General features: G+C 42.0%; 1 long non-coding RNA gene across 1 annotated transcript; it reads right to left on the reverse strand.

Annotated features, from left to right (window-relative positions):
* Positions 1 to 18,877: 18,877 nt before the first annotated feature.
* On the reverse strand, positions 18,878 to 32,288 carry LOC132674396 (uncharacterized). The gene is made up of 4 exons (XR_009608517.3): positions 32,236 to 32,288; positions 31,612 to 31,726; positions 22,425 to 22,482; positions 18,878 to 19,009 (listed from the first exon to the last, which is right to left on the reverse strand). It is a non-coding gene; the product is annotated as an uncharacterized LOC132674396 (long non-coding RNA).
* Positions 32,289 to 72,089: the final 39,801 nt, after the last annotated feature.

Consider the following 72,089-nt stretch of genomic DNA (forward strand, 5'->3'; position numbering starts at 1 on the left):
GGTCACGATCTCGCGGTTGGGGAGTTCAAGCCCCGCATCGGATTAGCTGCTGTCAGCGTGGAGTCAGCTTTGGATCCTGTGTCCCTGTCCCTCTGCCCCTCCTTCGATCATGTTCTCTCTCTCTCTGTTTCAAAAACAAGTAAACGTTAAAAAATGTAATATAAAATCATCAGGAAGGGGAGAAGTGCAAGAGAAACCAGGTGTCCCTACCCCCGGGGGTGATTAACCCTCCCAGCAACCATGTGTGATGAGTGTTCCCCACCAGGGATGGTCAGCTGAGCCCTGGTGTTCAAGGTCTCCACTGGGATCAGTCGCCCCCCATCCTGCCAAAATGACTTCAGCTACTCCGATCTCAGCCTTCGGGGCCAGAACAGGCATTTGTCATAAATCCCATTCTCAGAATAAACGTATGCGGTCACGCTGTTATCTCCAGGGACACAGGCCTTGCTTCCGAACGTGTGGGGTTGGAGCAACACCGGTCTGCTGGGTTAACTCTCTAATGCACAACCTCCTTAGGTGTGAGATGGGCTCTTCGTCTAACGTGTGCTAGGCAGTCGATAATATCGTTAAATACGCGATTACCATATTGGTAAGATGGACGTTTTGTGATCCTTCCGAGGGTGATGCCAGCGGAAGAACCAGAGGTACCAAAGGACAGAGACCACACAGCACATGCTTTAAACAAGACCCTGTTGGAGTGGGGCAGGTGGATACCTGCCCTGAGCTGTTCATTCCTGCTCTGGCCGAAAGCAAGAATGGAGCAAGAAATCCTGTGCCAGAGAGCAGACGTGTGTGATTTGGAGCGCCGGGGAGGGCAGGGAAACACCTATGCAATACCCACCAGGCTTCCTCAGCTTTCCTCCGGTTCCAGCATCAGACGCCAGCTCTGACTGCCCTCAAGCAGTGGTCAAGGGGAGGCCAAGGACAGCACGGCAGCCTCCTCTCCTATTTTCCTCCCGAAGGGCCAGGCCCCTGTGCGGACAGCGTGATCGCATGCAACCATTTAAGGGACTGGCTCAGGTGAAAGGGAGTCAGAAGTGAGCTCTTCGGCACGCGGATAAGAACCAGAGTAGAGCTGGCTGCCCATCAGTTTAATAGGGCGATACGATCATTACTATAATGCCACGTGCCTCTTTACGTCGAGTTTGGGTGGATAGTTTTTCAGAGACACTCTCCGTAGGCAGAAATGGAACATCCCAATCCTAAAAGAACTGAGCCCCGAGAAAATAAAAACGGGAGGGGGCAGAGGTGCCTGGGAGGCTCAGCCGGTTGAGCGTCTGACTCTTGAGTTTGACTCGGGTCGTGATCTCACAGTCCGTGGGATCGAATCCCACACTGGGCTCTGTGCTGGCAGCATGGAGCCTGCTTGGGATTCTCTCTCTCCTTACCTCTGCCCCTCCCCACACATGTGTGTGCTCTCTCTCTTTCACATGCAAAATAAATAAACTTAAAAAAAATTTTAAAAGACAGGGGCACCTGCAACCACCTGTCAGGAGTGATGTGAGCTCCTGTGGATGCACAAAGCAGACGGAGAACAACCAAGAGCTTGGAGTCAGAAACAACCGACTGGCCTTTGTGATCAAATCGGCAGCAGCTAACGTGTCTCTTCACCTGTTCCGTCCCCACCCAAGGTGGGTTTTGTTCCAGAGACTTAAAAAGTTGCAGTTTGCAAATCTTTTGTGCAGTGTCCTCATGGGAAACCCAACATATCGTGGCCATAAAATACTCAGTTAAACTTCCCAGTGGCTGCCATGACACCGAGTTCCCAAACTGTAAAAGGTTTATGTCAGCACCACATTTTATTTGTACTTTTTATTGTGCTGCGAGGAGATGCTCTCAGGAGGTTTCCTTCACTGGGCTGTTATTCAGAAGTGATTCTCACCCTTCCCCCCCCCTCCCCCGCCACACAGCATCTCCGTAAGAGGTCATTTAAAAGCTTTACAGTAGTGGGAGTCCCGATGTATCTTCAGTGGCACATGCCATTTCTACTGTGTGCTAAACTGCTTCAGTGGCACATGCCATTTCTACTGTGTGCTAAACTGCTAATTTTATAGATTATAATATCTAAGACAAATTCATGTCTTTGTCTTATGTTGCAGTTCCTCTTGTTAGCTTTGAAGCATTGCACAGTCCTATGAACCCGATATGCCCATTGTTGCTTTGCCCAGCCCAGGCCTGATTTACCTTGTACCTAATTGTGAAAGTAGGATTCAATACTTGACCTTGGTTTCTATAATAATGATCTCACAGGTCAATATATCATCCCTGGGCTTAGAACACCCTTACGTGGCTTCCAGTCAGAGATGGAATAAATCTTGAACCCATCATAGCCCGATCTTTATCCAGAATGTTCTCTGAACTACCTAGCAATAGTGTTCACAATCCACTCCCAGAAGAAGAGTGCCTCTGTTCAGCCTCCAATGTGTTCTTGTCTTCATGGTCAACCCCAAGCTCTATTTTTTTAATTTTTTAATTTTTACTTTTATTTTTTAAGTGTACTTATTAGTTTTGTTTTTTAATTTTTATTGTATTATTTTTTAAGTTTGCTTATTTATTCTGAGAAAGAGAGAGAGCAGAGGAAGGACAGAGAGAGCAGAGGAGCTCCATACTGTCAGCATGGAGCCGGATATGGGGCTTGAACTCACAAACCCTGAGATCATGCTCTGAGCCAAAATCAAAAGTCGTATGCTTAAATGATTGAGCCACCCAGGCACCCTGCTCTATTTTTTAAAAAACGTAACTCAAATATCGGGTGACCGATGTCCCAGTCCCTTATTCCTCAGACAAGTCTATGAGCCCCTCAAGCACCGGTCCCCTTGCACCTGTTGATATTCTAATACAACCACTGGATGGTTTTGCAATGACCTACGTGTCTTCCCCCACAGGTCTCTGGGACTCCTGGAGTCGAAGGGCCATGCCTTGTTCTCAGTTAGGACCTTTGCTACTTCCCAGGATGTCTGACTCCATCACTCTGTGAGAACCCCGCTTCATTGGCTTTGGTTCACTAAGGGGATAACAGAGGAAGAGATCTATAGTCCTTGTGCCTCAGTGCCTCCACTGAGCTATTCTGTAGCATTTTCAGAGAAGACCGAAGTGATTCCCTAATACATTTGCACATGTGGAGTGCATACTCTGAGAACAATTTCAAACCCGATGCCTGACTATTCACCGAAGAGTTACCACAGGTTTCAAGATGAAGAGACCGACACAGGAAGAGACAAATGATAAATAATATCACGTTTGAGACACTAGCTTTGCTCACCTCAGCATCTGGATCCTTAACAGAGTCTAAACAAGTTTAAGGAAACTATAGTAAGCTGAAATTTCATATTGTGTTAGCAATATTCTAGAGTATTGTATTATCTCATTAACTCATATTGTATTCCGTCTTGCCACTCGATAAACATAGTTATTAGATTTAGAATATTATTAGCATAATGTAATCTCAAGTAACAAGAAAAGCAACATGAGGAACTCAGAATCAGACAGAAAACACCGTCGGTGTGGGTTCATTGAAACCTCACCTATTAGCATAAGAGAACAAGCAAGTCATTAGGGTTTTAGAAATAACAGGACAGCCTCACTGTTGACAGTGCAATAAGAGTATGCAGTGATAAGAAGCAAGTCGTACTTCAATGTCCATTCAAAACGTCCTTTACCTCTGCCCCTCCCAAGTTCGTAAATAAAACTTGTGGTATTTGGGGACAGCCATTGTTATGAGTTTTTTTTTTTTTTTTTTTTGGACTATGCTGACCATCTTTTAGGTCCTTGCAAAGACAGATTGTCTGAAAGTAAGAACTCAGAAAGGATATTTCATCTTCTATACCGTAGCTCAAAATCGTTCTGGCACCCACTGACCTTGACTACATTTTGCAGACGTTTCAGAAATAAGATTTCATTATATCACACTGCACCATAAACCTGATTCTCTTTCCACTGTGCAAATAACCTGGAGGGGTCCTAAGTGGATCATCTGTATGAATGGCGGCCAGCAGACTCATTGTCCCAGTGAAGGCACTGGATTGTTCTTGAGGAAATAAATATTATGCCCATTCTGATATCATTTTTATTCAACAAGAGGGAATATGAGCAGAGACATTGAAAGTGAGTGAGGATGTATTGAAATTATTGAAAAGTCGTGCTCGATTGCATTAGTTTCCAAGGTATCACGGCAAGGAGTTAGATGTCAATAGGTAGCATGACATCTAAGGAAAATGAACAATTCTCAGAACTTTCAGAAAAATGGTATGTAAGATTGGAAAAGCTTGACATTTTGCAAGACACAGGCACCAATTAGTAACCATATCAAAATGAGCTCCTTTTTAATTTGGAGAATTTAAAATCGACTTTTCAAAGGAAGTAATTTTTTTTATATGTATGTCACTGAATCATTATTCACACACAGGCAAAACCTAGTGGCCAACGAAAAAAGCACCCACTTCCTGTAAACTCTGAACTTTCAAATATATGAATGCAGCCCTCGTGTTCCCTTAAAACACCAAACCACTGTAAAAGGTATAACACCACCCCCCAAAATTTCTCTAACTTAAAAAATTTCTCTTTCATCCTTGACTTCCTGTTACAACATTTTTTCCCTAAGATTTCTGAAATGACGTCTTATTTTTAGTTTTTTTTTGAACAATGTTTTCAACTGCAATGCTAAAAATATTAACACTAGGGAACCTGGGTGGCTCAGTCGGTTAAGCATCCGACTCTTGATCTCAGCTCAGGTCTCGGTCTCAGGGTCGTGAGTTCAAGCCCCGCCTTGGGCTCTAGGCTGGGCATGAAGTCTACTTTTAAAAAAATGTGAAAACTGATAGCAATTACTCAGGTAGGTCTTCCTTTGCACTAGGCACTGTAGTAGGGGCCTCAGACATGTGTCTGACATAGAGGATTGGACCTCCACACAGTGGTCTTCAAATGGAAACTTCCACCAGGGAAAGATGGGGCCATGTTGCTGGGGGTCAGAGTGGGCCCCACTCAAGCTCACGAGTCTGAACCCAATGGCTCCCTGCCTTGGAATTTCAGGGATGACATTTCCCTGTGTCTTCTAATTGTGAATCTGAGATTAAATTAACCAAATATTTCCATTACAAAAACAGTTCAAGGGAGAGTTGTCAGTGTTAATACATTTTTCAGAAGCTGTCGTTTGTATAAATAGCCAGAAAAGTCGTGTGAGATTTTTAGCGCTTGTCTCTGAACTTCTGTTCTCATTTATATTTACTCTCCTCTTCATTTTGTATTATTTATTTTATTCAGCGCTGTCACTGTATTGTGTTTGTCAGGCACATGAATCATTTGTGAAAGGAACGAACATAGACATAACCATGTGTGTATACGTAGAAACATCAAACTGTACACTTTACAGCAAGTAAAACAAAAGCTGTTGGTATTTCATGTTATTTTCTTTTTGGCAGTGGTGGTTTATAAAGGAGCCAAAGACGGGCTCTGTCTGTTGGTCTTGAGTCATGGCAGCAGGCTGGTACCTATTAGCTCAAAACCCACTGACACCAACTCAACTTGTTACCCGGACAATTGCTTCAGATGCAGTCCATATCAACAGATTTCCAGCCATTTAGAGCCCACTTGCTTTGCATATCCCATGGACTTCACCTAACACCTACCAGCCACAGGTAAGGTAAACCCAAGGGTTCCAAAGACCCCAAGTTATGGCCGCCCTTCAGGGCTCTCTGACCCAGAGACTCCTGCCTGGCTGCTAAAGGTCGTGGCCTAGCCAGCTGGTGGTCTCCCTCCTATGGGCGTATCTGGTTCCTCTGCACTTGGTAGTCGTCCCCCCCCCCCCCCATCGACCTCAGGCTTTGAGGGACTTTGCCGGCCAACGCTCCTAAGCACCCCAAAAAACAGACCTTGTAATGTGCTACTGCCCCCTGGTGGCCATGTCTTTTTCCTTCGCCAGCGCCTGCATTCCTGACCTCACTACCCTTCACCTCTGTGGTGAAACAGAGCTAAACAATGGAGCCCGGGGCACCCGAGTGGCTCAGTCAGTTAAGTGCCCGACATTGGTTCAGGCCATGATCTCACCTTTCATGAGTTTGAGCCCTGCCTTGGGCTCTGCGCTGACAGCTCAGGGCCTGGTGCCTGCTTCGGATTCTGTGTCTCCTTCTCTCTCTTTTCCCTTCCCTGCTTGTGCTCTTTCCCTACATAAACATCAAAAACATTTTTTTTTTTTAAGCGATGGAACCAAATACACATATTTTGCATCCTGTAGGCACTAGGCATTCCTCATTCACTTTATCATGTTATCTTATGAAACTCATAGACATCGGGCGACGATTATCTCCTTGCAAATAAGATCGTCGGAATTTAAGGGATCAAGACCTTCCCCCCACCAAGGAAGATACGGAACTTGACCAGCGATGATGAACGCGTTCAACCTTCAGATCTCATTTTTCCTGGTATAGATCACCAGCTCATCAGCTCTCTGTTTCTATGTTTAATTCAAAAAGCCTCCTTCCGAGGCTCTGCCAAGTCACGTCCTGGTGTGCCTCGGGGCTTAGTGTGTCCCAAGCTCTAGTCTCTTTCCTGCCAAACAGATCCCAGGACACCTGTGCTATGCTCACAAGGCCAAGCAAAATGGCGCATGGACAATCCCCGCATCATTCAGAGTCTACCTATATGAGGGCGCGATGGCTTCATCTGATTTTGAAATGAAGCAGGGACATGTGGCTACACACTGTGGACATCATGATACAGAGATCAAATATTTCACATGACAACGTGACCCATTAGTTTACAGCTCACTTATGCCTACTTAATATTGGAGGGATAAAGGGCAAGAACTCATTATTTTCGGGGCACCTGGGTGACTCAGTCGGTTAAGCGTCAGACTGTTGGTTTCGGCACAGGACACGATCTCATGGTTTCCCGAGTTCAGGCCCCACATCAGGCTCTATGCTTGGCAGCGCAGAGCCTGCTTGGGATTCTCTCTCCCCCTACCCCTCTCCGCCCCTTCCCCACTTGCTCTGTCTCTGTCTCTGTCAAAATAAAAGATGAACTTAAATTAAAAAAAAAAAAACAGTAGAATTCATTATTTTGAATCCACTGCTAAAATAGCGACTGGATAACTCTCTGAAGTGAGGGGTGAGCTGGTGAGGCGAAGGTGGAAAAAAGAACTCCCCAGCAGTCTAAAAAAAGGTAGTTTTCCAAAAACCAATTGAGGTCAGAATTAAGATTTTGTGTCTGTTTATGCAATAGAAAAAAAATCGGTGATATGCAAGAAGGCAAATGTTTTCTTGGTTTAGAAAGTATCGTTATTTTAATGGTAGAATATTCCTAGCAACACCAGTTCACAAAGGTGATACAAAAATAAATAAAAGATTAAAAATATAAAAAAATTAAAATTAAAAAAAAGATAACATTTGTAAAACTAAAGTGTTCCAAGCATAGTTAATTCCTCCGTTAGTTTACGTGCCCACTGCCGTGACTGCCCATCGTAGACAGAGAAGAAGGAAGGAGATAAAAACTACATTTCCAGCTGCTGCTGCAGTTAGAAGTCCTTATTCTGTCAGACGCATGGTTAGGTAATTTATGGAATAAGGACAGAGGAAGTCATCATTTATTTAAAGGGTATATTGTAGAAGAATGCCTGAAAAAAATAGAAGAAATCAAAAGAGGTGTTCAACATCATTTTCTAACAAGAGGTACATTACATCAAAGTTTAAAGTGTGTGTCTGTCTATGTGTGTGTGTATATACACGTGCATGTGTATATGCGTGTGTGCTGGTGTGTGTATATGTGTGTATGTATGTAAGTGTGTGCTTCTCCGTGTTTGTGTGTGTCTCTGCGTGTATGTGTGCACATGCATTCGTGTATGTGCATGAATGTGTCTATATATGTATGTGTGTGCATCTATATGCATGTGTGTTTATATGTGGGTGTCTATGTGTGCCCCTGTGTTTGTTGTGTGTACATGTGCATGTACATGTGTATATGTGTGTATGTGTGTGTGCATGCATATATGTATGTGTGTGTAACTGTGTGTGTGTGCATGTGTATGTGTGTATATGTGTGTGCACCTCTGTGTGTGTCTGTGTGTGCCTCTGTGCCTATATGTGCATGTATGCATATATGTGTGCACACATGTATATGTGTGCATGTGTGTATCTGTGTATGTGTATGTATCTGTGTGTGTGCATCTGTATGTGTGTATGTGTGCAGGCATGTGTATTTATATCTATATTTCAGGACAAGTCTCCAAAGGGCTATGACATTATGAATTTGGCTCCTCAGGGAGACTCTTCAGCTTATCACAGCTCGTGCAGAACCGCAAGCCGTTGAACTCAATGCCAAGGCTTCACTGAGATTTGAACGTCCGGACAGACACTTCCTTTTATAAAGCTACCGGCGTAAAGAATCAGCCGGTGTGGTGTATGACAGCATGTCCGATGTGGACTTTGTGAATGTAGAGATCGTCACTCAATTTTGATTTACAATCGATGAGAATTTCGTCCCCAATAAGAGGTTCCATATAATAGCTTTGTAAGCATAATCAATGACACCCCATAAGAGAGTGACACGAGACATCTCAGGATCCCTGCTTCCTGGGAGAAACGACTCTGCCTGGGGAGGTTTATGGTGAGCCTGGAACTCTAACAGGTGAGGCTGCCGCCTGTCTCTCGTTTCTAGCACCTGTGGACCGACCTTGGCCCCTTTGGCATCACAGAGTGCTGGTTTCTTCTTGCCTCCACTTACCTTTGTCCATCTCCTTTGTGGAGGCTTCTCTACAGGATGCCTCTTAGACATCAGCACTTTCCCCGTGTTCAACAGTGTTCCACCAGTCCGCATCAGATATGCTGCCACTGAACCACTGGATGGTTCTTTATGCGGGTAGATTTATAAGAGGATGTGTGGGTTCTGACTTTGAAATCTCGGTGAAGATTGGCCATGGAGTTCAATGTGCACATTCCCCTGGACAACTTCATATACTTCTAGGTCTACAAGAACCTTCTCTCTGTCAATGATTGCCATATTTCGTCCTACCATCATATCCTTAACCACAGTCACCATACACCTGCCTTTTCCACATGTTCTGCTGTCAGTGTATGGCCCTCCAGAGAGGGGATAGGAAACAGAAAGGGATTTTATCCCCGTGCAGATTTCAAAGGTGATCTCTTTCCACAGTCTCTTAAATATTGGGCTCCATTTGTACTGACCAGTTTATAATTACTTCAAAAAATTTTTTTTAATGTTTACTTATTTTCGAGAGAGAGAGAGAGAGAGAGAGAGAGAGAGAGAGAGAGAGAGAATGAGTGGGAGAGGGGCAGAGAGAGAGGGAGACACAGAACCCGAAACAGGCTCTAGGCTCCGAGCTGTCAGCACAGAGCCCCATGGTGGGGCTTGAACTCACAAACCGTGAGATCAAGAACTGGTTTGAAGTCAGAAGCTTAACCAAGTGAGTCACCCAGGCGCTCCTGTGTGTAATTACTTTAACAGTTTATGTACTCTTTTGATATTGTGCATGCTGTTTACTCCACCTTGAATACATTTTCCCACTTATGCGCTGTGCTGATTTATATTCATTCTTCAAATTGCAGCTCAAACACCATCTTCTCTTGCAACACTGTTTAAAAACTCATCCATTGTACTCTCAAACGCAGTGGGTATATCTCTTTTATAACCCTTGCATGCTGTATGCAGTTGTCTGGGAATTTTATACTCCGTGACCGGTTATTTGCTTATTTGATATGAGTGACTGCATTGTTTTCTCATTAGTATCCCGATGACTATACTAGTTGTTGCATGAGCTAGGAGACCCTAAATATTTCTTGAACAAAGAAACTAATAGACTATGGAATGAATACATTGGTAAACGAGAGTGTCCGCCAAAGATACATTCCTTCTTGGGAATATAATAGTTTCTACTCCTATGGGTATGTAGGTGTGCCCTTAGAAAATAATAATTATCTACAAAGGGTGTTTGAGATATAGGCGATCATTTTTTAACTTTACCTTGAAATAACATGAGACTTGTCTATTAGACCCTGACTCTGGTTAGCTACTGGGTGAAAATGGAGTAATCACTGGTCAACACGATAAGGGCCCTCTGCACCAGTGATCTTATCCACCTGCCAATGACCCATAAGTTTCAATATGGCGGTAGAGGTGATTAATTGCCTTGAGAGTAGGTAGTTGGTCAAGGTACCATGTGAAGTTCCAGCTCATACGTAGAGTAAATACATCTTCCCAATAAGTCAAGGAAGGTTCCAAAGAGTAGATGACATGGACGTACTTCTTGGAAAATGCTGAAATAAATAGATAAGAGTAAGAGTTTGGAGAATAGCCTTCCAAGGAGAGGAAGTGGAATTGGTGGCCCAAAAAGACCCGAAGAGCAAAGAAATGGTGACAGTTCGGGGTGTCATTGTCATCGAAACCTAGCAGGTGTGATGGTAGGTGGGCAGGCATCGTGTTAGCAAGGAGAATAAGAAGGAAGTCAAGGAATAAAGCATAAAATCCATACACAGGGCAAGGTGAGGACGACTCTATTTACTGCTATTGTTGTTGCTGTCATCATGGAGATGCTACTAGGTCCCAGAGATAAGGATGAGACTTCCAACTTACTATCTCATTTGGTATCCTCATAAGTCATACAAGGCACATCTTATTTTTTATTTATTTATTTTTTAGCTTATTTAGTTATTTTGAGAGAGACAGACAGCATGATCAGTGGAGGGGCAGAGAGAGAGGGAGAGAGAGAATCCCCAGCAGGCTCCATACTCAGTGCAGAGCCTGATGCAGGGCTTGAACTCACGAAACCGTGAGATCATGACCTGAGCAGAAACCAAGAGTCGACACTTAACCAACTGAGCCACCCAGGTGCCCCAAGACACATTTTATTTTGATGCTTCTTTTACAGATGGAAAAATTGGGATTTGGTCAAAATAGGTAACTTCCTGTAAGTCACCTGCTAATATACTGCAGAGCTGGAATCCGATGGCGGTGTTCTTAATCACTATACTCTATAGCCCCATTTCCAAGTCTAAATTTACTCATTCTACCCATGGAAAAATTTCCAGGTCTTAATGATTTGCCAACATTGGCTAAAATTAAACCCTACCTCCAGCTCAACTGAGTACACATTTGTTCTTGCCAAGCAGATACTGCTGTTCAACTGGACATTGAACTTATGTTCAGGTCTAGTAAGTCCCACATCTGACACCCCTCAAAGCTCACTCAGTCACACCAACACGGTGCTCCCTGACCTGGAAGGATTTGCTGTCCTTTCTGAACACTCAACTCTTTTGTTTTTAAACGGGCTTCACTGCCCACCCAGAGCCCAACGTGGAGCTTGAACTCACGACCCTGAGATCAAGACCTGAGCAGAGATCAAGAGCCAGATGCCTAACTGACTGAGCCACCTACCCAGACACCCCTGAACACTCAAGACTTATCTGATCCCTGAGAACTTCCTCAGGCCCCACTCACTCAAGAGCCCTTCTCTGACTACTTAGTTTTATCTTGTGTATCATTGAGTACGTGGCAGGGACTGTGGAGTTTTTCAACCCAAATTCCTTGCCAGGGATATATTTTGGAGATGGAAATGCAATCAGCTATGTGGAGAGCCAGTCTTATATCACAGTCTCTATAAGAGTCTAGTGTCTGTTAGAAGGTCCTCTCTAGTGTCCAGTGTCTACAGGAAAACCTTCTCGCACATTAGACCCACGTTAGTCTCTCCTCATTGGTTTCTTCCATTGGCATCTTTTGTCCCATTCTTTCCATCATGATAGGTATTCTTTCCATCATCTTGCATTTCTTTTTATTCTTAAAACAACACAACATATCCTTTGTGTTTAGGGAAAGAGTGAAAGTTGATGTTCAGTTTAGCAGCTGAAGCTAGATGTTGATAAATGCATTTGATTTTTAGGCGGGAACGTTCCCAAAGAATATTACTGTTGTCTCATCTTAGGAAACATAAAAGTCTTCTTGAATGTTGGATTAGATGTAAAATTATAGTTATCAATTGATGACAACCGTAAGATTTTTTTTCCCTAAGAGGTAAAGTATGTAATGAAAATGAATTCGCTTGGCTTCTAATAAGTTGGTCTTTGGGAGAAAGAAGACAATGATAAGAGAGTGATCTTTTTGGTGCAGCTTCTGTGGGAAAGTTGAGTGATCGGGCAACATGTATGAAAATAAATGCAAAGGAGGAGGCAACATAGTAAGAAGACTGCACTGGAGATGGCCTAGACCTGATATATGTGGCAGGGACTTGACTCTACCTTTTAGCTTTCCCTTGCAAGCTGGTGGGGACTGCATGGCAATCAAGCCACCACTCCTGCAGCTATTATACCTAGGCCGGTGACAGACCAGAGGCCACAGACTAGACGTGTGCACTACCATAGCACCAAGGGATTTGGAGAATGAGTCCCAGAGAGTGGTTCCTTCTTTGCCTATCACACTACATCTTGATAAATGTGAAGATTTTGAAGAAGATGGGAATTGTGGGTCCTTGATTCAGCCTGTTCCCATCACTGGTTTAGTTAGAGGCAGATAAGGAACATCTGTTTTTTGGGACACCTGGGTGGCTCAGCTGGTTCAGCATCCGACTTTTGATTTCGGCTCAGGTCATGATCTCACAGTTCGTGAGATCGAGCCCCATGTCAGGCTCCACTGTGACAGTGTGGAACCTGCTTAGGATTCTCTCTCTCCCTCTGTCTCTCTGCCTTTCCTCCACTTGTGCTATCTCTCTCCCTCTCAAAATAAGTAAATAAACCAAAAAAGAGAGAGAGAAATATCTGTTTCTTTGGTAAACTGGGCAAAATAAATTTTATGGAGAAGTGAGGTCTAGTTTCCTGCATGAAGAAATATGTCCTGGGGAGACCAAAACTATATCCTTTTAAGCTAAGTGAGCATTGATAACACGAGGGAAATGCTGTTGGTTCATTAAGAGCCAACATGAAGTGTTCTTTGCTGCCAGAGACTAGATCTTATCATGGTGCCACCAGTCCGTGGGAGACTGGTGGCTTATCTTTAATACCTTAGGAAGCTTGTATTCCAAAGTCTTGACTGCACCTTCAACCTCTGAGTTACAGAGAAACATTTCCTGTTCTTCTCATCAATTTGGGGCCATCCGGAACAAGCTGTGTATGGTGCTCCCTGAAACAGCTTCACGAAGGCACTCTAAAACCACAGCGCTTTTGGAGGCTGAATGGGGGACGTCATATATCGTGATATAACAGCGGAAATGCAAGAAGAGGAGATTGTTATGGAATCTCGGTGCCACGCATGGCAAGAGTAAAGAAACATTTGCATTGGAGATCTCCCTCCACCTACTTCTGTTGACAGGGTCTCTTGCTACTTATGGTGGAACGGAATGATTTGCCAAGATGATGAGACTGAAGATACTCCCCAAACCCTCCTGGGTTTGCACCCTCAAATACACGTTGTTTCCACCACCGTCACTTCTATGGGCTCGAGAAAATACTTCTCATTGTTCTCTCAGTGTTTAGCACTTAATGCTCTCAGTGTTTAGAGCGTGATGCTGGAGAATTCTTACCTCCCAGCCCAGTCCAGCAACCACTTACTGAATATCTGCTTTATCCTACTGTATTTAGGATTTTACAAATGTGATCTCATTGTATTTGCTCAATGACTCATACATAAATTGATTGAGTGTACTTATAGAGCGACTTTGGTAAAACTTATCCTTCCTGATATTGGGCTTTAGATGATCTGACTTCCCAGACTTACCTGACACCCAGGAACAAACGGGATGACTCAGAGCACCTACTGGGGTGAGACATCATCTCCTCAATCACGTGCTCTGAGGAAACAGTGCTGTGCAGACGCCCCTCCACCCTCTTGTTCAGTACTGGGGTGGTCAGCTGAGGGAGGTCCCACTATCACACCATCTTTAGTCTGAACTAGATCCGTCTTTGTCGAGAAATGTAGGAATAGACATGCCATTTTCAAGATGGACTTGCCCTGTTCTCCAGAAGAGATATCCATTGGTCATATACCCATGGGCTGATCAGTCTTACTCTGTGAGGTTCCCCAAATATGAAATTGATCAAAACCCAGACGTGCTGGTGAGTCCTAGAGACAACCAAATGGATCATGATTACTGTTGAAATTAACAATAGCAGTGTACCTTGTCTCCTGCATGAACTACCTGAGGTAATTACCTCCTCACCCCCCTTGGAAGAAGGGTCTATGAAAGCAGATGGTCACGCGTTGAGTTTTCTAGAAAGGGTATGCTATGCATGGCTCCCTTAAAATGTGGCTTAGTCCCCGGCCTGAAGATGGCCCTTGAGGGAGAGTAACATAATAGGTGAGGAGGCCCAGGGTGTTGTCTAGTGTGCCCTCTATTCTGGAACCATCCGTTCTTGTTACCCTAAGTCCTCAAGTCTCTTGTGAAATCCATATTTGCCCAAACACTCTAAAGTGGTATCATTTCCAGCCTTGTTTTAATTCAGAAGGCACAAGAGCCCCAAGCACTCCCATCCTAGCTAAGATTTCAGATTGCTGATGCACAGTCTCTGTCCGCACAGTCTGTGCTATCTGGCTTTTACTTCTCTCAGTGCTGCACTGTGGCTCTTGTAGAGTGGAGACTGCCAGCCATGTCTCCCTGTTTCCCTAACACTTGGGCAACAGTTACCTCCATTCCAGTCATGAAAAGCTTGAAATCCTCATTCTTATCCCTCCAAACATACCCTTTCTTCTCCTGGGAGTGACCTTTCTCACATTCCATTTTGGGACCTAATTCTTACCTTCCCTTCAAAACCCAGGTCGGGTACCATTTCCTCCAGGTAGATGTTTTGGTGTTCCCGGGTTAAGTAGCCCTCAGTTGGTTCTCTGAGTATGTATCTCTAGCTTCCAAACCTAAGTCATTATCAGTTTTGTCACAAGTGACGGGATTTTCTTTATTTTTCACTACAATTGTATTACAATTGAGGGCATGCCTAAGTTTCATTATACTTTTAATTCTCCATAAGTGTTCCAAGCCCTCTCAATATGCTTCACTTGTTTGTTATTGATTTTGTTTCTTGTCATTAAACTTGTTGACAAGAAGGGGCGCCCGGGTGGCTCAGTTGGTTAAGTGTCCGACTCTCGGCTTTGGCTCAGGTCATGATCTCATAGTTTGTGAGTTCGAGCCCCACATCGGGCTCTGTGCTGACAGTGCAGAGCCTGCTCGGGGTTCTCTCTTTTTCTCAATCTCTCTCCCTCTCTCTCTCTCTCTGCTCCTCCCTGGTTCTTTCTCTCTCTCAAAATAAATAAATAAACATTAAAAAAAACCCTTGCTCATAAATATTATCTTAGCCATAAGAATAATAATTAAGAAAACATAAAAGTCTCACATTTAGGTCTTTAACTCATTTTGAATTTATTTCTCTGTATGGTTCAAGAAAGTGGCCCAGTTTCATTATTTCTTATGTCGTGTCCAGTTTTCCCAACACCATTTGTTGAAGGGCGGCTAAAGAAGATGTGGCATATATATATATATATATATATATATATATATATATACACACACAATGGATATAACTCAGTCATAAAAAAAGAATGAAATCTTGCTATTTGCAATGCCATGGATGGAACTAGAGGGTATTATGCTAAATGAAATCATCAGTCAGAGAAAGGCAAATATGATTTCAGGCATATGTGGAATTTAAGAAACAAAGTAAATGAGTAAAGGGGGAAAAAAAAGAAAGAGACAAACCAAGAAACAGACGCTTTTTTAAAAAAATGTTTATTTATGATTTATTTTGAGAAAGAGAGGAAATGCAAGGGTGAGCAGGGGAGGGGATGAGACAGAGGGAGAGGTGGAATCCCAAGCGAGTTCTGTGCTCTCAGCACAAAGCCCAACGTGGAGCTCTATCCCACAAACTGTGAAATCATGACCTGAGCCGAAACCAAGGTTCGGATGCTTAACTGGCTGAGCCACCAAGGCACCCCAAGAAAGAGACTCTTAACTACACAGAACACACCGAAGATTACCAGAGGGGAGGCGGATGGGAGGTTGGGTAAAACAGGGGGTTAAGGGATGTGCTTGTCATGATGAGTACCCAGTGATGGATGGAAGCACTGAAACACTGTATTGTACACCTGAAACTAATATCACACTGTATGTTGGGGGCGCCTGGGTGGCTCAGTTGGCTAAGTGTCTGACTGTTGATCTCAGCTCAGGTCGTGTTTTCACGGTTCGTGAGTTCGAGCCCTGCATCAGGCTCTGCGCTGACAGCATGGAGCCTGCTTACAAATATCTCTCTCTCCCTCTCTTTCTGCCTCTCTCTCAAAAATAAAGTAAACTTAAAAATATTACACTGTATGTTAACTCACTGGAATTCAAATAAAAACTTTAAAAAATAAAGACAATAGTAAAATAAGAAAGAAAACATACAAGCAGTAATTGATATCTTATTTCTTTTGTTGTTAATGTTTACTTTTGAGAGAGAGACAGAGACAGAGTGCGAGCAGGGGAGGCGCAGAGAGAGAGGGAGACACAGAATCCGAAGGAGGTTCCAGGTTCTGAGCTGTCAGCACAGAGCCCGACACGGGGTTTGAACTAACAGAGAGTGAGATCATGACCAGAGCCGAAGTCGGAGGCTCAACCGACCGAGCCACCCAGGTCCCCTGATATCCTATTTCTAATGTTTTCAGCTTAGTGCCCTAAGTTCCTTACATGCATTCTCACCAAACCCTCCTAACAATCTCTGGGAAAGGCATGATTATTAGCCCTATCTCACAGATAATGAAACCCGGATATTTAAATAACTTGACTGATGTTTCATACCAAGTAAGTAACTGAACTGGGATTTTAATCTCAACACCCTTTAAACTATTAATTGGTTCAAACCAGCAGAGCTCATTTAGAATATCAATTTTTGACATCTTCCCCTGTAAAACTACGATTAATTATTGAGACTTCACAAGCGCTGATGAATCAGTTGATAATTTTCTTCTTTTGTAACCGTCGTGCACTGAGAAAAAGTATACCATATGCAACCTATATTCCGATGCCAAGTTATGGTTGCGCTTTTCATCAAATGAATCAATTTCATATTTGTTTCCCGAATTAGCTGTGAATTCTTTTGTTAGTAATTAAATCTCATTTAATCAATTTAGGAGAGAAAAGCCATCTGTCAGGTGTGTGAACCTAATTAGCCACGGTGTTTTGAACGGACCAGTATATAATGGTAGTGATTTTATTACCAAGAGTTACAATTGAAACACACAGAATTTTGTCATTACAATTTATGTGAATCTCAACAGCTCATCAAAAAGTCTATTTCTGGGGGAATCTTCATATTTTGCCTTGTAAAAGAACATTTTATGGGAGATTGAATCCAAATGAAGACATCTGTAGTCAGAATTTATAGAATGCCTCGTATGGATGATAATAGCCGCTTCACCCAAACACGTTTACATTTGATACGTATCTTGGACACGTCACACACATTTTTTGAGCACCCTGTAGTAGGGACCGGGCTGGACACTGCAGGATTCAAGGGCGAACACGCCGTATTTTATGGTATAGTCAAGGGAGATAGTATCATCGGCGAATGGAAGAAATCTGAAACTTCCAGAACTTAATGCATCAAGCTTGTTCTAATGAATTCTCGGTGAATCCTCACCGCCCGCTCACAAGTGGGCAGTTCTGTTTTACGTGAGGACACCACAGTTGGCAACCGCAGGGATTTAATGAGACACAGTGTCAGCAAAGTTGGCTTCCAAAAAGCAATCAAAACTTTGAAATAATGGTGAGTCTTCTCATGTGGCACCAAGTTAGAAGGTTTCAGTTTGGTGCCTACGATTGTAACTGAAGCATGAGGAGAAGGTGATCTCTGGCAGGAAATTATTTTTATTGCTTAGAAAGAGTGTAAGTACAGTTTCAGGCTTTTCCCAGATCTTTTTTTTTTTTTTTTTAACAGGAAGAAGGGAAGTATCTAGACACCTGGCATACACATGATCAAGCCTGAAATTTACAGGCTGGAATTGTATCATTTCCAACTACTAGACTGAGACATGATGGAGACAGAGCTCTGTTCTAAAATGAGCAAACACATGACTGGTTGAACATATAAGGACATGTACAAGGGCAGGAGGAACTCAAGCAGTAAGGTGACAACGTGATTGTACCTCAGGGGACATGGATCTTGGATGCTCATCATCCCTGGGCATCTGAGTACTGCTTTGCTTCAGGGTAATTACAGACCCCTTCATGTAGTCTGTAGCTCGCTCCGTTTGTTCTTTTTGTTGCTGTTGTAGTTTGTTTGCTTGTTGGTTTTTGATTTTTAATGTTTATTTTTGACAGACAGAGGGCTCAAGGGAGGTAGGGGCAGAGAGACGGGGACAGAGGATCCAAAGCAAGCTCTGTGCTGACAGCCGCGAACCTGACGCGGGGCTCGAACTTGCGAGCCATGAAATCCTGACCTGAGCCAAAGTTGGACGCTCAACTGACGGAGCCATCCAGGTGCTCCTCTCTTCATTTGTAGCCCTGTCTCCCTCCCCAAAGACTTGCTGCCTCTCAGACATACTGAATGCCCTAAGGCCAAACAGCAATTTATTTTTATTCTGTGGCGAATCCATTGTTTTTTTCTTTCATAACAATTGCTCGCAAATATAGAAGAGCTCAATTAAATGTCTTGGGCAACTCACCAAGAGAGCTTCAAGTATCCCCAAATTTCCAACTAGTCTAGGTTACTCTTAGGTATCGTTTCTCACCAAGAAACGAAATTTTCATCACTTGGAGAGTTACTGCCAGCCTCTCGAGTGAGTGGGATTCAACCTCATGCCTCAGCAAAATTGCAAATCATGTGACATATGGGTCCATGATTAGACAAAATTTGGAATTCTAAGTCTGCAAATGTTAAGGGTATACTTTATTAGAAGTGCCAGCAACTGAACAGAATTCCAACTAATCATTTTTCTTGAAACTTAAAGTCAATACCCGTACCTTCCACACTGTGAAGAATAAACAGTCAGCAGGAGCCGACGTGTGTCGATGCTGACGGCGTCCAGCTGAATGACACTGACGCTCTCGCAGACTTTCCTTTCCAAGACAAGACATGAATTAATGGGGGAATGCAGGAACTCTAAACTTCTGATCAATGGAAAGAAGTTTTGTCAACAAGCAAAAAGTGCAACGTTGAGAAAAATTTTGAGAGGCAAAGGTGTATCAACGGAGTCAGGGCATGGAACGGAAAGGATCTTAGGTACTTGCAGAAATGTGTCCAAGGAGACTGCTCTTTTTCCCAAGGAATCTAGTATTCTAGGGTCTCCTTTTTCACTGAAGGAATCATTCATGTTACGTGACAGGCCCAGAGCAGGGAAAATGTGTTTAACACCTCCATATCTACTTTCGTCATCTCACTTCTGGGGGTCCCTACAAGTAACCTGCACACCATGAGCTCAGGGAGCTTTCAGGAATTTCAACTGGGCTGTTAGCAGTTCATTTCTTTCTTGAGCTTCTAATTAACCTGACACATTGACCAAATGCTCAGATTCCATCACACATCACTCCTCGGCAATATCCTACTGGACCTGACTCTTATTCTACAGAGAATATAGCAGATGCTATATAACATCTTTATAAATAAAACACCTACTGGGCACCTGGGTGGTTCAGTTGGTTAAACATACAACTCTTGAAGTTGACTCAGGTCCTGATCTCACCATTTGGGAGATCGAGCCCCATGTCAGGCTCTGCCCTGACAGAGAGGAGTCTGCGTGGCATTCTCTCTCCCCCCCTCTCTGCCCCTCCCCTACGTGCAGGCACGGTCTCTCCCTATCTCAAAATAAATGAAGAAACATTTTTAAAAAACAAATAAATAAAACACGTAATATATATAAATATGTAAATGGAATTTGTGTAACAAATTAGATATAACATCTATAGAAACATTGTTATGTATTATCTGTGCCTCATAATTCTTTTTTTAAAGCTTATTTATTTATTTTGAGACAGAGAGAGAGAGAGCTCAACTGGGGGTAGGGGCAGAGAAAGAGGAAGAGATTGAATCCCAAGCAGGTTCTGTGCTGTCAGCCTGGAGCCCAATGCAGGGCTGGAACTCACGAACCTTGAGATCATGACCTGAGCCAAAACCAAGAGTTGGACGCTTAACCGACTGAGGCTCCCAGGTGCACCTGTGCTTCATAATTTTTAATTGGGTCTGTGGAGTGATTGCTCAGGATTCTTCACTATCACATAGCAACAGCCAAGAATCAAATGGCTGTCCATCTGAGTTCAAAGTCAACACACTTAATTGCTCTATGTTACTCTGTCATGTGAAACTGGGCTGACGTGATTATTCCCAAAAGGCAAGTCCACACTTTATGTCTGGCGGGTGGAAATGAAGTTTAGGTGCTGGAAAAGCTGAGGATCATGACTTTATTTCCAGTTACGACCTACATTAGACTGCAGAAACTTCTCTTCCTGTTTATATTTTACAAATTGTGTTTAAAATGGACTCTTCCTGGAAGCTGCATTCATTCATTCGACAATTATATATTAAATTCCTTTTTTGTAAAGGAAATGTGTTAGGCATTGGTCATGCTCCAGCGTGTAAGATGGACACTATCTGCCATCACAGTCTGGAATAAGCGTTAAAAATGAGGGTGAAGAAATAGTTTTAAAAATTACAAGTATAAAATATAAAAATATATACATGCATATATACACATTTTAATTATTTAATCAAATTTTATTTGGTTAATATTTTTTAAGTGTCTTTCTTTTTTCCTTCCTTCCTTCCTTCCTTCCTTCCTTCCTTCCTTCCTTCCTTTTGAGGGACAGAGAGAGAGAGAGAGAGAGAGAGGTAGAGAGAGGGAGAGAGAATCCCAAGCAGGTGCTGAGCTGTCAGCACAGAGCCCAACGCGGGGCTTGAACTCAAGAACCATGAGATCACAACCTGAGTTGAAATGAAGATTCGGATGCTTAACCAACTGAGTCACCCAGGTGCCCTTTGATTAATAATTTTATGATCATCTTTTATAGCCCTGATATGTGCTCCACAGGAGTTCTTTGAAGACTCCGTCCTGTATGATTCTCAGCCCATGAAATGGCCACACTTTACAAAGCCCTGTTCTGTGCACACAATCCTTACTCCATGCATCCTAACAAATCCAATTATATGGGAAATATTAAAAATCGCAATAGCAATATGACATATTTTATATAAAATGAAGAAATTAAGATATATGTGTGAATAGACTATATACATAACAGCATATATTTACTATACAAAATGAAATTACTAAAATAATAGAAAGAAACGAATACAATTCTTAATTATAGGCAGCGGAAGGAGTAGGTTGAGGCTTTTTTGATCATAAAATATCATTTTGATATTGAAACACAAAAATGCAGCTGTTTAAAAAAATGGAATTATATAGAAAGGAGAATTTGAACACAGATTGAAAATGGAACATACTTCTATTTCAAATTATTTTATTAATAGCTACAGGGAGGAAAGAATTGTTTCTGGTGATCTAAAACCTGTCTATAAACCATGTCTATGACAACTGAGTGGGAAGTACATTAAGGAACAAAAGAACAGCCACATGAAATCCCACAATATATTCAGTCGCCTGATTATTCATGGAATTAGCGGTATTATTGTATTGAAATTGCTGTTACAGTGCAGGGTTAAGCAAATAAGTGATTATGTTAATGCTATCAGTATAAAAGAGAAAAGCTGCAAGTATAATACTAAAGAACTTATGCTCAACTTAACCAATTCAATTAATCACAAGATTCTTTAAATTATATTTTTGTGTTCATGGAAAAGTTCTAGAAGTCATGATACGCTGATTTCAACGAGTAGGAAAACAGTAATAATGTGGCAGCCCCTGTCTTTTTCCAAATCTGTTTCTCCACCAAAAGGAAGCAGAGTTTATCAGAGAAATCTAATTCTAGCTGGACAGGGAACACACAAGGCTTTGCCGGACTATTTTACAGTGTCACAATACAGGGAAAGCCCGCAGTGCCCAGTAAAGGGCCTTCTTTGGTTAAACTAGACATTGAGACTCGACAGATTACGATAGGCCTTATGTGGGGCCGATCTGTCAGTAGAATATAAAAACAGGAATCAGAGCTTGCCAGGAGGGTACCCCGCGCATTTCTTGTTGGTCAGGCTCTTGAAGCCACACATCAGATAGCTCGGGTGCAGTGAGATGACAGCCATGTGGCAGGGTGTGACAGCTGCCTTGTACAAAGAGCCGCATTCCCTACAGGAGCTGATATCTCTTGGAACAGCTTCAGAGCCTATATTATTGAAGATATTTCTAAAAGAGAGTGTCTTTTTTTGACTAGGTATCATGGGCTCCAGAAGGATTCAATCCCAGGAGTGATCACACTCAGGGAAGCCGGTAGATATGGCTTTGTATCTCATTATTCTTCCCGGCTAGATCCAATTTGCCCAATGAGTGGTAATTTTTACTATAAGCAATGGTACTTGGTAACTTACGGTCTTTATCTGTTTCCAGGGAAACACGGCCAAGAAGTTAACCAAGGGTCAGTTTCTCCTGCAGAAGGGGAAAAGCGTTTGTTAATCTCTTGCTTACAGGAGTTTTCAAATGTTAATGATGTTTAAAAAATATATAAAGAAAATAGTAATGGTTTGTTGCTATTTGAGATGACTATTGTTCCAACACTGTAATCTAACAGTTGGTAATTAAAGGGGGAAGGAAAAAGTCTTTATCTGTGGAATCCAAGTAGCACTGGCTGATGAGAATGATGGCTAACGCTAACGAATGTAGGAGCGTCGGATGACAGCAGTGGAATGTACGGTTTTTCCATCCTTAAGGAAATACCTGTCTAGGGCAAGGCTGGTCGAGAGACGCTACAATCATCAGGTGAAAGAAAGAGGAGGGGGGCTGGATATCAGCACACTGTATAACCCCACGCACAGATTACCTGATGTCCACAAAGAGGGTCCATTCCTTTACAACTCAGGTTTTCCTGTATCCCCATTATGGTTCAGTGATCAGGACCCTCTATTTCCTGCCCCCCCACCCCCTCCTTAGGAGGAAAAAGTATGGCGCGTTTGGTGGGTCCGGGAAAAGACATTAAACTTCCCTAGATCATCCGCTTCCTTCTCCACTTTCTTGGGCTTCGATTGCTCGTAGGAAGCACACATCCCGTCGCCCTCCAAGTCATCTTCTCCAGGGCAGTAAGCCCTCCCCTCACGAGTTTAGGGAAGGCTGGCCTATGCTTCCTGAGCCATGTGTGTGACTAGGTGGACCCACCAAACTTGGAACGAAAGATTAACATGAAACTTGGGGCATGTATCTGTGCCAAATGGTTCAAATGAAACTCCTCCATTGGTTCTTACAAAATCAACTCTTCACAATGTATACCCTTCACCCTGCATTGTATTCATCGTATGACCTGTATTCCTTGTTCCTTAGCGCTCTAGTAGGGTTGGGTTAGGGGGGAGTTTTTGCAGGAGATCAGAGAAAGGCAAGAGAAAGAGGTGGGGCATTAAGTTTCTTGGAGCCCTGCCTGCAGAATTGCCTGGAGCTGACTTCCTACTTCTATCAAGAGTCAGAAGGGCGCATTAAAACAAGGGATTTTCCAAATGTGATAGCTGCCGGTTTTGGTGTTGCTAAAGCTTAAGTCTTGGACTTCCGATAAATTCTATTACATATTATTCTCAGTCACACAAAAAAATATATAAGGGTGCCAGAAGGTACAAACTTCCAGTTATAAAATAAATAAGTCACGGGGATGTAACATATAGCATGGTGACTATAGTTAATAGCACTGTACTGCATATTTGAAAGTTGGGAAGAGAGTAGACCTTCAAACTCCTCATCACAAGAAAAACGTCAACTATGTGTGGAGATACGTATTAACTAGACTTAGTATGGTGAGGATTTCACAATGTATACAAATATCGAATCCTTATGCTGTTTACCCGGAACTAATACGTTATATGTCACTTATATCTCAATTAAAAAACAAATATAATTCAACATGTATAAAATCTTTGCCTGGAAAGATAAGAGGCTCAGTGAATAAACAACTTTATTGATGGTATCAGGGCATTCCTACAGTTTAATTTATAAATGATAAATTTAAATTTTAAAGAGAGTGAAAAACAAGTTCACAGCTGGGACAGGTTTTTGTTGCAAAACCAAAAAAAAAAAAAAAAAAAAGGAAAAGAAATTGTTCTTGCAAACATAATTTGTTAACAGAAGATTCTTTCAAGATTCCTGAACTCTGCATGAGTATGCTCTGTGGAGTCTTATAAAACTTTGATGCTTAAAGTAATTATTTTATTACATGATTTTCTTGCTTGATAGTTATCATTCTAGTAATAATATTTGGGTAAACATGTTTTCTAAAGGTGTAAATGCTTGAAAGATTTCCTTATGAGTCAGAAATGCTTTGAAAATAACCTCCCTCCCTCCCTCCACATGCAATGGCATGACTGATGGACACCTTTAAAAAATAAGTGAAGAAAAATATAGTGTGTTTAGAATCATATCAAAATACTGTATGACTGAAGATATTTCTAGCAGAGAATGCTTTTTACTCCTGGACATCATGAGAATTGACCCCTACCCATGTGATTGATCCTTGGCAGATCTGCGAACAGATCAATTATACCTCAGAAACACTTATTGGCAGACTTATTGTTTAATTATTAAAAGACTTTTAAAACAATTTTTTTTCACAGTTAAAAATTAAAGAGGGCACCTGGGTGGCTCAGTCAGTTAAGTATCCGACTTCGGCTCAGGTCATAATCTCACAGTTTGTGAGTTCGACTCCTGTGTTGGGCTTTCTGCCTTCAGCACAGAGCTGGCTTTAGACCCTCTGCACCCCCACCCCCGCCTGCCTCTCCCTCACTAGTGTGCACTCTCTCACTCACTCTCTCAAAAATAAACATTTAAAAATAAATAAAGGAGAATAATAAAAGCCATGCTCATTATATGTTCTCAGGCAATTCCTTCTGATTTATTTTTAAACGTATTTTCTAATTAAATGCTGTTTTATTTTTCAAATTTTTAAAGCAAAACTTTGATGTGAACATTGAGGAGATAAAATTAAAATTTAACGTACTGGCAAAAATCCCATTATTATTAGCCTGTCCTAGATTAAATGTTCATATCATTCTGTCTTCCGTATACACTTTTTACAGTGCCACTAAACTTCGGTTGGTCTCATTCCGTCTTTCCCTTCCTGGAATAGTAATAAAACACATTTTGCAAATGATTTGCAAACATTGTCCTAATGACTATTACTTGAGGCTATGTGCAAATATTTACTTACGCATTATCTCAGATTTACGCATTTTGGTCATTTCCGATAAACTGTTAGCACACCTAACCCCTCGATAAACACTTCTCTGTTGCACCTTAGTTTTGTATTTATGATTATTACTGCAGATACTGTACAAGTAGTAGTTATACTGAGATAAATTAGTAACTGGAGATCAGACTTCCAGAAATACCGTATCAAACAGAACTCCCCACGCCAATAATTATAAAGCCCACCCCACAAGATGGGAATGATGGGGGGGCAGAATCAGGGTGGGGAGGTGTAGGGGAGGTCCAGGTAAGGGGTCATCGCTGGGGAGCTGACATTTCAAAGGCAGATTGGAGGTCATCAATTTTTACCTTTCCTGATGACCCTGTGCACCCCTAACAAGTTTGTAAACCGAAGATTAGAAAGGGTTTTCACTACAGCTCTTTATTTCTTTTTTCACTGCAATCATATCGAAGCATCATCCTGTAACCAATCATAAACACCTGCAGCTTTGGGGCTCTTCCAAGACCAGCCAGGGACTGGTCCTCAGGTGTCCCGGGCCCTTTGTAAACAACCTGAAGCTCGTTCTTGAGCCGTGCCGGTGTCCCCAGGACCCTGGTGCCTGCTGGTCTGAGGCCCACTGCTGACCGAGAGTCTTAGGGAGGGCTGCCCCTGCCCAGAGATAAAAATCAGAAAGCCAGGACTGTGTTGGCTGGAAGAAGTATGTTGTAGGGAAGCTTGTTGGACACGTGCGGAGCCAAGGATACAGACAGATGAGACCTGAGGACAGTCCTGAGGGCAGACATTCGACTTCAGACCTACTCTTTAAAAACTGGAGGCTTCAGGGGTGCCTAGGTGGCTCAGTCAGTTAAGTGTGCAACTTCAGCTCGGGCCATGATCTGGTGGTTCACTAGTTCAAGCCCCACATCGGCTCTCTGCTGTCAGTGTGGAGATCACAGGAGAGATCTTGGGATCCTCTGTCTCCCTCTCTCTCTGCCCCTCCCTGCTTGTGCTGCCTCTCAAAAATAAACATTAAAAAACAAAAATAAACTGGAGGCTTCAGAGAGCATTATGCCTGCAGAGAGGGAGAAGGTGGGGGTGAGTTCCTGCCTTCCTCTGACCCCTTCCCGGCTCCCCCAGCCTCTCCAAATCACACACTTCACTTCAGCTTACCTGCTTTGTATGTGGGGCTCACCTGCTATGGCATGGCTGCAAAAGGCTGCAAGCCAGCAACTGACATGGTGGAAGAGAAAGCGAGGAGTCTGGTGTTATTTTCTTTTCTTTCTTTTCTTTTCCTTTCTGTTCTTTTCCTTTCTTTTCTTTTTTCTTTTCCCTTCCTTTCCTTTCTCTTCTTTCCTCTCTTTCTTTTCTTTTCTTTCTTTCTTTCTTTCTTTCTTTCTTTCTTGTTATGAGTACAATGTTACATTAGATTCAGGACTACAACACAGAGACTCAGGTGCATTTCTATTTTAGGAGAAGCCTGCTTCTTTTTATCTTACCAAAGTTTCCTGTAAAGAAAAGGAGACCTGGGGGTGAAAATAAGGGGATGTTAATGTTTTATTTATGTATTTTTTTGAAAGAGAGAGAGACACAGAGTGTGAGCAGGGGAGGAGCAGAGAGAGCAAGAGGGAAACAGAATCCAAAGCAGGCTCCAGGCTCTGAGCTATCAGCACAGCTGACAGGGTTCCATCTCACAAACCATGAGATCATGATATGAGCCGAAGTCAGACGCCCAGCAGACTGAGCCCCCAGGTGCCGCAGGAGGAGGAAGTATTTAAGGAGAATGCTGCCACGCAAATTTCAACAGGACACAGGAGCTTTATTATATATATATATAATTATATAATATTATTATATATATATAATATTATATATATAATATATTATATATATTATATAATATATATAATATATATATACACATGTATGTATATGTATGTATTATATATTTATATGTATGTATATGCATATATTTATATGTATGTATGTATATGTATATATTATATATACATATATATGTATGTATGTGTATATATTATATATATATATTATATATACATATACATATATATACACATAAATATATATACATACATATGTATGTATATACAAATGTATGTATATGTATATATGTATATGTATACATACATACATATACATATATATGTATACATACATATATATACATATATATGTATACATACATATATATACATATATATGTATACATACATATATATACATATATATGTATACATACATATATATACATATATATGTATACATACATATATATACATATATATGTATATATATGTGTATATACATGTACATATATGTATATATGTATATATGTACATATATATGTATATATGTATATACATGTACATATATACATATATATGTATGTATGTGTATATATTATATATTATATATACATATACATATATATACATATATATACATATATACATATATGTATACATATACACATATTTATACATATATGTATACATATGTATACATATACGTATGTATGTATGTATTATATACATATATACATATATGTATGTGTATATATATACACACACATGTGCATCTTATAAATCTTATTAAAATATTTTTATTTCTTTGTTCTGTCACCAAAAATTGTTGGGGAATAATGAACTTCGATAATGCATACACCTTCAGCACGTGCGTTCCCTTCAACGTAGGATTAAGCCTGATTCAGCTACTTCTGCAGAAAAATGGTTTAAAAACAATACTGCCCTCCTTTTTAAAGTTTATTTTAGTTACTTTTGTGAGAGAGAGAAAGAGAGTGGGTGAGGGGCAGAGAGAGAGGGAGAGAGAAAATCCCAAGCAGGCTCCCTTCTGTCTGTATAGACCTTACCTCTCACGAACCCTGAGATCATGACCTGAGCCGATATCAAGACTCAGAGGCTTAACTGACTGAGCCCCCAGGCGTCCCTGTCTATTTTTTCCCATTTGTTATCAGTTATTTTTACTTCATGTATTTCAAACCTCTATTATTAGGTGTTAATGTATTAAGAATATCCTCTTGAAATATTGGCCTCTTCATCATTATGAAATGACCTTCTCAAACCTGGCAATATTTCTTGCTCTGAAATATACTTTGTCTGGCATCCATAGCCACTCTGTTTCTTTGATTAGTTTTTCTGTGATTTACCTCTGTCCATCGCTTTCTTTACTTCTTTTCTACCTCTCAGTGTCTTTATATTAAACAGGATTTCGGGTCATCTACATATAGTTGGGTCTCAGTCTTCACGTACTGTGAAAAGTGGGGCCTTTGTACTTTAAATGTTTGAACCACTCATTTAATTAATTTAATTTCACCTAAGTTTTATTTACCTAGAGTATTTTGCCCTCCCCCCCCCCTTTTCTACTTTATTTCTGTACTAAGAATTTTTTTGACTATACTTTTTCTCCATCGTTAGCCTGTTAGAGATTTCTTTTATCCTTTACAAATGCTTACTTAAAAGTTATAGCTCTGACTTTTCAGTATAAATCTTTAAGCTGTCACGATCTATTTTCACATAAGATGACACTGGGGCATATGGTTTAAGAAGCAACAATTCACGTCTATTTCTCTCCTCCTGGCCTTTGTCATACATTTTTAAAACAATCAGTAAACTATGTTTTAGAAAGAATGGAATAGGGCCTTTTGTAGCCACATGGATGGAACTGGAGGGTGTCGTGCTAAGTAAAATAAGTCATACAGAGAAAGACAGATACCATATGTTTTCACTCTTATGTGGATCTTGAGAAACTTAACAGAAGACCATGGGGGAGGGGAAGGGGAAAATAAAAGTTAGAGAGGGAGGGAGCCAAACCATAAGAGACTCTTAAAAACCGAGAACAATCTGAGGGTTGATGGGGGGGTGAGAGGGAGGGGAGGGTAGGTGATGGGCATGGAGAAAGGCACCTGTTGGGATGAGCACTGGGTGTTGTACAGAAACCGATTTGACAATAAATTTCATATTTAAAAAAAATAAAGAAATTCTTAAAACTTAGCAGCTGTCTCTTATGTTTACTTACATAATTACCATTTCTTGTATTCTTTCTTTCAGTAGAACCAAATCTTTATGCTTTTCTTTCCTTCTTCCTGGAGAACTCCCCCACATTTCTTGCAGTGCAAATATGTTGGTGATGCATTCTCTCTCAGGTCTTCTTTTTTTTTTTTGAACATCTATTCATTTCATCTTATATTTTTAATAGAAGCTTTAATAGAAGCTTCTATTTTTAATAGAAGACATACTCTAAAAATGCAGTGTATATTACATTCAAAATACAACCATTTTACTTAACCATAATGTATATTTTGTCATATCCCTTTTCTTTAATTTACTTTTTTAATGTTTATTTATTTTTGAGAGAGAGAGAGAGAGAGAGAGAGAGAGAGCAGGGAGGGGCAGAGAGAGAGAGCAGGGAGGGGCAGAGAGAGAGGGAGACCCAGAATCCGAAGCAGGCTCCGGGTTCTGAGCTGTCAGCACGGAGCCTGACATGGGGCTCGAACCCATGAATCCAGAGATCATGACCTGAGCTGCAGTCGGAAGCTTAACCAACTGAGCCACCCAGCACCCCCAAGGATTCTGATGCAGTAAGCTTGTCTGCATGTTACAACAACCCCGAATGACTCTGGTGGGGGTTCAGTGCCTGCACTTTGAGAACACTATTTGCAACATCATGCCCAAGCACTCCCATTAACAACATGGATACAGGGGCGCCTGGGTGGCTCAGTCGGTTGGGGGTCCGACTTCGGCTCAGGTCATGATCTCACGGTTCGTGAGTTCGAGCCCCGCGTCGGGCTCTGTGCTGACAGCTCAGAGCCTGGAGCCTGTTTCAGATTCTGTGTCTCCCTCTCTCTCTGACCCTCCCCCGTTCATGCTCTTTCTCTCTCTGTCTCAAAAATAAGTAAACGTTAAAAAATAAAATAAAAAAAAAACAACAACATGGATACAGATTTCCAGTTTCCAAGCCAAGATGCCAAGTTAAGGCTTTGCTTTTCAACCTTAGAGACCCTTACAACCTATCACGAGTATTGACCACTGCCCATAAATCCATCGGAATGGCAAGCTGCGCTTTCTTCAACTGGGCACCAGGAACTACCCGCCCTCGGGTTTTCATCCTGCTGACACATTATCACTCCACCCTTCCTGGATTTGATCAGCTCGATCACCTGCAGAATAGCGCCCACGCAACTAACAGGCACACGGTCCGTGGCCTATCACCTTAACTCATGCAGGTCTCACGAGAGCACACAAGCTAGGCCTTGTAAAAGTGGAAACAAGTTTTAAAAGTTTCTAGAAAGTTGGAAAATACACAGATTTAGAGTCAGGAATCCAGGAATACAGATATAGACAGCCAGATAGTGATACACATATAGATGCAGATAGAGACAGAGACAGACAAGGACACGGTATATTCGTCTGCTGGGACTGCCATAACAGAATACCACAGGCGGGAAGTCTTAAACAACAGAAATGTGTTTTTCACAGTTCTGGGGGCGACAAGTCCAAGATCGATGTGCCTTCAGGATCGGTGTCTGGTGAGATCTTTCTTCCTAACTTATAAAGAGTGACTTCATTCTGAGTCCTCACATGGCCCTTTTTGTATATGTTTGGAGACACAGAGAGATGGGGAGACAGAAAGAAATCTCTGGTATTTCTTCATCTTCTTATAAGGACACCAGTCCTATTAAATTGGGATGCCTGGGTGGCTCAGTCAGTGGAGCATCCAACTTTGGCTCAGGTCGTGATCTCCCGGTCCATGGGTTCGAGCCCCGCGTCGGGCTCTGTGCTGACAGCTCAGAGCCTGGAGCCTGCTTCGGATTCTGTGTCTCCCTCTCTCTCTTCCCCTCCCCTGCTTGTATTCTGTCTGTCTCTCTCTCAAAAATAAATAAACATTAAAAAAATTAAATGAAGCCCCGCCCCCCCCGGGTAACCCCATGTAACCTTTCTTATCTCCTTACAGGTCCTGTCTCCAAATACACTCACACTGGGGGTTGAGGCTTCTACATACAGATTTGGGAAGAAGACACTTCAGTCCTAACATAACGACCTAGACATTACGTATAGGCTTGTAGGCTGCTTTACAATTTAGAAAGAGTGTTTACATAGTGTAGCTTAGTTTACTTTTGCAATATTCCCTTTCTTCTGTAGATGCTATTTGATGTTAAATACCCCCATTTCTTATATCTTTCCTACTAGATGGATATCTAGGACAGAGGTCTTAACTCGATTTAATATAGCATCTTACTTAGATTTGTATCCGTGCTGTGGTGTTGGAGAATATTCTCTATTCTTATTTCATAAAGAATATATGAAAAGCAAACTTGTGTGCCTTTTCACACTGGCAAACATCTTGATCTTGTCTTTACTCACGTGAGGGATTAGTCCTTGGAAGATGGCAGATACTTGTTCTTGAATGCCGAGGGAGGTGAGATTCTGAGAAGGCAAGGTACTGGCCCAGGGTCGCTCCAGTGGGAGATAGTAGATTCTAGAGACACAATTCAAACCCTAGTCCTTGAGCTATTTTATTTGTGAAACATTCATATCTTTTATCATTGGGGAGTTTTGAATGGCTGTTCCTCTCTAGGTTCTATTGCTACAAAGATAAGCAAAGATATTTATTTCTCTGCTGCTGAGAATTTCACAGTATAGTGATAGAGACAGAAATATTCATCTTTATTCTTTTTCATTTCGCCCACCGTCTAATTGGCCAGAATCACTGCTCACTTTCCATGCCTTACACTCTTCTGGATAGATGCTAGGCCGACACCCTTCCCTGACCCAGCCACTCTTAAAATCCACACGTGACCTCAGTTCCCCAAGCCTCTCGTTGCAGAAAGCTTCCCATGACGACATCTTCTGCAACCCGGAGGTCTTTTCTTTCTCTGCCATACTTAAAACAGCATTTCTACTTCTCATATCATCCAGCGGTTTTTAATTTCCATTGCATTTAGAATTTGTAGCCTCATGACACTGAGAAAACTCGTAAGGGCTTACCTGTGTCTGTTCATTATCTCCCCAGATGACAGACCCTTCCCTTATGCGTTGGCTGTCCAAGGCCTTTAAGCCATTATGACCTCACTCTCCCTCATTTCCTTGTGAGCTAAAATGACAGTTTTGCAGAAAGAATTTTCCTAAGATAGCTGTTGCCATCATGCCTCACCCCCATATACTGCTAGCTCTCTTGAAAAACTCTGCCTTTATATTATATAATTACTGTATGTAATACACACACTGTGCTCTCTCCAAGAGTAAGGTCCTGGTTTATTTCATCATTTTATCTCATGCTGTTAACAGTATCTGATATTTAAAAGTACTCGAAAATATTTGTGGATATGTGAATTGATTAGTATTGATATATGTGAAAACAGTATCAGACTGACATTTTTTAAAAAATCTCAGTACAAGCAATAACTGAATGTCAGAGGGGTGCCTGGCTGGCTCAGTCAGTTGAGCGTCCAACTCTTGATTTCGGCTCAGGTCGTGATCCCAGGGTTGTGGGATCGAGCCCCGAGTCGGACTCTGTGCGGAGCATGGGGCCTGCTTAAGATTCTCTCTTTTTCTCTCTGCTCCTCTCCCCAACTTACTCTCTCAATCTCTCTCTCTCTCTCTCTCTCTCTCTCTTAAATAAATTTTTAAAAAGTGTCAGATAAATTCAAAGACAAATAAGTTTTCCTCATATTGAGCAAGGTTAAGCAATTTCTACATCCTGCTCTCCAATATAGGGCAGGGGGTGAACATTTGCTAATTTCCACCTGGCAAAGCTTCAAACTTCAATGATGAATGAATAGATTTCTTCATAGTATTGAACAAAGGCTTAACCCTAAGTTTTTCTATTCAGAGCCAGAGGCACTACAGATAGCAAATAGAAATTGGAGTTCATAGTAACCCCAAAAGTATCACTGAAAGGAATTCTTGTATCAAAGTCCAAGATGGTTTTTAAAGTAGTCTGCTAGGATGGGGCACCTGGGTGGCCCAGTTGGTTATCTGACTCTTGATTTCGGCTCAGGTCATGACACCAGGGTCGTAGGATCGAGTCCCGCGTTGGGCTCTGTGCTGAGCAGGGAGCCTGTTTAAGATTCTCTCTCTCCCTCTGCCCCTCTTCCCAGCTCCCACTCTCTCCTTCTAATTAAAACTCAACAATCGATCAATCAATCAATGAAGTAGTCTGCTACCTACCGAGACATTCGTGAAAAGCATTGTCTTCGTCCTCAGAATTAATAGAAACAAACATTTCTCAACAAACTTTTATGGAACACTTGTTATGGAGGATGATCTGGGTGTTTTAGAAACATCTCACTTAAGTGTGGAGTCGCTTCCATTCTTTGCCTGTGGGAACTAAGCCCAGTGAGATGAACTGACTGCACAGAATTTACAGAGCTGGTTACTGGCTGCAGGAATAGGCACAGAAAATAATACTAATTATTGTACTAATTCCACAATAATTCTTTAGCCTGATTTCAAATTAATCAGCAACCATGACCTCATGATTGGAAATTGTAGGAAAGCTGTGAAGATGTTGTGGCGAATGGCTGTCAGGGCCCGAGCGAGACCTGGGAGGACCTGCGTGGACCAATTCGTGATGGAAAATGCCATCAGTGACACTACCGTGGAGTCACGGACTGGGACTATCAGCAACTAACTGGAATTCAGGACTCATCAAACCCCACTGCTTTTGTTTATTTCCTGCTCACCAACTTGCTTTTGGTTCCACACGGTGGCCATAATACAAATGCATGCCTAAGGGAAGGAATCTGTCCAGGTGAGTAAGTCTTCTGTCGCCTTGTTGAGTGCATTTGTCCAGCTGTCTGTTTTAGTCTGGCTTCCCCAGAAGCTGACCCTTAGATAAGGATTTAGAGTCAAGTAATTTTTTTAGGACACGATCCTGGTAATGGAGGAGTGAGGCATTCTCCCCGTGGCAGAATGCATTAACACGTTTGTCACCTAATAAGGTTGATCACAATGGGGACTGCACAAAACAAGCCTCAGTGTTAGTCAAGCCCAGAGCCCTGGAAGCCAGAGTGTTGGTTGTTCATTGGTTGAGGGCTGCTTCCTGGGGCATGAATATCCAGGCACTTCCAGCCTGTCCCGTGCATGGGCTGAGACTGAGCCAGGAGAAGCCTTCGGGCGGGTGTCTGGGGTACGAGATCAGAGATCAGCGAAGTGACTGGCAACAATGAAAAGAAAGGGTGATGCACCACACGTGTTTGGCGTAACTCTCCATCCACCTTCACACACCTCTGCCTGAAAGCTGACACAATCATTCAGATCCTTGAATGCCCAAGGCACGTTTCAAATGCAACTTTGTTCCCTTAAAAACAAACAAACAGCAACAACAACAACAGTAACAAAAAGCTCCCAAAACACTCGGAATGTATTTGTTGAGTCTCTACACTAATGCACTCACTGTATTGGGCATCTATATTATAAATATAAACCAAAGAGCATACCTATCCTCAAGGCGGGATGTTGAGAAACAAAACATTCTACTGATCTTTACAATCTCAGAAAAACCAAAGTACTGACATGAGCAAGCTGCAGTGAGACATCAAGGAAAGGGACACGAACACTTCCAGGGACCTAACTACCAGGGCAAACTTGCCTGAGCTTGCATTTACACTATCTTGGAGCCTGTGAAGTCTCCAACATGTGCAATGTGAAAAGACGTTGGGGATGGGGATCCAATTGCTTCCTAATTCACAAGTAACTCTTTTCAATACTTTATATAGCAGGATTCCACATCAGGAACGGACTCACTCGTAGATTTATTAGGGCAATGGGTCCCACAAGAAAGTAATGTATCTGCTAAAATAATTCTGATCCACCTGATGGTTAAATTTGAGCAGCACACATGCTCAAATCAAAAGATGAGGCCCCTTGCTTCAGGGGCCTCATCTTGGAAGATGAAATGAGGATACTTCCACCAAGATGACTAGTGTGGGTGCCAAAGAGTTTGACCAGATGTTCACGATGATATGGCCTCAATCTACAGCAGGGTCAGTGGGGATGGAAAACAGGGCACGGTCCAGATATTTTTGGTTTATTGAAAGCTGGTTTTTGTGCTTCATCAGGCTGATCGAATTCATTTCCAATGTCTGCAATTTATTAGCTATGAAAACTTGAGCAGATTAAGTATTCTGCTGGCTTTCTCTTTGGTCATGTAGAGATTCAAATAGCAGTAGCCTCCTAGGGTTGATGGCAAGATTAGATTAGATAAAACTCTTCATTTATCACTTAGCATGGCACCTAATACTCAGCGAGCGGTTAATAGATGTCAGATAATGTTGTTACTGCTATTATTATCCTATTTATTTTCAGAAGAACTATCACAACTGAAATTTTCAACCATAATATGCACATTAATTTTACACAGGATACAGCCTTATTTTCTCATCTAATTCCAGTCCTTTCCAAATCAGACACACCATACAATTGTATAATCATAGATCAACAGAGTAAAAACATAATTAAATGTGATTAATGCATTTTCGCTTAATTATGTCAGTGCAGCATATTTTTCCTGACTGGTGTAAACAGTTAATAGTTAATAGGTCATTAAAATTCCCCGAGGTGGAAATATACTACACATCACTGGCTCCTGCACTACTCCAAGTGCAGTCCTTAAGAAAAAATAAATACTGTAAATTAATTGCGTCATTAAGGATTTTTCCAGCCTTTGAAATAATTCATAATTGTATAATATTCAATTGTAAATTACAAGTTTTGTTAATCATAATGGCTGTGAATCAAGGGTGTTTAAATGGCCTGATGATTAAGTCAGTTCCTACAACCTCAACTACTTTACTTATTTCTACTTACTTCTTTTCAGGAAAGAATCAGATTCTTTTCAGCTTTAACAAGAAACACGTGTATCAAAAGATTAGTAGAATGGTGACTGACAGAGAAATAAAAGACCCAGAAAAGGGAGAAAAGGCATAAAATTATCGATGAAATCATGCATGTCTGGGAAAAGTATCAGATGTAGTGCAGTTTCAAAGTAGCAATGGTACAAATAAAATAATACAAAATACAATGAATTATGAACTCTCATTGTTCAAGAGTGGACTACTGGCTTGACAATGCCAATTTTTTTTTTCTTACAACCAAATCAAATTTAGTTTCTTTGGCAATCTCACCAATTCCTGTGATTCCATCTCCAATCAATTCCAACTGACTCCAAACTCACCAAATTCCTCTAGCTTTAAATAGGACCATAGATGGGGCCCTTGGGGGGCTCAGTCGGTTGAGCATCTGACCTCAGCTTAGGTCATGATCTCACAGTTCGTGAGTTCGAGCCCCACATTGGGCTCGCTGCTGTCAGCATGTCAGGGCAGAGCCCCCTTTGGATGCTCTGTCCTCCTCTTTCTGCCCCTCCCCCACTTGAGCTTTCCCCAAAATAAATAAATCTTAAAAAAAAAAAAAAGGATGATAGTGTGGGCTCCATTAACATGCCCTTATGCATGTGTGAATTTGTGACACCCAGTCCTAGGGAGGTGCGTATGATCTCCCCCCATCACGGGGTCATTCCCAGCAGCAGTAAGCATGCCCTGACACTTCCCATCTTGGAAAAACAAACAAACAAAAAAACCCAGAGCACAACAAACACAAACAAAAAAACACCACCACGGAAATAAGCAAGAGCTGCCTGGGTCTCATCTCCACCAGCTTCTGTCTCTATTCCCCCGCTTACTTGTCTACACATACGGCTTCCTCTTGCTCACTTCCCCTCATGACCATCTGGCTCACTCGCAGATGACTTGTCTGCCAATGCCTCTGAGAATCACCTTGGCCCAGACTCTGATGGGCTGCAGGGGCTGCAAGGACTTCTGGGGGCTGTGGGGGGACGTCTTCCTCCTTACTCAGCCTTGCATTGGTTGCTTATCTTGTCATTGTTCCTGCCCATCTTCGTTTTCTTCTTTTCGGTTTTCTCTTACTTCCCAGACTTTCTTTCCCAGTGACCTTTGCTGGTTTGTCCCATCCCTGTCGCCTGAACCCAGCTTTTATCTCCTTCTGTGACCTTGTGGATTCAAATACCTTCTCTGTTCTAACAACTCCTACAGGTACACAACAAGTTTGGTATCTTTGTGGGGCTTCCCGATCCCACATACCATGTGAGTGTCTCAGCCACCAGATTGCCAAATCGAACATTCTCAAACCTACTTTATCTACATCAATGGGGCTACCAACACAAACTAGTTGTTTGATCTAGAAACCAGTGGGTCAACTTCTGTTAGTAATATCTTCTTGCCTGCTGTATGCAGCCCGTCTCTGAATCTTGCCAACCCACCTGTGTGAATACATATCAAATCTGGGTTTGCCTGATATTTTCTCATAGTTTGATTCGGGTTATGGGTTTTAGGGGGAGAATCCACAGAGGTGAAGTGCCCTCTTCATGCACACAGCCCGGGCGTCTGGGATATCAACACGATTTACTACTGGTGCTGTTAACCTTGATCCCTTGGTTAGGAGGTCTCTGCCAGTGTTCTTCACTGGAAAGTTACTATTTGTTTCTTTAGCACTTACTTTACTCTACTGTGAGTACGTCTCTGAGTCGAGTCCACACTCACAGGGAGAAGAGTTCTGCCCTATCTCCTCAAGGGAAGAGTATCTAGCTATTTTACTTGGAATTTTCTCTAAAGAAAATTAAAAAGCCATCTCTTACTCCCATTAGGCTTCAAATTTAAAATTATCTCTTTATTTGTTTGATTACCTGTTTATTTTCTGTCCCTTCTTCTCTTCTGTATGTTCCACAGGCACGGAGACGATCTTTTGTATTTGCCCAGGAAGGCAAGGTCTGCACCGGTGCTTGGTACATAGTAAGCATCGAGTCAAGATTTGTTACAAGTGAATTCAGTGAAAGAATAGTTGGTAAAAAATACTGAAAACATTGAAATATATGTACAACATACTTACTCTTCATAGTTTGGAAATGGTTTTCCATACACTATTTCGTTAAAAATTTGTTACCACGAACTATAGTACTGAATGCTAAAGAAGAATCTTTTTTTTTTAAGTTTATTTATTCATTTAGACAGAGAGGCAGAGCTGGGTGGGGGCAGAAAGAGAGAGAGGGAGACAGAGAATCCCAAGCAGGCTTTGTGCTGCCAGCATAGAGCCTGATGTAGGGCTCGAACTCACAAATCCTAAGATCATGACCTGAGCCAAAATCAAGTGTTGGATGCTTAACTGATTGAGCCACCCAAGCACCCCGAAGGATCCTTTAAAAAAATCATTGTTTTACTTGTATTCCATTACCTTGGTAAATTGACTGATGTGACATTTGAATTCTTCATATACCTCTTTTGAATATGCTGGGCCCATACCGACAGCAGGTCAAGAGGAGATTTCCACACCCTCTTGAGGGTGTCAGCAAAGCTTTTATTTATTCACACTGATTGGAGATTCTCTACCAGGACTTCATTCCTTAATTCCTCCAAAAAGAACTGTAAACGCATTGTCTTTAAGGAGAACGCCCAGGTCAACTTGGAGCCTGGGGAACTGTTGAATAATCGTGTTGCAGATATTCTAACATTCATCTGGAGGAAGGAGCGATGCCTGGAAACACCGGCTTCCAAATGCACCGAACACTTGCACAGTGGGAAGAGATCAACGTGATTTAAAACATCAGGCCTTTTAGAACCTGAAAGCCTACCATTTAAGGGAGAACATTAGCAATTGAGCACCTCCTTTGTTACAGGAATCCAGAATCTTCCATAGTGAAAAGCTTGTGTCAACTTTATTTTACCCCTGCTAATATTCAGAATAAAATCTATATTTACCTTTTTGTAAAACAATGCAATGTGCTAATGATTCCACTAATTCTGAAGTTTCTAATCTGGTCACATGAAAACATAGCTCCCGAGACTTTATTTCTTCCATGTCTCATTTCTGTAGATTTCACCCTATCCCCCCTCCTTCCTGTTTTTTGAAATCTCAACCTTGCTTCTTTTCAGGCCTAATTCAAAGGAGTGCTTGCACTTGTGGTTTATACGCAGCAGGAAGCATCCTGACCATGATTCCTGTATGTGACTTCTCGCTTATCTTCCTCTCTGCCCGGTACTGCTTACCTCATAGGAGGTCTGAGTAGCCTTGAATCCGATATCTTGAATGAAATATTTGGATAAAAGAGTAAAGAGCAAATATGACAAAGAAAGACAAAAGGAAACAGAAAACAGAATGGGAGAAATGACGGTTGGTAATATTTCATAGTGAACGGAGTAAATGTAAAAACCATTCATCAAAAAAAAGTCATTTTATCTTAATAAAATATACACTCAATAGTGAAACAATAACAATAATAAAACTTTAACCAGCCCCGAATTAGAAAATTAGCAAAAGACGTGAATTCATTCACCCAAGGAGATAAAGAGTGGCAAATAACTATACGAAAAGATGTTCAACTCCATTAACTGTCAGAGAATTACAGAACAAAACCATGATAAGAAAACACTACAAAATTATTATAATTGATTACAGTAAAATATACTGATAGCATCAAATACTGGTGAGGATGTGGGAAGCCTAAGTTTTTTGTACATTGCTCATGAGACTATCACATGATACGGTTACCCTGGAAATCAGTGTGGCATGTTTATTTCCTGAATTGGAGCCCGCACTTAGCATACCACTCAGAAATTACGCTGTTGGTAATTCATCCCAGAGAAATGGAAACTTACATTTACACAAAACTTGTCCGTTAGCCTAGTTGTATCGACAAAAACTAGAAACAGTCCACATGTCCTTCATCAGGTGAATGGATAAAACCATGGTACGTCCAAATAATGGAATACTACTCAGCAGTAAAAGAGAATGGGCCATTGATTCACACAACAGTATGGATGGATCTCAAGGGAATCACGTCGAATGAAAAAGCCAGTCTCACAGGATTATATATTGTAGGGTTCCATTCACATAATTTTCTCAAAGTGACAAATTCATAGTGATAGTGAATAAATCATTGGTGGCCAGAGGTGAAGTTGGGGAAAGAATGCAACTATTATAGGTTCACCTGAAGGAGTTTCCATCTAGTGATAGAATGATCTATACCGTGATTTTGGTGACATTACTCAAATCTACACATGCAATAAAATTTTGTAAAACTGTACACGTGCCAAAAAAGTGCATAAATCTTGGTAAATATTTATGAATAGCATAATAGTATAATACCAACAATAATTTTCTGGTGTAGACGTTGTCTTATGGATTGATAAGATATGACCCCTGGAGGAAGATGGGTAGAGGGCACACAGGCACTCGATTTTTGAAACATTTTGCATCCTAAGTTATTTCATAATAAAAGGCTATCAATGAAAAAATACATAACAAACAGTACACAGTCAGGGAGCACGTTTTGTGTAATTTTCTGTAATCCAACATTTATTCTTTTTTTATTAAAACGTAATGGACATAGAACATTGCACTGGTCTAAGTTATACAACATAATGATTTGATATAAGTATATATTATTGCTAAATGATTACAAGTTTAGTAAACATCCATCACCTTACATAGTTATATTTTTTTCTTTTAAGACCTCAATACTTATTATTAATTAAGATTAAAAAAAGAGGAAGGAGAGAAGGAGGAAAAGAATAGGAGGAGAAGGAAGGACAGAGGAAGGAAGGAGATAACTCAGATTAAATCCTTTGGTAAAGATCGTATTTTAAAACAATATCCAGCATCATATTTAACATTTAAACAGGCAAGTTTTCCTGGGAGAAAATCGGGAACAAATCCTGAATTGGTAATAGCATTCTTATCATTCAATGTTTTTTCTGCCTTAATCAATGCAATTAGAAAAAAATATATACATATTCAGAAAGAAAACATGTATTTTTATTTAGGGACAAACATAATGATCTACTTGTAAAGCTTTAAAAATCACTCAAATGTGGTGGGAACTAAGTAGAATATACAGTAACAACCACCAGCTACAAAACGAGTATTAAAAACATAACATGTGCACGCAATATTAACGAACACACCAAAAAAAGTATTTGTGAAAAGATACCATCAGTGATTTTGACAAAAAAAAAAAAAATACAGGGAATGATATCAAGAAATGGATAAGCCCTAAGTGAAAAAAAAAAGTAAAAACCCCAAAAGATGATAACTCAAACTACAGAACTTTAATGAATGATATGTAGAAAGAGATGCAAAAATATCTGAATGAGTACTATGTTCCTGGAAGAAAATGAGAAAGACTCAGAATCTTCTCTCACATTTGACTATGACAGTGGCTGCTGTAGGTCACAGATCCTCAGCACGTCAATTGCTGGGAAGACGGTCACCACGTTACACAAGAATGAAAGCCTAGGCCACAGGGACACCAGCAATCATCTGGAGGGCTGATCGCACACAGACCATGGCTATGGTATCCAACGAAGGAACAGGAATAGTATTGCACGTTAGTCTGTACCAGCCTCTTTATGAATCGTCTTCCAAACTCCTGTAAAAGAAGAGATTAGGTACAGGCAGCAGGTCGGGAAAGATAAGGAAAAAAACATCTATCTCCTAAAGTAAAGCATTACAAGACTATCGTATACATTCTGCTATCGTATACATAATCCTTTCAAGCATCTTTTATTCAGATTCCCTACTATGGGGTGCCTGAGAGGTTCAGTAGGTTAAACATCTGACTCTTGGTTTCGGGGCAGGTCATGATCTCACAGTTTTGTGAGTTTGAGCCCCGCATCAAGCTCTGCACTGACAGTACGGAGCCTGCTTGGCATTCTCTCTTCCTCTCTCTCTCTGCCCCTCCCCCACTTGCACGGTCTCTGTCTCTCTCAAATAAAATTTAAAAAAAAATTATTTACATTCCCTACTGGACTAAAGGGGTGAGCCTGCTAGCAAGAATCAGATACAAAAGTGGGGGGGGGGGGAGGGTTGCATCTGTGCTTGAGGCTGTAATTCCTTCCTGCTTGTAAGGGGTGCCATTAACGTAAAGTCTAGGTTAATTAACAGAACATGGAGGCCAGTGGCTGAGAGGCAACCAGTTTAAGCTTACATAGCGCCCAGGCAGTATTTTCATTGTGGTTGGAAGGACCTAGAATTCACTGGAAGCAACCAGACCAGAACCCTCCTAAGTCTGACGGCCAGTGTCCTGTGACTACCCATCCCCTAAGCTGATCCCTTGGCTCCAGAGCTCACACCTTTAGGAAGTGGGCCCCAAACGCTGTGCTGAGCGGGCCTCAAGAATGTCTGGCTCTCCAGTGATCCCGGTGTGGCCAGGAAGGCCGTCAGATGGGGAATCAGGAAGAGGAAGTCCTCTTCCTGTCATTGAACACAGTGCGAAGACCTGAACTGAGAAGCTGAAGTAATGAGCATATGGAAAAAATTCCAGTGTTCCGAGGCTAGGGAGGAGGGAGGGAGCTTCGTGGCAGTACTCCGATAGCCCGGAGTCCAGTCCGATAGCCCTGGAACTCCCACCTCCAGCTTCCCTGGCCGTAGAGTCCGCAAACATCTCCCACATTCAATCCTCCGTGAGGTACTTCATTACTGAAGATGGAAACCTCTCAACTGCCCATCTCATACTCTCTATGGCCTGAGGTTATAGGACTGTGTTTTGCTTTTGTTTTTTTTTTTATTTTTAAATTTTTTTTATTTTTAGGTTTTTTAAGTTTATGTATTAACTTTGAGAAAGAGAGAGAGAGAACAGGGGAGGGGCAGAGAGAGAGGAAGAGAGAGACTCCCAAGCAGGCTCCGCACTGTCAGCGCAGAGCCCGACGTGGGGCTCGAACTCACAAACCATGAGATCGTGACCTGAGCTGAAACCAAGAGTCAGACACCTAACCCCCTGAGCCACCCAGGAGTCCATGGTTTCTTTTTTATTTTTCTTTTTTTTTTTTATGGGTATGTTAATGGGGGTTTAGTAATAAGAGTTCATATACTGTGTAGTAATAAGCATACACTGTGTGATATATATAATAAAAAGCTAAAAAATCAAGCATATAATGACGGTGTTTTTCTGACCACCAGAGAAAGGACAAATTAGTGGAAGAAGAGTCTTGGAAAAATGAGCTAGCCATTTGAGAAAATGGAACCCTATAACATTTTACCTCAATTTCATGATTTCACTTGATTTCTGAGCCGAAAAGCATTGTAATTTGTGAATAAGTCAGGGAATGTGAGCGCGAGCAAATGTGGTGCTTATCCTAGTAATGTAGTTCACGAACTCAGTCATCCTGAGAAAAACTCACTTAACCTACACCTTGGTTTCCTTATCTCAGATTGGTGAGAATATTTATATAACGGGGATTAAAAACCACGTGGGCATGCAGTATAGACCCACTAAGCCCTGGTCCTCGGAGTGAGTGTTGAAGTTTGGCTGCATGAAATTTGGGTGTCTCTAACAAAATATACTGTAAGATCCAGAGAACCTCTCTCTGTCTCTCTCTGCTATTTGACTATTCACCTTTCCTTTGTTTAATAGAAAACTTCTGGATTATGGTCATTATTATTTCCAGTTTACATGGAGAAAGCTGAGAACAAAGAGGTAGAACGACTCTCCCAGCATCCTATAGGTAATAAGACATACAGCCAGGATTTCAACTCAGGAACCATGTTTCTATCAGGTGATGAAACATGCATATACATTCTAAAATGATCCTACATGTCAAATGCTATCTCAACACTGTATCATTAATTGAAATCATGTTCTTATTGTCCCATGCTCTTTGTTTTAAAGAAGAATCCAGACTTCAGCGGTATCCAGGTAGAATAGCGACAATTTGACTTCGCAAAATTGACTCCTTAAATTTCTCCACTGGCTGTGAATTTTCACTTGCAAGGATTTTTTTTTTTTTTTGTATCTGTGCCACATTTCATCTGCGCAGATGTGATGCTTCAAACCCTTGCCTGTGAGCGTAATGTAGCCAAAAGCGCACAGATGCTCTCTGAGTACACAACGAGTGAGTCAAATGAGTCAGCATTAATGGGAAATCAGCACTGAGTAAGAGGAAAATACCACAAGTACTGACTATAGGGTGCTCACGGTATTAATGCGACCGAATTAAATGAGAACTCCTTTCAAGAAGATCTTCTGGCACATTCAGTAACATACCCTAACTCAAATCAATGTAGCGTGGTATTTATGTTGATTAAAAATGCAAAGAAATATCAACAGGAGATAGTACTGCTATTTGTGTTACTTAATAACCTTTGAAATATTCCCAGAAGAGCCATCCTCCCCCCGGGCTGCCCCCCAGAGTCCCCAGTCAGCGTAGATGAGACATCAAAACTTGGTATTCGAACGTATTGAGAGCTGTTGAATCTCAAGATTAGGGTTACTGCTTTGGCTTGACGGGGCAATTAATGACTGAAAATTTAAAAGAAAATAGGGGCTCCTGGGTGGCTCAGTCAGTTGAGAGTCTGGCTTCAGCTCAGGTCATGATTTCATACTCTGTGAGTTCAAGCCCCGCGTCGGGCTCTGTGCGGACAGCTCAGAGCCTGCAGCCTGCTTCAGACTCTGTGTCTCCCTCTCTCTGCTCCTCCCCTGCTCATGCTGTCTCTCTCTGTCTCAAAAATAAATTAAAAAAAAATTAAAAATAAACATAGATAAATAAAGAAAAGAAAAACATATATTCAGGCCTTTTTGTTGTTTTCCATCTAGGGGCAAACAATACTTTTGGCCTCTTTCAGTTTATAAACTTAACTTTATTTGAATTAGTCTCTTTTTATATTTATTAAATAACTCAGGCCCCAGGTCTTCAGGGTTCTGCTACTAACAGTAAGTCATTATTTGGACATAGGGACCACAAAGACAGAAGTTTCTAGAAAAATAGGCATGATCCCGGTCTGCGTCTCCTTTCAGGGCCAGGATGGTGGAATATTTATGTTTGCATCCTCAGAAGCAAGGATGCAGAGATTTGTGTATTGTAGAAACTTATAGAAAATGATTAAGGAACAAAACAGGATATACTGTAAACTAGGTCTCACCAGATCCTGGTGAGAGGCTACAAGGTGTTGAATATATTGTGGGCCACATGTACAGGATCACTGGTTATCAATTTAGCATCATGGCCACCCCTCCCAAGGTTGCCTCTCCACTGTAGAAAAGAAGCCAGGAATCACATTTACAATGTGATTCTGGTTTCAAGGGAGGCTGAACGTAAGGACAGGTCATGCTTCTCAGAGAGTTACAGCCAGCCTTGTGGCTTCCAGCATCTTCCAGAGAGCCACCATTCACTGACGCAGACCAGTATGTGAGCATTTCTCATATTTGTGATCCCAGCTGAGATCGCATCCTTAGCAAATTCCCAGACCCCCACCACGCCAGCTCTTCCAATATGGTGCACACCTCTATGCCCATTTATTAAAATCATCAACACTGATCAACTTTGACTCCAAGTTCAAGAATGGCTTCTGTCTTCCTGAACAAACCCAAATTAAACCACTGTTACCATCCTTCAGCCTTAGAACCACAGCACTTCAGTGTATATTCCACATGTAAATCTATTTAACACCCAATTCCGGTGGATCTTGGAGGCCAGCCAATGGCACAAAGACTCTTGAGCTCATCAACTGAAGTCAAGCCATTCTTGAGACCAGAGTTTGCTCTGTACTTTCTTCTTCATCCCATCATTCCTCTTAAGCTTCCCCAACACAGTATCCTCTCACAGCCAAACTCTTATTCAGAACTTTCTATACAATCAGATTTTAATTAAACACTGACCCTTTTCCAGATTCGCTGGATCATATCCAGTCCCTTTAGTGAAGAGTCAAAATTCGAGTACAACCCAGTCACCAAAAGCGACTGCCCCTTGTTTGCACTCCTTGTTTCTAGGTCATTATGTTTTGACATTATGGCCAACCCCACATCAGATACCTTTACCATCGACTCTTGTTCCTCTTCATTGTCACCATCCACCAACCACCCCCCGTAGTTCACAGATAGCATAAACATCTCTTTACACACCAACAACTGCTCTCATCCATAGGTATAAGATCCATTCAGTGCCCTATAGATTTAGATTCCTCACTTTCTCAACTCCGAGGGTTGTGTGAGCCACCATCATCAAAATTGCAATCCCATCAGTGGAGGGATTTCTCATAATTCGGGGGGGATTCCAACAAGAACGTTGCAGGACCCTCTTCTCTGGTTCCACCATCAATAACGTCACACGCTCCCTATCTGACACCCACTGTGCCTCTGCTTTAACTTGATGAAGACACCTGGTCTGTGGGTACTTTCTTTTCTGTCCCTTTCAGTTTTTTCCTGACTCCACTGGTCTCCTATCCAGTTATTCTACACGGCTCCACCCTATCACACACCGGGCTGCGGTGAGATGAGAACCCTCACAATTCCACGCTGAGCTGTGTCCAGTGAGGTATGAAAACTACTTGTCGGCATCCAGCCCACACCCAGCTCTTTTGCCCTTTCCCACACCTGAGCGGGGCTATTCAGGGTCACAGCTTCAGGATTTTTCTTCCTAGGCTCCCAGTGCCCAGAACTGGGGCTAACGTGCACTGCACATGTAAGGGATATTTCGATGAGTTGAACGAAGATCATTTTAACAGTTTTTCTAAAATGTTACTTCTTGCTCCTAACACCCCCCCCACAGCATCTCAAGAAGATGAGCTATCCTTGATGAGGTGACAGAGCTATTCAGCAGACATCATTCTGCTTTAGTGACACATCTACATGGCAAGGTGAGCCTCCATTTTAAGAAATACTTGCAGGAAGTTTCCACTTTCTCTCTCTCTCTCTCTCTTTAAGTTTATTTCCTTATTTTGAGAGAGAAAGAGAGAGAGAAAGAGAGGTTGCTTGCTCACATGCATGAGTGGGGGAGGGACGGAAAGAGAGGGAGAGAGAGACCCAAGTAGACTCTGTCAGCTCAAAGCCCAATGTGGAGCTCAAACCCACAAACCATGAGATCATGACCTGAGCTGAAACCAAGAGTGGGACATTCAACCGACTGAGCCACCCAGGTGCCTCCCACTTTCTGTTTTTCTACAAATCAACGCAATTTTGTGTACATGATTCTCAGACGTTTTGAGGCCCCCACTGTTGGGTCCATGGCTCCTGTTTCAAGGCTGAGAGAGAGACTGTTTCTACATCCACTGGCTCCTAGGCTGTACAGCCCTGGGTGGCTGTGCTGTCTTTTCATGGTGACTTTCACCTTTAGTTGCCCTCCACCAAGTCCTGGGGACAAGCAGAAGCTGGATGCCACCAAGAACATCCCCAAGCATCCCCAAGGTCCCACACTGCAACACCCTTGCTCTGAATTTAGCCCCTCCATCCTGCAAGGGGCTCTCTTTTTATCATCATCAGCAGCAGCTGCAGAAGGAGCATTGCTATGATTTATTATTTTCATTTCCTCACATGCCTCTTCCTTCAGGGAGTACAGGCTTTGGAAAACAGAACCAGGAACTACGGTTGTTTGAATTTGGGAGTGCGGCTAATGTTGCTGATTAACCAAGGGAAATGACTGGAAGAATACTTGGGGGAGGTGCAAATGAGTATCTCAGAGACAGACAGCATGAGTAGGGGACAGGCAGAGAGAGATGGAGACAGAGAACCCCAAGCAGGCTCCACACTGTCAACGCAGAGCCTGACACAGGGCTCAAACTCATGAACCCTGAGATCATGACCTGAGCCCATGACCTGAGCCGAGATCAAGAGTTGGATGCTCAACCGACTGAGCCATGCAGGAGCCCTGAATATCTCAAAAATAATTCTATGCAAGAGTTGACCTGGAAGTAATCACACTCATCGGTCCCTTCCTTTCTCTTCTTAGAGGGGTGTTCTGGCCACTAATCCAGCCTGGCCCTCACCTGGTGCTGGACAGGCACTCACCTGGGTGCATTACACTCACCTGGTGCAGGACACCCACCTCGGCACACTGTGCCCATCTCTTATTCCATTGGACCTCATTGTGTCCTTTCACACGAGTAAGAGGAAGGACTTTTTCCACCACGTGAAACACTCTGCTGCATCTCCTGGTTTCCTGCCTGCATCTCTGGTCACTGTGCCCTCAGGGTTTCTGTGAGGTCCATGCCCCGGCTCCAGCCATGTGGTCTTATGCTCAGCCTCCTTTGCTCTGCTTACTGTGCACTTCCATCCCACAACATGCAGACACAGGTCCAGACGGACTTCTGTAACCATATTTCCTCAGTGCTCAATAATTGTTGAAAGGCTGCAAACCTTTGATAAAATCCGGACCTAGTATTCCTTTTCCATTATAATCATTTCCAACACAATTATTCCCTGTCAATATTAACACCCATTTCGGTGTATTTTCTCCTTTTAAAACTATGTGCAAAAGTTTCACTCTTATGTGGATCCTGAGAAATGTAACAGAAACCCATGGGGGAGGGGAAGGAAAAAAGAAAAAAAAAAAAAGAGGTTAGAGCGGGAGAGAGCCAAAGCATAAGAGACTGTTAAAAACTGAGAACAAACTGAGGGTTGATGGGGGGTAGGAGGGAGGGGAGGGTGGGTGATGGGTATTGAGGAGGGCACCTTTTGGGATGAGCACTGGGTGTTGTATGGAAACCAATTTGACAGTAAATTTCATATATTAAAAAATAAAAAATTAAAAAAAATAAAAAATAAAAAAATAAAAATAATAAAACTATGTGCCAGAAATCTAGACTATAACAAATGCATATGTATATGTGCATGCTATGTGTTTGCATATGTTTTATATAAGAAATTCAGACTATAACATGTGTGTGTATATGTGCATGTTGTGTGTGTGTGCATGTATTTCACATAAGAAATCTTCCCCTACCCCCATATCCAGGGTACACACCTACTGGAAATCTATCCTCATAACCTGTGAGGATGAACCAACAGGAAGTTAGTTTCAATGTGTTGGTTTTTTACTTTATTTGCATTTCAATAGAATTATGATTTTGTTTTTAAGTTTTGAAAGTGTTTAAAAGATATCTTAACTCTGTTTACATCTCGTGTCCTTAATCCCTGTGTATGTGAGCAAGGAAATAGAGTCTAGTGCTTAACTGAAGGATCAAAGACCCTCTCAGGAAGCCCTGAGAAGCCCTGAGATCAAAGCCCCTGGAAAAGCAAATGGACCCCGGGGTGCAGAGCTGGGCTGGTTTCCATCAACTGACTTGCAGGGGAATTGCTTATGGGACTGGTCACCCTAAACTGAAGAAACCAGGGCCCCCGGGGGTGTTAAGATCCCTCCTTGATGGATTCCCAGGGTAAAGCAAATGTGATCACCAGGATGTGACTCAGAAGAGGCTTCACTGGCAGGAGTGGTGTGTCTAGAGCAGATGGGGCCTCTTGCAGGAACATCGGGGCTCCAGCATAGTCCAGCGGGGGCTCCTTGCCTGCACCCTGTCGCCATGGAGGAAGGGACTCTTCCTCAGCCTCAGCATGAATTGTATAGCTTTTGGCCTAGTATTACTCACAGGAGGAGAAATTTGCTAGAAAAGCAGTTCCTGCTGTAATCATTTGGATGGTTACTATAATTAACTCCTAAAGGAAAATAAAACTGGAGATGTCTGCCTTATTGCGAAAGCAGATCACAAGGAAGCTTTACTTAACAATGCATAATTCTTGCGGTGCCTGACGACTTGCCTAAGATCATTGAGAGAAACCAACATGTGAAGCTGAGAGGTTGAACCCGGCATTCGGGGCCCAGGGACCCCTCAGGCTGCAGACTGGGTCTTGCTTGTTCAAAGAAGCCATGGTTTCATGTCACTGTTGCACAGCAGTGGCCCAGGTCACCGCAGATGACTGGCAAGACCCATGTGCAGATATCAGACCTTTCCATTGCTAAACGTAAATTTTTCTTTCTCATAAATACAGGGATAGTAAATGGTCCTGTCCCAGAATTCCCTTGGTGAGCAGGTGGAATTAGTTATGTGCAGTGGGGCAGGGGATCCAGGATATGTCTGGAGACCCAGGAGGGTGAGGTGTGGAGCCCCTGCTGTGACTGAGAACCTTCAAGGCAGAGGCTCTATCACCAACACTTGACTTTGAGCACATCGCCAATCAAGTCTTACGCTGAGTGTTCTTACACATTTCAAGTATGATAATAATAGGGCCCATTTTCATGGAAGAAAATGTTTGCAAACCATATACCTGATAAGGGGTTAGTATATGAAATATATAAGAACTTCTACAACTTAATAGCAAAAAATAAAAATAAAAAAGTAAAAGAAAACTTTTTAAAAACGAGCAAAGAATTTGAGATGTTTCTCCAAAGAAGACACACACATGGCCAACAGACACATGAAAAGATGCTCAACATCACTTATCATCAGGGAGATGCAAGTTGAAACCACTATAAGTTGTCACTTCACACCTGTCAGAGTGGTTATTATCATGAGGAAAGGAAAGGAAAGGAAAGGAAAGGAAAGGAAAGGAAAGGAAAAAGAAGAAGGAAGGAAGGAAGGAAGGAAGGAAGGAAGGAAGGAGGGAGGGAGGAAGGGAGGAAGGAAGGAAGGAAGGAAGGAAGGAAGGAAGGAAAAGAAAGAAAGAAAGAAAGAAAGAAAGAAAGAAAGAAAGAAAAAGAGAAAGAAGAGAAAAAAGAAAGAGAAAGAAAGAAAGAAAGAAAGAAAGAAAGAAAGAAAGAGAGAGAGAAAGGAAGGAAGGAAGGAAGGAAGGAAGGAAGGAAGGAAGAGAGAAAGAGAGAAAGAAAGAAGGAAGGAAAAGATAATAAATATTATTGAGAAATTGAAATCCCTTTGCACTGTTGGTGGGAATGCAAACTGGTGCAGCCTCTGTGGAAAACAGCCTGAAGGGTCCTCAAAAAATTAAAAATACAACTACCTTATGATTCAGCATTCCTACTTCTATCCAAAGGAATTAAAATCAGGATCTCGAAGATGTATTTGCACCCCAGGGCAACATTACGTTCAAGAGCCAAAGTATGTAAACAACCAAAGTGGCCACCAATGGTTGAATAAAGAAACTGGCATATATATGTACAGCGGAATATTATCAGCCTTAGAAGAGAAGGTAATCCTGAAATATTGGGCAACATGGATGAGCTTGGAGGATATTATGTTAAGTGCAATAAGCCAGTCCTAGAATGACAAATACTGCCTGATCTCATGGCTGGCTATTCAGTGGCTGTTAAGTTTCAGAGACAGCATGCTACATACGTTCTAGAGACTTGCTTGGAAGTCTTGTTAAGAGGGTAGGTCTCATGTTAAATGTTCTCACTACAATTTAAAAAGTAATAATAATAGTGCCCACTTCATCGGGCTGGGGAAGCCTTGGAGAAGACAATGTATGACAGGGACCTGTTCCATTATTATTATTATTATTACCCAGATGAAAAAGTGAACCAAGACTCATCAGCAAAACTTGTCACCAAGAAGTAGTCTCAGACACAGGGTTTTGTCTAGGAACAAAATTCTAGTTTGAACAAGTGAGCCAGACCCAATGAACGGCTACTCAGGAGACTGTTACAAGGATTATGGAGGTTAAAAGATAAGGAATGGTCCCCAGAACTTGGCCAAAGCCCGGCATGGTGGGGTCCGATCTGAGCCCGTGGTATTATGCATGAACTTCTAAAATTCTCCTGGAGGAAGGTGAGGGCTCCGACCCCACGGTGAGTGGGGACAGGCAACAAGGCAGTGGTGACTGGGGGCTGGGTGAGGTCGCTCTGAGCACAGAGCTTTCAGTGTAGTGTGAACTTGACCAAGGGGTTCTAAGTCAGTGCAGAAGGGCAGGTCTTAAACACAAGGTTGAGATCGGAGGAGAAAGCCATCTGGGATCACACTGTGAAAAGTGCCTTCACAGGTAAGAGCAAAACTAACGTGTAAGCCCCCCGGGGCTTTTGTGTACCCTTGGGAGTCTGCAGGCACGGTGGCCGGTTCGGGACCCCGTCCCATCTGCCACCGTCCACACCATGGCTTCACCTCCTGCACCTCTCCAGCTCCTGCCACAGCAGCTATTTTCCTCTCCGTATCATGCCCCTCTCGGTCTGGCTTTGGGGCTTCTTATTTATGTGCCCTTGGTGGGATCCATTATGACCCAGGGGCTTCGTGTTAGCCTTGTTCTTTCGCTTTTCACATTAAGGTCTCAGATCAAATGGCATCTCCTTGGAAAGCCTCCCTCTGACCTCAATCAAAAGTATCCCCTTCTCTCCCCACCCTTGCTGATAATACCGTGCTACATTCTGCCGTACTGTCCAGGAGGTATATGCGGCTGTCCGGAATCGTCTCTTCTGTGTATTTGCTTCCTTGTTGGTTAACTTCGCCCTTCCCCAGGACACGAGCTCCAGGAAATCAAGGACTGTGTCTTGTCCAGTGCCTGCTTACAACAGCAGCTGGCCCTCAATCCTGAAATGAAGGGTCATCCCTCCCTGTCCAGGGAGGGCACAGCGGGGAGAGGTATTTGCTATGTAGTTACCTACAGGAGTGATGGCATATCCTGAGCACTCCGTCTGGGAGGTGCAACAGCACAAGTCATCGATGATGGAACACGGGATCCCGGTTCCTCTGTGGTCACCATGGGCAGGGTACACAGCAGATGTCACCATCATGGCAAAGACTGCAGGGATCACTCCCCAGGAATGGTCCCCTTCTCAAAGCAATGAGACTTTCAAACCAGGGGGCAGACTGATTGGAAGCCCCACCCACAGCACGACATGGTTTGAATAGACAAATTATAGAAACTTTTTGCTAACTGACATCAAATTAGTGAATATCACAGGACGCTTTCCCACGGGCCTCCCGAGCACTTGCCAGAACTGCACAGACTCTAACATTGTCCAGACATAGAGGACTTAATTCCAGCTCCTCTGCTTACTGGTTGAGTGTCCTTGAAATAATTTCTTTTTTTTTAATATATATATATATATATATATATATTTTTTTTTTTTTTTTTTTTTTTTTTTTTGAGAAGGAGAGAGAGAAAGAACACGAGTGGGAGAGGGGAAGAGAGCTAAGGGACCGAGGATCCCAAGCAGGCTCCATGCTGAAAGCAGAGCGCCTGATGCGGGGCTCGATCTCACAAACCGTGAGATCATGGCCTGAGTCAAAACTGGACGCTTAACCGACTGCGCCACCCAGGCACCCCTTGAAGTAATTCCCTCCACTCTTTGGATCTTCAATGTCTTTATTCAAATGGAGACCGTCACATGGCTTTGATGTAGGTTGAAAAGATAATGGGATGCAACAAATTAAATGCCTGGCTTTGTGCCTGGCTTGGAGGAAATCATGCAAAACCAGTGCCGTTTGTAGTTGCTGGATTTGTTCTCACCCCAGTGTTAGCGGGCAGACAGGTCAGGGTGAAAATCGATGAAGACACGGGCAGCGGAGTGGTGCCCGGCAGCCGAAGCTATCTGCGCATCCCATTTCACTGCCTTGCTTCAGGGCTGCTTCTCAAAAACAACTCAACAGGACGCTTTTGGGTTTTTTTTTTTTTTGTTGTTACATTTGTTTCCGTGTATGCGTCAAACATGTTACACATCAGAGGAATTAGGTAAGTATATTTATAAGGTCCAGAGAAAACTAAAGCAGATAGCACACAAACACGTACCCCGCTATCCAGTTTAAGAAAGAGACGCTAACCGTTGTTGGGTGCTTCCATGAGTCCCTTCCAACCCCATCTATCTGCCTCCATTCCCCAAGGGGGGCCACCCTTCTGAAATCTGTGATTGTAATGAACTGGGTTTAAGATGTGATTTTGCTTTTTCCCACTCGGTACTGGATTGCTGGGATCACAGCATGCTATTGAAAATGGCCGTTCATCGTTTTCTACAAATTATTATTTCATGCTATTCCGTTGCAGGAAAATAACACAATGAGCTATCTCTTCAACCAATGATAGAAAAAAAGAGAGGGAAAGCAACCACGAGAGACTCTTAACAATAGAGAACAAACTGAGGGTTGATGGAGGGAGGTGGGTGGGGGATGGGCTGGATGGGCAATGAGCATTAAAGAGGGCGCTTGTGATGAGCACCCGGTGTTGTGTGTCAGAGATGAACCACGGAATTCTGCTCCTAAAACCAATATCACGCTGTATGCTAACTAACTAGAATTTAAATAAAATTTGGAAAAAAACAAAACAAAACAAAAACACATGATAGATTTTATAGTTGTTTTCAGTTTTGCTCATGAGTTTTTGCTTTTCAATTACAACAATTTGCCTTAAGCTCGCTTGTATGCATTTCTAGTAGTTGTGCAAGGATTTCGTGAGGATATAAAACTGGTAGACCAGAAGACATGTCTCCAGTTTTCACTCAACTACATACCTTTGAGAATCATCGCAAAGCTGTTTAGGTACTGAGCAGTTAGAGCAGTGAAGGAAACACAAAAATTCTTTTCCTGTGGTGATTATATACTTATGAAGAGAGGCACATTATAAATAAGATAGAAAATAAAACATGTTCGTCAGCATGAGCCTGGTTATACGGTGTGGCAAATAATCCTCAAACCCAAATGGCTTAAAATTATTTATTTTTTTTTCATTGAGTTAATATTTAATTTTTCCCCAGTTTTATTGGGATATAATTGATACACATAACTGCATAAGTTTAAGGTATAGGGGGGCAAGGGCAGGCCACCCCCCAAGTGTCCCACTTTTACAAACGCTGATCAGAGTCTCATGAGAAGTCAGGGGAAAGGCCTGGGGTGGAGCACAAGGGGTGTGCTCTAAGAAGTTGGGGGCGGGGGTAGAAATAATCAGAAGTTGAGTTCCAAGAGGTGAGCTGGGGGTAGACTGTGAAGTGTGGTGGAACTAGGCATTTGCTGTAACTTTGAAAGATCTCAGTAGAGGTATTTTTTGCACGATATGACGTATTTGAGGAACATCACTATGGCTGCTCCAATGACAATGTGCTGAATGATGGGGAAGGCCGGTGACAGAGCCAGCAACAAGGGCCTGCTTAGGAGGATGTGTATTTTAATGTTTATTTATTTATTTTGAGATGGAGAGAGAGAGAAAGAATGAGCAAGGGAGAGAGAGAGAGAGAGAGAGAATCTCAAGCAGGCTCCATGCTTTCAGTACTGATCCCAGCTTGGGGCTCGATCCTACGAACTGTGAGATCATGACCTGAGCTGAGATCAAGAGTTGGATGCCTAACCGAGTGAGCCACCCAGGCGCCCCTAAGTTAGGAGGATATTTTAACAATTTAGGCAAGATATGAGGGAGACATGAATTGGGGGTGGGAGTTAGGGTAGTAAAAAGAGGTCAGATCTGAGGTCTCAGAGTGGGGAACACAGGGCTTCTGTGTTTAGTCGTGAGCAAGGGGAAGAATGCATGGCCACCAACCATGGTGGGATGGCCTGTCATCAGCTTCACAGGTGGGGGCAGCATGTTTGCCAAAGCAGATGCACCTGTTACCCACAGAATTACCTGCATATATAATTACCTCTTGCTTCTCACCTTAGCTAAAATATTGTCTGACATTTTAACTTATTTTCCATACTGGTGGGTATGGAATGTTATCACGTTTTATTTTTAATTTTTAATCCCTCATACATTTTTACATATTCATTAGACAGTTGAACAGTTGAATTCTTTTTTTTTTTTTCCTAAAGGACTGATGTAATTATTTTGCCTGTTTTTTTTTCCTATTGTATTGTTCACTTTTCTTTTTTCTCCCCAATAGTTTATATATTTAAGTGGACTTAAAAACATCTTCTACTTTATAGCTTCCATATTTTCTCCCTGTTCTTTATTATACATGGTTATTTCCTGTTCTTTATTAAATGCTTTTAAATGGTAATGTACTCAAATTTATCAATTCTCTCTGAAGTAGAACATTTCATCCTTTATTAGCATGAAACCTAGATTGAGTGTTTTCTTATATTTTAAACCAAAGTTCTAGAGCATTGCTATTTCTAGTGAAGTCTTCATTCAACATTAAATGGATTTTTCTTCGGAGTATGAAGTTGCCATAAGAACATTTATTGACAACACCATCTCTTTTCCTGTTGTATTTTTTTTTACTATTACACAACAATTACTCCAAAACTTAGTGTTTAAACAAACAAAGAAACAAACAAACATTTATCTCCAAGTTTCTATGTGTCAGGAGTTCAATAGCAGCTTAACTAGGTGGTTCTGACTCAGTTTCCCTCCTGCGGTTACCGTTAAGATGTGGATGGATGGGGCACCTGGTGTCTCAGTCAGTTAAGCCATCGACTCTTGGTTTTGGCTCAGGTCATGATCTCGAGGTTTCCTGAGTTTGAGCCCCACATTGGGCTCTGTGCTGTGACAGAGCCAAACTTGCTTGGGATCCTCTTTCTCTCTCTGTCTCTCTCTTCTGCCCCTCCCCACCAACTCATCTCTGTCTCTGTCTCTGTCTCTCTGAAAATAAATAAGTAACCTTAAAAAAAAGAAAAAACATGTTGGGTGATGGACTTGACTCATGGCAGTTGGCAGAAGGCCCTCAGTGGGCCTCCCTGAAGGGCTGCTTGAATGTCTGTATGCCATGGCAGCTGGCTTCTCCAAGGTAAAGTGATCCGAGAGAGGACAAGGTGGGAATAGCGTTGTCTGTCTGACCTACTATGAGTACGGCTTGTTAGAAGTCACTAAGTCCGATGGACAATCAAGGCAAGGGACGTACGCTCTACTTCGTGAAAGAAGGATCACCGAATCCATGAGTCTGTTTAAATGCCACCCCCGCCCCCCCCCCCCCAACCAGTGATTGGCAGCATTGACTCTGTCCTGTTTCACATTCACTTATACTGATGGCCCTGCCACTATTTCTGTAGGTCAGGTTGCCTAATCCTGTCCCATTCCCTTGGCTTACGATAAAACTTTACCTCTGGTAAAGCAAGAACCTTTCAGGATGTTGTTACTGCCCTCCTCCCCCTCCCCCTCTTCCTTGCCCTCCATCTTCTTCTTCCACAGAATGTTCTTCACCCTTTGCTCTTCTGAACACATTTTAGAATCACCTGTCATCTTTCATGAAGAAACCTGCTGTCTTCTAGATTAAAATTGCACTGAATCTACCTGTAAACTTGCACAGAACTACGTGGAGTCGAGTTTGCCTACTTATGAATAAGTTATCTATCTCATTTACCTATGCCTATGTTAATATGTTTTTTAAAATTAATTTTATTGATTTTTTGAGTAATCTCCATGCCCAATCTAGGGCTTGAACTCATGTCCCTGAGATCAAGAGCTGTATGCTTTTCCAACTGAGTCATCCAGCCTTTCCTTGTTTAATGTTTTAAAACATAGTATTACAGGGGCGCCTGGGTGGCTCAGTTGGCTGAGCATCTGACTCTGGATTTCAGCTCAGGTCATGATCCCAGGGTTGTGGGATTGAACCCCGTGTCAGACTCCACATGGAGCCTGCTTAAGATTCTCTCTTAATAAATATTAAAAAAAATTTTTTAATTAAAAAAAAAAGAAGGGCCGACTGGGTGGCTCAGTCGGTTAAGCATCCAACTTCAGCTCAGGTCATGATCTCACGGCTTGTGAGTTTGAGGACCACATTGAACTCTGTGCTGACAGCTCGGAGCCTGGAGCCTGCTTCTGATTCTGTGTCTCCAACTCTCTCTGCCCCTCCCCTGCTCATGCTGTGTTTCTTTCTCTCTCTTTCAAAAATAAATAAACATTAAAAATGTTTTAAAAATTAAAAAAAATTCCTCTCTCTCTCCCTCTGCCCCTCTCCGCCCCTCAGGTGTGTTCTCTCTCTAAAAACAAATACACATAGTATTACAAATATCTCCATAGAATAATTCACATAATATTTAAATTTATTTCTAGCCACATAATTTTTTTGGTTGCCACATCAAGTATCTTTCTAATTTTTCTCTTAAATTACCCAATTCTTTGTAACCAGTATATAGAAATTAATTGGTATTTAAAATATTCAGATGTGGTTCACCAGCAAAGCTGTATGACTCATTCCAATGGTCTTTTATAGATTTGAGGAGTTTCCTATATATACTCACCAGGGTTCTCCAGAGAAGCAGAACCAATAGGATATAGAGTGATCAAGCAATCAAGAGACTGATAGGGAGATACATATAAGAGGATTTATTATACAAATTGGTGTATGTAGTTATGGAGGGGAAGAGTCTCACGGTCTGCCTTCTGCAAGCTGGAGCCCCAGGAAAGCTGACAGCGTAGTTCAGTCCGAGTCCAAGGCGTGCAAACTGGGGGTTGATGGCTTAAGTTCCAATCTGACTCCAAACCCCAGAGAAGCAGGGGCCCTGACAACTGAGGGCAGGACAAGATGAATGTTCCAGCTCAGGCACAGAGAGTAAACTCACCCTTTCTCTGTCGTTTGGTTCTATTTAGGCCCTCGATGGATGGGATGGTGCCCATTCCCATTGGCAAAGGCCATCTTCACTCAGTTTACCAACTCAAATCCTAGTCTCTTCTGCGGACGCCATCATAGACACATCCGGGATCAAGTCTGGCCAGCTGTCTGGGCATCGTTCAGGCCAATTCAGCCGACATATAAAAATGAACTGCTTTCTTCTTTCCCATTTTTAGAACTTTTGTTTATATTGTTAAAAGCTCAATACACTGTGCAAACTTCAAGTTTGGTGATCCTGCTTACCTGGGAGTGGTTAGTAATATCACGGGTGCTGTCTCTTCTGCTTCGTGGCATTCCCAGGAAGATGTCCTAGGATTTAAAAAGGAATAATTGCTGTTAATCCTAAATTAGCTGCATGGGGTGAGATTATGCTCCACCCACAAAAGTTATAATAAGAAGGTACATGGTTAAATTCAGTGGCAGCAGATTATAGTCACGTAGACATTATATTTCACTCCTCAGTAATGTCCTTCATTGCACACACAAGAACACCCCCCTCACCCCCCAAGTTTAAATCAGGTGAAAAGAAAGAAAGCCTCGGGGAGGTGGGAAGACAAAATGTGGAGTATTTCCTTCAACCTAAGGGCACATAATTCTAGGTGATTCAGCGATTTGTCAACCCATTCTCATCATCTGTTTTAATTCCCCATTCCAGTTTTTATACGACTATGAAAGGCTGTGAAATGATCATCAGTAATGTTGTCTTTTGTCTTGGGACTTTAGTTCTACCTAAAATCATCCTCATGGAGGATGAAACTGACACTGAGCTCAGTTTCCTACTATGCTCGTTGTTTCCGTCTACTCAAGAGGACTGTGCCATCATTTGCTGTATCTATATCCTGTCGGATCACACAGATGCACGGTCATTTAATGAAACTAGTTGTAAGATTTGATCAAGGTGTCTGCTTTAGTATTCCAATGTCCTTCTGGACCAGTATATGCCTGACTTATCTTAATTTTTCCTCTAAATGTACATAGGAATTTACTTTGGCTGTATCTTTTTTTTAATTTTTTAATGTTTATTTATTTTTGAGAGAGACAGAATGTGAGCGGGGAAGGGGCAGAGAGAGAGCGAGACACAGAATCCAAAGCAGGCTCCAGGCTCTGAGCTGACCACACAGAGCCCGATGCGGGGCTCAAACTCACGGACTATGAGAGCGTGACCTGAGCTGAAGTCGGACATGCAACCCACTGAGCCACCCAGGTGCCCCTAATGTTGATTTCGTTTTTAAGAGAAAGAGACAGCATGAGTGGGAAAGGGGCAGAGGGAGAGGGAGACACAGAATCGGAAGCAGGCTCCAGGCTCCGAGCTGTCAGCACAGAGCCCGACGCGGGGCTCGAACTCACGAACTGTGAGATCATGACCTGAGCTGAAGTCGGATGCTCAACCCACTGAGCCACCCAGGTGCCCCTACTTTGGCTGTATCTTATCATACAATCTCCTAGGGCTACATTCACAGTAGCAAGTTTGTAGTCTATTGATTTAAATTTCCCTAAATCTTCAGAGTCCTCTGAGGGCGTAAACCCCCTTCTTCTCCATCACCAAATGCATGGCTTCCGCTCCACTCAGCCTGCAGATTGAACGCTACTTTCCTCTACCACAGTTGTAGGGCACACGACCCTGAATCCAGAAGCTGCCATGTGTGACACCAGGAACTAAACAAGGAAGTCGTGTAGTCTTAGCTGGAAAGAATTATAGTTGAGACCAATATGGTAACAAGGGCAGGGAACCGTTAGTTTCAAAAGCAAGGAAGCTCCATGCTCAGGAAAGAGTTGAACTCTCCACGAAGTTGCCCGGGTCTTGGGCTTTGGAATAAACAATTTCTCTTTGATCAGTGAGCTCTGCTGAGCTCCACCCTCTCGAGGCAAACGTTCCTCTGCCTGATAGGCGTTTCTGGTCTCAGGGTTATCAATGTCTCTGTTATCCAGCAGAAGCTCACGGCTGTCTTCAGACAGGACTATGTGAAGTCGCTGCTCTGGGGAATGGATTTGCTGAGTAACAGAACTGGGTCCCTGCCAGATGCTTCCGTCCACATGCGTTCTGGTTGCAGACCCTTCAAAAAGCATCCAGGAGATATTTACACCCCAGCTATACTTGCCTCCTCAGCAGCCCTTTGTAAACATTGTTATTTCTGCCCAGGGCTCAGTGTAAATTTAGATTCATTCCTTGTGACTTTGTAAATCCACAGCAGGATTCCTGGGGGTGGGGGGAGGTGGTTTTGCCCAAACTTCAACACGCCTGAGCATCTACTCCCTTCCTCTGTAAGGGCGGATCAGTGAGAGAGAACAATTTATTTCTTCGAGTTTTAAGGATGCTTCTCTTGTTTTGTCTTCTGCAATTTCCAAAATCTCTCACACTAGACCCGGCATCGAGTTTGAGCTGGGTGTATTTTCCAGGCTCTATTTGTCATATGGTTGATTACAGTCCTTAAATCCTCCTGTTTTTCTTCCTCCCAAGGGCCGATTAAAATGACAAATCGGTGAAGATCACCAGCTTATCCTGAAGGGTTATCAAGAGCAAATCTCACTACGGTAGCTTCTGAGAATATGATGCCGGATTTAAATACCCCTGCGGCAAAGATGGGAAAGTGAACTGGAGGTCATTGGACACGAATGCAAATTGTGCTCGGCTGGATTCCAAAGCAGGATGGATGGAAAAGAAGCAATTAGGTCTGGTGTGAAAGCCAGTCACCCTTGGCCTTGTGCTGTTCGGCCACCATCTTTACCAAACTGGGCACATGGCTGAAGCAATCACATGCAGCATTTCACCTGCGCAGTCATTGGTCTCAGTGACCTCAGCCCTCTCCCTTGGTCCCAGCCAAAACGAGTTTAATCAAAATGGGGCCAGCGGGGGACCATTCTCCCTTCTTCGTGAGAGAAGTGGTCTCTTACTTCCATCTTGCCATTCTCTCTTGCTTAGTGTTTCTACAGAAGAACGTTTGGGCAGGTCCTAAGGTCCCAGAGACAAAGGGCAGACTTGGTTATCACCCATGTTGGCCGAATGGTAAGGCAGAGGTCTACAATTTTAACCCCAATTCTGTGTTCAGGCAACAGTGAAACAGTCACACCTGCAGTGTGTTTTCTGATTTGCAGTTGAATCATGGCCTTCCTAGTACCCTCAACCACCCCTTTGTACCATCCAGTTTCCACTCTGAGGTCACTTCGAGTTCCATCTTTACCTGCCATGGGTATCCCTCCAGCTGACACTCTAGCCTCAAAAGTTCCCCATACCAAAGTTGGTCCATCCTGCACATATCACTATAACCAGCCTGGGATCCTGGCTGGATCAAACGCAAGCAGATCCTGAATGTTCTATCAGTTTTTTGTTTGTTTGTTTGTTTTCAGATTCCACGGACTGAATGGGAGGTAGTGCGTTAGGTACATTTGCAACATTTTACAACCATCACAAATATTTCCACAACGTGTTCATTATCCTGATAGAGAATCTGTACCCATTTGGTAATGACTTCCCCGTGCCCTCTCTCTCCTGGCTCTGGCCACCTGTATTCCAACTTTCTAGAGCCATGAATTCCACCTGTAAGTAGAATGATGAAGCCATGCTTCTTCCTTTGTTCATTTCTCAGGACGCATCTAAACAACCGCTCTGTTGGGCACCTGGGTGGCTCACAAGCATCCAGCTCTTGATTTGGGCTCAGGTCATGATCTCATGGTTCATGGGTTTGAGCCTTACATCAGGCTCCCCACTGAGAGTGGGGGTCGCTGTTGAGGCTGTTTGCCTCTTCTTTGCTCACCGGTACAAATTTTCCATGGGCGCCATTTTTCTTCTGGATAGCATGGATCCTTTCCATCATTCATTCCTGTAAAGGTGATTGAGTTATCTGATCAGTTAGTGACTTCTCAAGGCTTTAGTGGCCCTTGAAGAATAAGGTTATATAACAAACCCCAAATCTGGGGTGGTTCTTGTATCATAGCACCAGAGTCTGAATCAATGGAGTTAAATCCGATATGTCTCTCTGATACTTCTAGAATAAACAGTGGGTTTCCTGCATGCCTAACATTACTTCGAAGTATGTTATAAACTCCAATTTTGCCTCCCACACACTAGTTTGTGCCACTGGCCATGTGCCCCCGGGTTGTGTATTCTGAGAATCCAGGCTGGCATGTGTATGTCAGCTTTTTCTTGACTGGCCTTGTAAAATGCCCCCACTCTGTCACAGACTTACCTCTGCGATGCGTGATAACCTGACCACGGCCCGGGTACTTCTGGCCTCTTTTGTGTGATTACAGGTTGTGAGCTATTTTAGCAGGTGGATATTATGTCTGCCCGCATGGCCATGGAGGCAAGGTCGTGCCTTCCAGAGCTTAGAGAGCTGGTCTGGAATCTCTCTTCCATCCGATCTCTTCCTTTAGTTTTATGTGGTGACAATGCTAATAGCATTTGGGAAATGGCATTTGCTAACATCTTCTCTTCCTAAAATTCTTTCTCTGCTCCCTTTGCCAGACCTCTTGGCCTCTATTTCTTCCAAATCCCATTGATGAGGGATTGTGTCCAGGGTCCTCAGTCTCTCACCACTTTAAACCAAAGATGCATAAACAAATCAGAATCTCATCATGCTTTCCTCTTCTTTCCATATGTTTAGTCAAAAAGTGCCTTCACCAGTATGATTTGTGGTCCTGAAAAACAACCCTGCCACAGACACCAGACAGTGTTCCCACAAAGGACAGGCTGGGCAAAGCAAACTCACAAGCATTGTAGACCAACCTCAAGCTTAATGAATGATTCCAAGATGAGCAAAATGCGCTTCTAGCCTGGCATTTCTCCTTTGGGCAAACCCCCATGGGCAGAAACAGCCTTCAAGCTGTCCCCTTTCCTCAACTGGGACCCATTCTGGTTTTAGAATGGCAGACAAGAGCTAACAGTGCCTGTTGTATGTGTCGGCATAGTTGAAGTGATTTCGATTTGTCACACAGAGGTGAAGTCACATGAGGTGACCAACTTCCATTCATAAACGTGTTGTTCAACTTTACGTTTACAACCCATTTAGAAGCTCTACATTTACGTGAAACCAACAATCTGGACGTACCAGATATATGCCAATAAAAGTAATTTTTAGATTGAAAAGACCCTAGTGAGCCATTTTTCTGCTAGCAAAACATCATATTCACTAGGAGATTGGTTCTAGGTCAGCATGTCCCTGGTTGATCCAAGAAGAAAAAGGTCGATGTAGAGAAAGTAGGACTACAGACCTACTGTTAACCCTTCTGTTTTAAGACCTAGCAGTGCCTTGGCTACATGGTGTAGTATTTGTAGGCCCCTTTTGGTAGATAGTTCCCCACAGTGTTCCCACTTGGTTATACCGAATAGCACTAACATCAGCAACAGTGTATCAGATTTCTTTTTTTTTTTTTAATGCTTGTTTATTTTTGAGAGAGAGAGAGAGTGCGGGGTAGGGGAGGGGCAGAAAGAGAGGGAGACAAAGAATCCAGAGTAGGCTCCAGGCTCCAAGCTATCAGTGCAGAGCCCGACACAGGGCTCCAAGTCATAAACCTCGAGCTCATGACCTGAGCTGAAGTCAGAAGCTTAACAGACTGAGCTACCTGGGCGCCCCACTGTAGTCTGTAAGATTTCCTGTTTTTCCACATCCCCAGCGACAAATGGATATTGTCATTCATCGCTCACGTTTGCGATTCTGATGGTGTGTTATAGTATCTTGTTTTGGGTTTAATTTTATTTTCCCTTTTCTGTGCTGTGTTGAACTGCCCGTTGAAATCTCTTACCTATTTTTGCTGTTAGAGCACATGCCATTTAATTCCTGGAGGGAAGTATTTTATTTGTATTACTGATAGGAGTTCGTTTCCATTATATATAGGGCAAATACCTTCTGAAATCCATGACTTTCCTGTCACTTTCAAGAGGGCCTGCTGATGAACAGAAATCACCAATGTTAATGTGTTATAATTTATCAGTAATTATCTTTTCAATGTTGCAGGTTTTCTCCTGTTAAAAAAAAGAAAAAAAGATCTGTCTGTCCCAGAATCAGGATGACATTCTGCTGAGTTACCTTCTAGAAACTTTATCTTCTATAAAAAAAAATTTATGTTTATCCTCTTTGTGTAATTGCATTGTGTAATATGATGTAACATGGGGGTCAAGGTTAAATTACCATTTTTCATGTTGTTCTGTACCTGAATTACCACCATTTATTAAACAGATCGCCTTCCCTCCTCTGCTTTGAGGTGTCACAATGTAATTAATAAAACTACAATTGGGTGGATCTGTTTTGGAATCCTATGGACCCATCAGTCTATTTACTATCTATAGTCCCATATGACACTGCTTTGATTAATGTCACTCTGAGAAATACTTTGAAATTAGGGAGTGTAGGCTTTCTACGGGTTTGTGTTTCCATATGATTTTTTAGAAGCAGTTTCTCAATTTCCACATTTAAAATCTGCTTTATTTTGCACTGGAATTCAATGGAATCTCTAGGTTATTAGGAGAATATTAATATCTTCCTAATATTTATCTTCGGATTTAGGAAGATGATGTATTTTTTACTCTATTTAGGCCCTTTAAAGTTTCCTCGGTAATTTCACACATTTTTCCGTGTAGATATCTTGAATCTTTTCTGCAGCTTTCTTCCTGGGAAGGTGATGTTCCTTGCTGCCATTGCAAGGTCGGCTCAGGTCATGATCTCACAGTTTGTGAGTTTGAGTCCTGAATCAGGCTCTGTGCTGACAGCATGAAGTCTGTTTGGGATTCTCTGTCCCTCTCTCTCTCTCTCTTTCTGTCACCCCCTCCCCCACACTGCGTCCACATGCACACACTCTCTCTCTCTCTCAAAATAAATGAATAAAGTTAAAAAAAAAAAGAAACCTGACTCTTATCATCCCCAATATATTTACCTATTTGTTCCATCTTAGCATGCAGAATTACTATTACTAACCTACACACTCCTAAGAGGTAAATTTACAGACCATAGTACTGTATCTCTACATAGCTCTTTTGTCTTTAGATCCAGAATATCCAAGTCAACGTGCATTCCTTTTTCCCCACCCTTTACTGTCTAGTTATATATTCATTTGTAAAGCAGTTAGGTTAACTTTTCTTTTTACTGCCTCTTTTTTTTTTTTTAGTTTTATTCGGCAGCATGATTCATCATGATTTGAGTTTTGTTTTGAAACCATAATTGAGGGTCAAGTGCTAAAACCAGAGTGTGTTATTTGGGGAAGTACGCTGTCTAATGAAGCAGCGAACCATCAAAATGCAAGCAGCATTTACAAGCACAGCACACGGAAAGAAGTTCAAAACCAAAGATTTATTTGAAAGAAAGCACATCACGCTGAAGAGTTAACGAGCAACTGTTCAATATTTCATGCCCAAAGATTGATGCGTTATAGGATCTTACACGTAGTATTTCTTTTTCCTAATGTGGTCGCTTAGCCCATACATCAGTGGAAGACTGATGGGTGGCCTGTGCATGCAGTCAGCCCCATCACTACTGAGGCAGTCTCTGAACGCAAAAATGTTGCTAACATGGCACTTCTTGGGCTTTTGGCGATGTGCTATTTGAACTTGACAGCAAAATAAAGGAAAATCGTTGTTGTTGTTTTCAGCCTCAATTCTGACGAACACAACTAGCTCTAAACTACATAAACCACCAAATATTACACTATCATCAAATGCGGTTTGGAGTTTAAGTGCTGTGCAGACAATTGTTGAGATCACACGGATATGTCCACGAGAACGTTCTGGGTGTTCACCCCGGTTATGGAGCTGCCTTCAAAATGTGAGTCCAGTAATCCTGTCACAGAGGAGGCTTTGCCTTCCCGCCCAAAGTGGGCTGAGCTGCATTGTGTGTGATGTTAAAGCGAAATCGGTGAATTGTGTACAGTCTAATGCTTTACATTTTAAATTATTGCGATCATCGTTTGATAAGGTAGACATTGATTATGAATAACGAGTACAAATGCTGAAGCCTGAGAGCGATCATTGGGAACAATTCAGTTGAAAATGTTTGCACTGAGGAATGGCCAATCCACATTCTGACACAAGAAACAAGCGTAGGGGCGCCCAGGGGGCTCAGTCGGGTAAGCGTCCAACTCTTGGTTTTGGTCATGATCTCACAGCTTATGAGTTCAAACCCTGTTTCGGGCTCTGCTCTGATGGTGTAGAGCCTTCCTGGGATTCTCTCTCTCCCTCTCGCTACCCCTCCCCTACATGTGCTTTCTCTGTCTTGAGAGGAATAAATAGACATATATAAAAAAAGAAACAAGTATAAACAAGTAGATTAAACACAGCAGGACCTGTGTGTTGTTTTATATCTTTGGCATTTTTCGTAATCTGAATTATCCATGCCAGGAAGGAATGAAAGGTCGTTCAATAACAGACGTAATTAGAAAGCAAAATTAACAGCTTCTGAAGAATAGAATTTCTACAGATGATTATGACAAGTTCTGTGATTTAACAGTTTTAGATCAAGTTGATGATGATTTTCATGTTGCTTATATATGGGAAGTTATCGACAAATGCTTTATAAACTTGATAAAATGTCTTGAAATTTTTTCGCAACCAAAGGAGATCTATATGGACAGGGAATTATAGTTTTATAGTTCAATTTATAAATGAAAAAAATTGTAGTTACATTTAAAAGATCTTTCAGTGATACAGAATCCATTATTTTTATCCAGAGATTATTTAAATCTAACCATAATTATACCGGACAATTTGCTTGAATTAGCTACTAATGCATTAAAGATGAATTTTGAAAATTTCTTTGTTTCTTTTTGAAGCATCCTTCGATTCACTTTGGATTAACGTTAAAAATAAAAGTCCTGGGCTTGCAGAAACTTTTAAGTGTTGTTTCTTTTTTCCATTCCTATTACCATACTTCTGAAAGACTGGTTTTTGTACCAAAAGGTTGATTATAATAAAATGGAAACAATTTAGGTATTTATTGCAGGTGTCAAATAATATGTTGTCAATCCAAACTGGACAAGATAGGTTAACAAACAAAAATAAGTCCTTTGGTCATGTTAAAAACTTTAAATATTGATATATCAGTGTTTGTGAAAAACTCATCTGTATGCATTGATACCAGAAATCAAAATTTCAAGCGCAATTTTTGTTTAGTTATTATTGAACAATCGTAAGCAGCTCTGAAGGTATTCTTGTCTGTATTCATCACTCATAAGCATATTTTCAGGAAACAAAATGGATAGATGTAACACTTATCTTCATCCAGGTAACTCTTTTTATTTTATATTATACTTGGTTGGATTATATTTAATAAAAAGTAAACATATTTGTGTTGAACAGAGTCAGAAAACTACCAGGGCATAGTTTGCACATGTGTCTTTTTTTTTTTTTTAAGTGCTTCAGATCATTCTAGACACTCATGTTAGTATATTTCACAAAGGATCAGTCTCGTGTAGGCTGCGTACAAAAAGGCAAGAGAAAAGCAACCTGTCCTTCCATGTAGACGGTTCGAGAAGGTGAGGAAGGTCCTCCCGGTCACGGCATGGTGCTCCCTGCCAGCGCTGATGCCCGATCTCTTCACCACGCCGTCAGCACAGAGCATGGCAGGGGAAAGTTCTAGAGACAGCCTCCCGCTCACAGGCCGGTGACACTGACAGGCTCCCAGCAGCCGTGATGCGCTCGTGTCTGTGCACAAGTTCTGCCTCTGTCCGCGCTCTGGACAGTCGTCACTGAGATGTCCAGGCAAGAGGAAGGGAACGGGATGAAAAGCCCAACTCTTCCTGTAGGATTTCCTGGCACTGGAGAAGGACCCGGCATCGGGACAGCCCGCGACTCCTTGTGCGACGTGGGGAGGCTTGCACTCCCTGGGCTCTGTGTCTGCCTGTGCAGAAGGTTCTAGTTTCGGTCTGCCGAATTGCTGCTCTGAGTTCATCAAAGATGGAACTCGTTCCGGAAGAGGAGAGGGGTGAAACGGGACGAAATAAATGACTGTGTCCAACCGAGTAGGGCAAAATAATTTATTATCAGGATTTGGGAAAGTCAGGTTAAATCCACCACCACCCCCCCTTTTTTTTGTTTCTAAATCTGGGCTTCTCTGGAAATGAACTGATTACAACAGGTCTGTCTTAGACTCTGTAATTCTGTAATATTGATTTCATCCTCCAAATAGCAATCCCGGAGTCAGCGAGTCAGTGATGTGGGAAGGGTGCATATCAATTATCTCTAGAAGAAGACACTGGACTTAACGCTTGTTTTTCTGCCTTTGTTCATATCACCGCTTTATTCTTCCAGTTCATAATGTTGTGCCGTTATTTTACTAGTAACCAGAGTGATAAGCAGACTCTGTCGCACCTAATACGTGAAGTTAATTTACTTACAAACCAGGCAATGCAAATGAACCTAAATTATTCTTGGCTTCTGGTGGAGGATTTACACTTTATTTTAATTTCTGCCTTCAAAAATGCTTTTAAGCTTGGTTGTGATTCATTTTATTGTGCCTTTTATAGACTCCCAGGAATGGCATTTTCATCTACTGTTTGAAATGGTAACTGATGGGGGAAATCATCCACGATAATGTGCTCCGGAAGGAAAATACAGCCAGCTATTGGTTCGGTTCTTAAATCATGTTTTATCTAGCCTGATCAGAAGGCTAATTTACCTTGGAAAGAGCGAATGTGTTTGCTACAAAGTGGGTTTCCTTTGGCCAGGTAAGATAAATGCCAGGCCAAGGAAGAGACGTATAGCTTTCTTATATTACAAGATCTGACTTGGGACGAGGGAAGCAGTACAAAATGAGATTCCTCTAGAAACAGGGGGCTGTCAGTTACTCACCAAATATTTATTGAAAACCAAGTATTTGTCAGAAACTGATCTTCGAGCTGAGTCTTACAACTATGAACTAAACAAAAATCCCTACGCGTAGCTCACATTAAACCAAAACACCAATGTCTGTGATGTACAGAGATGAGGGGCCATTAATAGCTTTGGCCTCAGTAATGGTACACTCACCACAAAGGAGAATAAGTGGAATATTCCTCACTGAATTCCAAAACCCACTTGGAAAGGCAACAAGGAAGCGTTAAACACCCGATGTGAGTCGGGTGCTTTGCTCACATTCTTTGTTGCCTTTCTAGAAACCCCTCCAGGTAGGAGCTGCTTTTGCACTATTGAGGGCACTAACGGATAAAGCGATTTCGTGAAATCACACAGCCTGTGGCAAAGCTGGGGTCTTCATCTGAGTGCTGGGGTGATTTGGGAAAAGCTTATTATTCAAGGAAACAGTGTTGTTTAAAAGTTGTGGCTGAAATACCTGCTGTTGATGTGTACCCATAGTTCTAGAACATTCAAGGGCTTCCGGAAACGTGTGTCAATTGGCAGCTCTGGGTCTCTGGTAAATCATCAGATGCAGTCACTGTCTAGAACTGATACACCTCTATGTTGGTGTGAGAACATGTTTGACCCTAGAAAGCATGTTGACAGAAATCTCGTTACTAATTTATATTTGCTAAGTTTCCCTTAGTCTTTTATGTAATGATACAGATGTTTGTTGTTCTTCATGACTTAGGGAATAAATAGAACACACGAGGAGGTTCGCTTTCTTAATTAAGGCAAGCCTCATTAAAGTTTGTGCAATTTAGACATTTTCCTACATTAAAAAGCCTTTCAATTCCTCCTTTGGGGGGTGTAGTTTAATCATTTGAAATTAGTTTAAATTTTGGAGTTATGAAATTAATAAAAGTTCATGCATTTTAATACTAAAAAATGAAGTCCAAATAGATTCCTCCAGAATTCCATGTTTCTTCTCAAGATAAGATTAAGAGAGTAGAGACCAAGGTTTTTGTCTTAATTCTCTTATCTTCTATGTAGGAGATCTTACCCAACACACTTATCGTCCTGACAAAATTAACTTTCTAAATCACCATCCTATTGAAGGACTATATCATAACTAATGGTAGCTATCCATTATGATAATAGAAAGTTTTAATAAAAATCGCCATGGCAAAATCAACATTTTCATATCATAATGATTTAATAATTAACCACTGAAACAAAAACTTTTGTATTTATATGAAGCAATATGTGATTTAGTCAACAGTACTAGTGATGCTTATTATAATTATGATACCAGAGAAAAAGTAGATAAAAGAAAATAGGAAAAGAAAGTGTAGAAATGTCTTTTTTGTTTGTTTGTTTGTTTGTTTGTTTGTTTTGTCTAGGTATTGGAGTAGGAAGCATATGGAAAGTAGTTACGTAATCATGCTAAGTGGAGAATTGTTTAATGAAGGGTTTATGTGAGGATGTATAAAGAGCTTTGTGTCGAACTTCTTGGATAAAAACCACCTGAGATTTGGCAACACGGTCCAGAATTGAATGGCACCGACACCTGCCATGTGCTTATTTTCTTTGATGTTAAGAAACCGATGCTGCAGAAAACCAGTATGAGAAGCAAACTGATCAAAGACTGACGTGGTGTGAACTCCATATTGTGCCGCCTCCCTACATTTTTCAAAATACTCCCACTTCTGTGACCAGCACGGTTGAAGCCGTCTCTCTTCCAGCCTGTGTTTTTGCCCATCTTGTGAATAGAAACTACGTCCGTACAACAGACGTGTGTGTGTCTGTGTCTGTGTGTATGTGTATACAAACATCTACACATGAATGCACTTTGAGTACAGCTTGTGTTATCAATTAGAAATTGGTGATTAAGGGGGCGCCTGGGGGACTCAGTCAATTAAGCATCAACTCTTGGTTTTTGGTTCAGGTCATGATCTCACGGTTCTTGAGATCGAGCCCCACGTTGGGCTCTGTACTGAGGGTGGGGAGCTGGCCTGGGATTTTTTCCTTCCCTCTCTCTCTGTCCCTCCCGCACTTGTGCGCTCTTTCTCTTTCTCTCTCTCTCTCTCTCTCTCTCTCTCTCTCAAATAAACATTAAAAAAATTGATGACTAGTGACTTTAACATCTTGTTCTGAGTTCTCAAGTTACACAAGATTCTCTGTGGCTTAATTTGACAATATGTGTGATACATTGTAATGAGTAAATAATGATGGGAAAGATTGGAGGAAAAGGAGCCCATACAAACTGGACACCTCGGTACAGTTCACGTATTTTGTAAAGTCCTATCTGATCAATTATTAGAATTTCATATGGTAATATTAATAATAAAACATCATGGATGAGAAGACCAAGCACAGAGAAGTTAAATAACCTATGTGAGGTAATCCAGGAGTATGACTCCTATGCTGATGTTTAAAATATTTCTGATAAAAACCACAAGTTTTTATCCCGTATCTTCACGTAGCCTCAATGTATCCCAAAGCATCAAAACAACAGCTGTCTGTTTGTGGCTATCTTCCATTAGGTAATTATTATATAACTGTTAATATTCAGTGACGAGATAAATACATAATCGTGTGTATTGTTTAGAAATGAGTCCACCTGAAAAAAGAAAACAAAACAAACACTAAAGCAAGAGAAAAGAAACTATCTGACTAGCAAAGGCTAACCCCAAAGATTCATCACCTCTGGCTACCTGAGGTCACTGTGCTAGGAGCCCAGGTCTTATATTGGAATCTAAAAAAGTTATGCCTTCTACCAGGACGTGAAAATACAAACTTGTAACAAGTAACAAATAAGGTATGGAGATCTAATACACAATATAAGAAATATAGACAATAATATTGTACTATAATCACACGATGTGATGATA

Source organism: Panthera onca, chromosome A2 (assembly GCF_046562875.1).
Source record: "Panthera onca isolate mPanOnc1 chromosome A2, mPanOnc1 haplotype 2, whole genome shotgun sequence".
In the NCBI taxonomy this organism is placed as follows: domain Eukaryota; kingdom Metazoa; phylum Chordata; class Mammalia; order Carnivora; family Felidae; genus Panthera; species Panthera onca.